General features: G+C 42.5%; 1 protein-coding gene and 1 long non-coding RNA gene across 2 annotated transcripts; one reads left to right on the forward strand and one right to left on the reverse strand.

Annotated features, from left to right (window-relative positions):
• The first annotated feature begins 5,970 nt into the window (after nt 1-5,970).
• Nucleotides 5,971-8,930, forward strand: ACTBL2 (actin beta like 2). The gene has a single exon (XM_006055607.4). The coding sequence runs from the start codon at nt 6,079-6,081 to the stop codon at nt 7,207-7,209; it is 1,131 nt and encodes a 376-aa protein (XP_006055669.3). The 5' UTR covers nt 5,971-6,078; the 3' UTR covers nt 7,210-8,930.
• A 21,397-nt stretch (nt 8,931-30,327) lies between these two features.
• LOC112580670 lies at nt 30,328-43,275 on the reverse strand. Its single transcript, XR_003105007.2, has 3 exons — nt 43,021-43,275; nt 42,184-42,293; nt 30,328-30,510 (listed from the first exon to the last, which is right to left on the reverse strand). It is a non-coding gene; the product is annotated as an uncharacterized LOC112580670 (long non-coding RNA).
• Between the last annotated feature and the right edge of the window lie 28,814 nt (nt 43,276-72,089).

Below are 72,089 nucleotides of genomic sequence, written 5' to 3' on the forward strand. Positions count from 1 at the left end.
ATGATATTCAAAATAAGTCACAAGGACCGGTGCAGCCCAGGCCGTGCCAATCAGGACACAAGCTGGCTGCTCCTGCATCAGTGCAGAGTGACCACAAGTCAGCCTGATAAGAGGGGATTTTCACCCATCAGGCAGTTAACCCCTTAAAAATAAGGGCTGTGTTTTATTCATGCGTACATCACCAGACCCCAGCACATGGGAGATGTTTAATAAGTGTTTGTGGATTAAATCAGCTGAAGGTTACATGGAAAAGGCAAGGTGATGGGAGGCAGGGCAATGCTTCAAGTGACCTCAGTTGACTGTCCTTACATGTCATGCCCCTACCTATCCCTTCCTGGGGTTTTTGTAGCTGTGTGAGAGTCAAACTAGACCAAATGTGAAAGAATATGACATTCTGGGCTTCCAAAAGTTAATCTTAAAGACCCCAGTAGGTTTTAGATTTAGGTAACTAAATGGGTTTCCCAGGTGGTGCTAGTGGTAAGAAATCTGGCTGCCAGTGCAAGAGATTCAAAAGATGCAGGTTTGATCCCTGGGTGGAGAAGGAAATGGCCACCCACTCTGGTACTCTTGCCTGGAAAATCCCATGGACAGAGAAGCCTGGTAGGCTATAGTCCATGGGGTCGCAAAGAGCCGGACATGAAAGAGCAACTTCGCTTTCACTTTGATCCCTGGGGTGGGAAAATCCCCTGGAGGAGGACATGGCAACCACTCCAGTATTCTTGCCTGGAGAATCCCATGGTCAGAGAAGCCTAGCAGGCTAGAGTTCATAGGGTCGCACAGAATCGGACACGACTGAGCAGCTTAGCACACACAACTAAATATCTGCAAATTCCAGTCAGTTATAAAATCTATCACCTTCAGGAACTAGAGACCCCTTGGAAGGACTGGTGCTAAAGCTGAAACTCCTATACTTTGGCCACCTCATGGGAAGAGTTGACTCATTGGAAAAGACTCTGATGCTGGAAGGGATTGGGGGCATGAAGAGAAAGGGACGACAGAGGATGAGATGGATGGATGGCATCACCGACTTGATGGACAAGAGTTTGGGTGAACTGTGGGAGTTGGTGATGGACAGGGAGGACTGGTGTGCTGCAGTTCATGGGGTCGCAAAGAGTCAGACACGACCTGAGCGACTGAACTGAACTGAACTGAGAGCCCAGCTTTTGTAAACCCATCTTCCTATGTTTCACTCATACAAATTCTACTACTTTAAAAAAATGTAACCAGTCCAACAGATGCAATTTTTAAATGACTGTCTAATTATGATATATCCCTCTGGTATTATTGGGGGATTAATTAAAAGAACTTAATCTTATTTTAAGAATATATAATTGATGAAAATTTCTCTTGGGACACCAAGAGGCTAGAAGGTCTTCTAGCAAAAGCACACATTAGCCTCAGTCTCAAGACAATTATGCGGTGCAGACTCATTACCAGCCAGCTCTCAGCTCAAAGGCGATTCTAGGAGACTGCTTTAGTAAATCTAGAATCTAAAGGTTGTTCTTGGTGTCATATGGGCTTCTATACTGACATGACTTTGTTTTATATTCTGGAAGAGATTCATAAATAGGAACCAGTGCTAAATGCAATATTTTATTTTGTTTCAGTATTGTAGGATGTACATGCAGTTTCTTACAGGTCTAAATAAGAAAAAAACATTTCCAGAAGCACCGTCCTATAGCAATAAAATACTGTTTTAATCAAAAGCTTGGTTATGCTACATGAAACAGAAGTACACAGTACCATTCAGTGTGAAGGTTTAAGGGTGAATTCTTTAATTCTGTTGAAGGAGGAATTGGATTTGCAGCTACAAAAAAAACTAAGGGAAAAGATAGTGGGCGGAAAAAGAAGCAAAGCTATGGACTTTATAGTGAAGCACACATTTTTCCATGACTAGTTAGAAGGAAAGTTTCAAAGTCACATTATAGAGGAAAGCACTGGAAAAACCCAGAGAAAAAACAGTTCTATATCAAGTTGTAGACAAAGAAGAGGGTTTGACACTCACAACTTCGTGTTACCATGACCCTTCTAGGAAGTTCATGGGCAAGGACACTGCCTGATTCTGACCTTGAACTAGAGGATACACATCTGTCCAGGACTACTGGGCTACTGCTACCTCTTACAAAGTGACCATTATTGAGATGATTCATTAATTAATTAACCTAAAGGAAGGTTTTAGATAACTTAGATATGGGCATGAAAAATTTACTTTAGAAGAGTTGACAGAGATTATATCCCACTTTTCTGTTGCTGTTGCTGCTGTTCACTCGCTCAGTCATGTCTGACTCATTGTGACCCCATGGACTGCAGCATGCCAGGCTTCCCTGACCTTCACTATCTCCCAGGGTTTGCTCAAATTCATATCCAACAAGATTGATGATGCTATCTAACCATCTCAACCTCTGCTGACCCCTCTCCTTTTGCCTTCAATCCTTCCCAGCATCAGGGACTTTTGCAATGAGTCAGCTCTTCACATCAGGTGAAAGTATTGGAGCTTCAGCTTAAGTCCTTCCAATGAATATTCAGGGTTGATTTCCATTAGGATTGACTGGTTTGATCTCCTTGCTGTCCAAGGGGCTCTCAAGAGTCTTTTCTAGCAGCACAGTTTGAAAGCATCAATTCTTTGGCATTCAGCGTTCTTTATGGTCCAAAACTCACATCCATACACGACTACTGGAAAAATCATAGCTTTGATTAGATGGACTTTTGTCAGCAAAGTGATGTCTTTGCTCTTTAAGGTGCTGTCTATGTTTGTTAAGGTTTTTCTTCCAAGGAGCAAGCATCTTTTAATTACATGGCTGCAGTCAACATCAGCAGTGATTTTGGAGCCCAAGAAAACAAAATCTGCCACTGCTTTAAATTTTTCCCTTTCTATTTGCCATGAAGTGATGGGACCAGATGCCATGAATGTTTTTTGAATGTTGAGTTTCAAGCCAGCTTTTTCACTCTCTTCTTTCACCCTCATCAAGAGGTTCTTTAGTTCCTCTTTACTTTCTGCCATCAGAGTGTCATCATCTGCATATCTGAGGTTGTTGATATTTCTTCTGGCAATCTTGATTCCAGCTTGCAATTCATCCAGCCTGGTATTTCTCATGATGTACTCTGCATATAAGTTAAATAAGCAGGGTGACAATATTCAGCTTTGTCGTACTCCTTTCCCAATTTGGAACCAGTCCATTGTTCCATGTCCAGCTCTAAATCTTGCTTTATGTTGTTCAGTTGCTCAGTTGTGTCTCTTTTCAACCCCATGGACTGAAGCACACCAGGCTTTCCTGTCTCTGCTTTTTAATACACTAAGTTTGTCATGTCTTTTCTTCCAAGGAGCAAGCGTCTTTTAATTTCATGCCTTCTTAACCTACATACAGGTGCTTCTTGACCTGCATATGGTTTTCTCAGAGGCAGGTAAGGTGGTATTCTCATCTCTTTAAGAATTTTCCACAGTTTGTTGTGATACACACAAAGGCTTTCATGTAGTCAATAAAGCAGAAGTAGATGTTTTCCTGGAATTCCCTTGCTTTCTCTATGATCCAACGAATGTTGGCAATTTGATCTCTGGTTCCTCTGCCTTTTCTAAATCCAGCTTGTTCATATGGAAAGTTCTCAGTTCATGTACTACTGAAGCCTAGCTTGAAGGAGTCTGAGTATAAACTTCATAGCATGTGAAATGAGCACAGTTGTGCAGTAGTTTGAATACTCTTTGGCATTGCCCTTATTTGGGATTGGAATGAAAACTGACCTTTTCCAGTCCTGTGGCCATTGCTGAGTTTTCCAAATTTGGTGACATATTGAGTTCAGCACTTTCACAGCATCATCTTTTAGGATTTGAAATAGCTCAGCTGGAGTCCATCACTTCCAATATCTTTGTTTGTAGTAATACTTCCTAAGGCCTACTTGACTTCACCCTCCAGTATGTCTGGCTCTAGGTGAGTGACCACAATATCATGGTTATCTGGGTCATTAAGACCTTTTTTGTATAGTTCTTCTGTGTATTCTTGCCACCTCTTCTTAATCTCTTTTGCTTCTGTTAGGTCCTTACCTTTTCTGTCTTTTATTGTGCCCATCTGTGTGTGAAATGTTCCCTTGATCTCTCAATTCTCTTGAAGATATCTCTAGTCTTTTCCATTCTACTATTTTCCTCTATTTATTGGCACTGTTCATTTAAGAAGGCCTTCTTGTCTCTCCTTGCTATTCTCTGAAATTCTATATTCAGTCGAGTATATCTTTCCCTTTATCCCTTGCTTTTCATGTCTCTTCTTTCCCAGCTATTTGTAAACAAAGCCTCCTCAGACAACCGTTTTGCTTTCTTACTTTTCTTTTTCTTTGGGATAGTTTTGTTCACTGCCTCCTGTACAACGTGCAAACTTCTGTGCATAGCTCTTCAGGCTCTCTGTCTACCAGATCTAATCCATTGAATCTATTTGTCACCTCTACTGTATAATCAAAAGGGAGGTGATTTAGGTCATACCTGAATGGCCTAATGGTTTTCCCTACTTTCTTCAATTTAAGCCTGAATTTTGCAATAAGGAGCTGATGATCTGAGCTCCAGTCAGCTCTAGGTCTTGTTTTTGCTAACTGTATAGAGCTTCTCCATCTTCAGCTTCAAAGAATGTAATCAATCTGATTTTGGTGTTGACCATTTGGTGATGTCCATGTGGAGTTGTCTTCTGCGTTGTTGGAAAAGGGTGTTTCCTATTACCAGAGTGTTCTCTCGACAAAACTGTTAGCCTTTGTCCTCTTCATTTTGTACTCTAAGACCAAACTTGCCTGTTACTCCAGTTATCTCTCGACTTCCTAAATATCCCATTTACCTAATACATAAAGGAACAAAGTAATGAACTCCCATAGTTGCTGTTTCCTTGTAAGATGTTACCAATATCCTATGTTTTATCATGATACACACATTACCAGGTTATCTATATTTCTATCTATTTGATTAAAAATAAAATGCATACAAACTTCCTGTGAAGTGATCAGGGCTTAATACATCCTAAAACTGAAGGAAAGCTAATACTATTTCAATTGGATACATTTTAACAATTACAGAGATGGTTGATATCATAATATGAATCTTGAAGATCAAAATGTTTTAAAGATCAATTCAAATATTACTTAAAATTTTATCTTATTGCTAAAATTTGCTCATTGTTATAAAACAAGAATTATTGCATATAAATATTTTATAATCTGCATTTTATCTAATAAATCATTCAAGATGGTTGGACATTCAGCCCCTATGCAATCAACATGAACCCAACAAACCTAGTTCTATGAACAATGCCTAATAAGCATAGAGCTTAATGAAATTTGGTTATTAGAACTTATATCAGGAAAGAAAATCTGTAGTAGTTTATTGATTTTACTTGATCACTAATGTGCTAGAAGTCTCTTAAATATCTCTAAATTTTTACATGACACAAATGCATAATAGTTCCAGCTGTGAGGCCTCTCTTGGTCATTCATTATTTTTATTCATTAAAACAGTTTCTAGCATGAGGATATCCTTTGGGGTTTGGAATCTAATGGGGAATAAAATCTTGAAAAAGTTAAGTTTTCAGAGTCAAGAACAATGTATTAAGAATGGAAAATTAAATCTAGGGTACAGAAAATGGACCCAGAGGGCAAACTAGGGAGGAAATGCCCCTTTTGGCATTGTTACCCACACCTTGTTCCAGCTTTCTTTCATCTTGCATTTATATGCCCCACTGCATCATCATAGTTATCCAGACACTGCACCAAAGCAAGCTGACAGCCTGTGTGGGTTGCCTAATTATAGTAACCTGAGATTCACCCACTTGGTAGCCAATTTTCCCCTTATGAAGGAAGGTCTACTAATGATTTGTATCATCATAATTATTAACACCTCAAACGCAACCCCACCCAGAAATGCTGAGAACTGGTGGGATAGGACATGGGAGGCGCCAGTGTGCACCTTTAAATACCTATCATCACAGCACAGGCTCCCCTCTCTGCAGGCAGCTCTGAAGAGTTGTCAGCCTGTTCATTCTCTCTCTTGCACACCAGAGTCTGGTCTTTGTATTTAACTTCTGTTCAGCCATCTGGAAGATTCTGGACAGGACCATGAGTGATGACGAGCTGTCTGCCTTGGTGGTGGATAATGGGTCGGGGATGTGCAAGGCAGGCTTTGGCGGTGACGATGCCCCCAGGGCTGTGTTCCCCTCCATGGTGGGGCGACCCTGGCACCAGGGGGTCATGGTAGGCATGGGCCAGAAGGACTGCTACGTGGGGGATGAGGCCCAGAACAAGAGAGGCATCCTGACCCTGAAGTACCCCATTGAGCATGGAGTAGTCACCAACTGGGATGACATGGAGAAGATCTGGCACCACACCTTCTACAATGAGCTCCGCGTGGCTCCAGATGAGCATCCCATCCTCCTCACTGAGGCACCCCTCAACCCCAAGATCAACCGGGAGAAGATGACTCAGATCATGTTCGAGGCTTTCAACACACCTGCCATGTATGTGGCCATCCAGGCCGTGCTGTCCCTCTACGCCTCAGGCCGGACCACCGGCATCGTGATGGATTCTGGGGATGGGGTCACTCACACTGTGCCCATCTATGAAGGCTATGCCCTGCCTCATGCCATTCTACGTCTGGACCTGGCCGGCAGAGACCTGACCGATTACCTCACGAAGATCCTGACAGAACGAGGCTACAGCTTCACCACCACGGCTGAGCGGGAGATTGTTCGTGACGTCAAAGAGAAGCTGTGTTATGTGGCCCTAGACTTTGAGCAAGAGATGGTCAGCACTGCAGCATCCTCCTCCCTGGAGAGAAGGTACGAGCTTCCCGACGGGCAGGTGATCACTATTGGGAATGAGCGCTTTCGATGTCCAGAAGCCATTTTCCAGCCTTCCTTTCTGGGCATTGAGTCCAGTGGAATCCACGAGACAACCTTCAACTCTATTATGAAGTGCGATGTGGATATTCGCAAGGATCTGTACGCCAACACCGTGCTGTCTGGAGGCAGCACTATGTACCCTGGCATTGCTGACCGGATGCAGAAGGAAATTGTAGCCCTGGCACCCAGCACCATGAAAATCAAGATCATCGCTCCCCCAGAACGGAAGTATTCCGTTTGGATTGGGGGCTCCATTCTGGCCAGCCTGTCCACATTCCAACAAATGTGGATCAGTAAGCAGGAGTATGATGAGGCTGGGCCTCCCATCGTCCACAGGAAGTGTTTCTGACGGGGCTTCCATGCTAATGCATTGGCATTGTCCCCAAGTTCTAGATCATGGCGATAGTACTGCTTTTATCCACTTCCAATTGAGTCAAGGTAAATTTCCACTCTTGCTAGTGTGTAAACTAGCAAACTCATCTCCATCCAAGCATTGTGGGCTCCCACCCAGCTAACAATATATGACCTCTATCAACTGGGGAATTCTGATATTCTATTCTATTTTCTTTACCATGAGGGGTCAAAGAAATATAGACTTGCTTAAACGAAAATAAATGACAAGGAGTAAAGTGAGAAATGTCCTTCCAGAACAGATAACTAGAATTTTCAATCTTTAAATACTAGTTCTTGCTTTAAATATTTAACAATATCAGGCTGTACAACCTGTAAAAAAAATGTGTATGTATTTAGCAAACATGACTTATTAGTTAGAATTTTGGTTTTGTTTTACTTCTTTGTATAGAGACAGTGAATTATATGGGTCAGTGATATTCGTATTTATATAAGCACTGAGGAAATAGAATATCTTAAAATATACTGAAAAATCTGGCTATCTGAACAGCTAATGTGAATTTCTTAATTCCCCAACAGTAACCATTTTGGTAACTCCTTATTTTGTTTCCCTTATTAAATAAGCATAATGGAACAGCAGCATTCCATTAATATTTATAAAGTTTATAATCAACTGAACTTTTAGCTTAGAGTAGAGTTCTGCTGATCAAATGTGTATTCTAATATCTGACTTATCAAACTTCATTATACTTGTAAAACAGCAAAACTGTTACAGATAAGGCCTATTAAAATAGAGAGGAAAATTGTAATATCAAATTAATTAACATCATTATGTTACCGTTTGACAAAAATAATTTTATTTCCATTGCTTAGGATAATAGCATGTCTTGAATTATTTCTATAGGTCATGATTTTGAATATTTCTCTTATCAAGGATTTAACTGTGGAAAAACATATCTGCAGCATTTTTATAAACTACAAATTCTAATACCAGGATAATAATTTCAATTTTATTATTGGCAGATTTTAGAATAATTCTATTTTATTATGTCCAGTAACAGGCAATATCTCTTTATGTGAAGTGTCTCTAAGATATCAACATCTTACAAAGCATCTGTGTATCTTCTTATGTTCTGTAAACATTTTTAAGGAATTCAGTGGTGATTTTCAACCAATTTTAATTACTAACACATTTATTTCAATCTATTCTGTGACTTGTCATTAAGTCAATATCAGAAATATTTGTATTTTTCAGGGTTTTGCTCTGAAATTTTAGAATGTTTCGGGAGAGTTGCTTATTAAGCCATTATCGCAGTCTCAGGAAAAGGAATTTTCTTCTCTTTTCCTTTGGTTTGGGAAGCTTATACTTGTGTTTTAACTGTTAAATTGGAGTCTTTAAGCTTTCTTTTCCTTAAAAATTTTCAGAGCATTTGACTGTTGCTTATTTCCTTTAATCTGAAAACAGTTTTTAATTCATTTAACCAAAATTAACCTCCAAAGGCACTTTATTTTAGAAGACTTGAGTTTCCTTTCTTCTTTAATTTTAAATAAATGAAAATTAATTCACACCTACATTTCCTGTTTTTTCTCCTCAATTCTTCCCAAAGGAATGTAGAATGATCCAGAGAGGATCACTTTTTTTCATTTATTTATTTTTTTAATGGAAGGATAATTGCTTTACAGAATTTTGTTGTTTTCTGCCAAATATCAACATGAATCAGCCACAGGTATACGTATATCCCCTTCCTCTGAACCTCCCGCCCATCTCCCTCCCCATCCCACCCCTCTAGATTGTCACAGAGCCCCTGTTTGGGTTCCTTGAATCATACAGAAAATTCCCATCAGCTATCTATTTTACATATGGTAATGTAAGTTTCCATGTTACTCTCTCCATACAGAGAGGATCACTTTTTATATGTGTAACCTATTCATTCATATAATTTTATACCTCATACATTTGACCATGTAGACATTAAAAGGAAATTAAAATTTTAAAAAAGGAAAAGGACTAGTAGATAAGGTTATAAATTCCTTGCAGTCTGCATTAAAAAGTTAAGTTTTAGTGGATGAACTGGTCTTCAGGTAATTAGTAGGCAGAGTTAATAGCAATAATAATAATAGCTTGAATTTATACACTGCAACACTTCCCATTTGCAGAGTGGTTCTCAAAAACGTTGACCTACATTCTCAATTACTGGAAAAAACATATCTCCCCATTCACAGGAAAGTTCTAGGACATGTAAAATGTCAGAGAGAGAACTATTGGGCCCTGGATCATTAGCTGAAAATATGAATTCCATAATGCAAATAAATTTAAGCCTGAGATCTTCGGATATTCTGTTCATCAACACTGACTGACTGACTGATGGCTGAATTCAATGAGGAAACACTCACAATTTTAAATTTTAGAATCAATGTCATCTTTTCAGGTAATGTAATTGGCTCGTTATTCACCAGTGTTTCACCAGATGGCACAGCACTGAGAGAGGCTTCACAGATGAATTTCACACCGTTGTAAGTGGTTCCCACCCTTTCCTGATGAACCATGCTGAGCAGCAATCTAGGACTGGGGTTGCACCTCAGCCTCCTTAAAACTGTTATTTCCTGACCACAGGTAATATTCTTCTGAAAGTGCACATGATGCGAAGCCATTACCTACACTTCATCCCTAACTTTCAGATGTGCTTTTTTTTTAACAGTAAGATAAAGTCATGCTAGATGGTGGATTGAGACTTACATTCACAATTCTGTTAGAGAGAAGAGGCTAGAACTAAGTGTTACATCTTCCAGATAATCAAAAGCGTAATCTTTTGACATGTCAAGAGCCTTACCACATTGATTCTCATTTTGCAGCTGTAAATTCCATGGGGTTGCAAAGAGCCAGACACAACTTAGGGAGTGAACAACAACAAACAACAAATGCTAAAATTTACTAGGAAAGTATTTCAAGGACACTACGGAATTTACGGAGAAGGCAATGGCACCCCACTCCAGTACTCTTGCCTGGAAAATCCCATGGATGGAGGAGCCTGGTAGGCTGCAGTCCATGGGGTCGCTAGAGTCGGACATGACTGAGCAACTTCACTTTCACTTTTCACTTTCATGCATTGGAGAAGGAAATGGCAACCCACTCCAGTGTTCTTGCCTGAAGAATCCCAGGGACAGGGGAGCCTGGTGGGCTGCCGTCTATGGGGTCACACAGAGTCAGACACGACTTAAGTGACTTAGCAGCAGCAGCAGCAGCAGGGAATTTACAATCCAGTAATGAGGGAAATTACATAGAGTGGAAAGCAGTATGATCTAATGATGGTTCATAGACTAGACATGGTCCATAGTCTGTGATAATTCTAATAAGGACAGTTTAAGTCTGGGTGATCAAAGGAGATCACCTCCAAAGAATAGATGGAGTCACTGAGTTAAGTCTTAAGGCACACACAAGTTGTACAGAACATAAAAACTTTCCTTAGATGGTTCAGGCACCATTATGATCACTATTTACTAGGGTTGGTAGGTGGTTAATTCTTATTTTGAATGTCTCCATTGGAACCTGCCAGAAACTGTAAGGAAGTAACATTTAAGGCTCAGCTCAGTCTTTTCTAGCCTTCCTTTCTCATTTTCCAAGGAAAAGTGGTAAATTCCTCCCTTGTGCTCCTGCTGTATCATTTGCACACGTATAGCATCATCGCTATCATTGGAGAAGGAAATGGCAACCCACTCCAGTGTTCTTGCCTGGAGAATCCCAGGGACGAGGGAGCCTGGTGGGCTGCCATCTGTGGGGTTGCACAGAGTCAGACACGATTGAAGGGACGTAGCAGCAGCAACAGCAGCAGCAGCATCGCACATATAACATGGGTCCACACTGTCCCACCCTCACCCAACATTGAGCACCTGGAGGACAGAGATGGGGACAGTATTTGTCCACCTTTGAACCATCCAGGATTTTCCTAATGTTAGGCACAGATGATTAACCCAATAAATGTGGTTTGAATGAATAAACGAGTGAATTCATGGAATCTGATACACATCATGAACATCACAGTTCTGCATTATCTGTTTTTTACCACTCTGTTCTTAGCTCCCGGAGAAGGCGATGGCACCCCAGTACTGGAGATACCTCCAGTACTCTTGCCTGGAAAATCCCATGGATGGAGGAGCCTGGTAGGCTGAAGTCCATGGGGTCGCTCAGAGTTGGACAGGACTGAGCGACTTCACTTTCATTTTTCACTTTCATGCATTGAAAAGGAAATGGCAACCCACTCCAGTATTCTTGCCTGGAGAATCCCAGGGACAGGGGAGCCTGGTGGGCTGCTGTCTATGGGATCGCACAGAGTCGGACACGACTGAAGCGACTTAGCAGCAGCAGCAGCAGTTTTTAGCTCCTGTCTTCTAGTGTCTGCCACTTTTGTTGTGTTGTCTTTCCTCTGAGGCATATTTTTTATTTATCCCTTCTTTATCTCTTCTCTTTCCTATTCAGTTCTCCTATGCATTTCAACCTACAGAGCTGGATCTTAAAAGTTTTGGCTCACCCATAACATTTTCCCATTCTTCTAATTAATCAAAGGATTAATCAACCTCATCTTTTGGAGTGTGAGCTAGCTAAGTAGCTGCTGAAATTTTAGCCTAAAAAAGAGAAGAAGAAAAAGGAAGGAAGAATGGATGAATGAATGAATGAAAGAGAAGTTTTTCAGCGAGTACAATAGTATATTCAACTCTTCTAATCTAGTCACATCCTTGCTGATATTTTTCTCTTTTTTTCTAAACTCCAGATTGCACTAGAGTTGCATTTCAGACATCTGACTCCCTAATAACTCAGACATTAGAATATATTGAAAAGTCTACTTTTTTGGTAACTATTCACAGCTTCCTTCCAAAATTTATAAAAGATTCTTTTCAAAATATGGTTTTTGATGTTAAGAACTAAGCACGCGGTTTGGCCAACACTGCTTCCAGATGTTGATAAGTATACTTGGAATGTCTGTAGGGATATACATGTACATATCAGTAGAGAACCTGCCCATTAAAATTAATTGATACCTGAAGACTCCCTCTTTAAATATGAAGGGTCTGTCTGAACTCTGTCATTTTTTTAAAGCTGATACCATAATTAATAAAAAACAATAGATACTCCTCAAGCTGCCTGCCTTTTTTTTCACGTCATTCCACATCTGCTGTTCTAATCATATTACAGTTTTAGATTCAGTTAAATCTAGTCAACAGATGTGCCAATGTGATAGGATGACAGATATTTTACCTAGACAACATCCTAACACCACTTGAAAAATGGAAAATCTTATTTAATTGGCTACTTGACAACATGTAAGCCAAAAGCCAAGTTGTTCTTTCTGGGATTGGGAATGAGGCCTTTGTAACTATATACATACCATACGAAACAGAGTCTGGTAAAGAAGGGAGAGGACGTGATACACAGACACAGCAGAAGGATTTAAGTTTCCGTTCATGTCCCTTTCATGGAGGTGTTGCAGTAAGAGGGGTTTTTCTTAACTATTTTATAGGTTAGGGGTGAACAGGGAAAGCCAGATGCCATCAAGATATTTTAACTTTATGGCTCCTGCATATTCTTTATGACTCACTCAGAACATCCCCAAATATCATTCCCTGTTCTTTTAATTGATAAATAGTAACTACTCAACACTGTCTATTTTTTCCATAGCTGGATCATGAGTGAAAAGCTGGCCTCAACAATGACGACAAAATTATGTTTACCAGTGACAATACTGGGATCTTCTAGGGCAATTCACAGTGTTCATAGTTCAAAAATGGAAGGTTTCCACAGAAATACAAGCTTTTTCTAAATCTTCAATTACCCAAGTAATAAGAACTTATAATATGTGAAATCTACAATTTCTAGATAATAAGTTAGTAAAATGACAGAAGAAATCATAAATATGCCCCTACTTATTGTAAAAAATGGTATTCATTTAATCATTAGAATCAAAACATTACATCCTTGGCTAAATAGTCAATTTTATCAAAATGGAAGAAATTATCTGCAGCAGAGTAAATACAAAATGTACAATTTTCAAATTTTGATGGACTCAGAGAAACAACAGTTGAAACAAAGAAAGAGAAACTATATTAATTTTAAAAAGAGACAGTAAAGATAACAAGAACATTCTTCCCCTTTACCTGTCCTCTATTATTAATATTTGATACTAGGAATGGCTTAGCATCACTTACTGATTTGACTAATCAGCCAAAATTACAAATAATAAAAAATAAAATTATCAAATCTCTATGGTAGAATGGAATACAAATCAACAAAGCTTTGTGACCAGTGGGATATTAGGAAAAAGGAAGAAAGGGAGAGGAGGAGTTTAGACCATAAATGATGTACATAACAATGCTCAAACCATAACCAATTTGAGTAATCATTACTTTCATATTTGAGTCACTGTGGCCAAGAATTATAGCAAGTATGCTTGACTGCTCTTCCAACATTGGCCCCACAAAGGAACTCTGACAATCCAGAGTCAAGAAGGCAGCATGCATATATTAAACAGTGATTGCTTCCTTTTTTTTTTTTATTCAGTTTTTGTCTTGATTTTTAGCTAACCAACAACTGAGTGGGTGCGTGCATGCTCAGTCATGTCTGATTGTTTGCAACCCCATGGACTGTAGCACACAAGTCTCCTCTGTCCATGGAATTTTCCAGGCAAGAATATTGGAGTGGATTGCCATTTCCTTCTCCAGGAAATCTTCTCAACCCAGGGATCAAACCCGCATCTCTTACATCTCCTGTATTGGCAGGCAAGTTCTTTCCCAGCTGAACCAATTCAGCAAGAATTCTCTTTTGTGGTAATGTTAGTGGGAGGCAAGGTCCAGGCTCATACTCATTTACTAACAGCTAGAGCTTAGACTAAGTCTACCAAATGCTCCAATCAGAGATTTTTAACACCGGCAATCTGAGAAAATGCCCTGAATATGCGAGAAATGTTGAAAAATTATTCACGGTCTCAGTGACACCAGGAGGCTATCAATGACTATGGCAAGATCCCATGGTAGAATCCTAACCAGACTATTGCTTTGACATGATTTTAGTTAATTTTCTTATTTTCTAGACTCTTCACTTAGTGTCTGTTCACTTTTTAGTGGAATCTGAATTACTCATCATCCCTCCAAAAATTTCTTTTCTGGCTTAAACCACCTAAAGGCAATTTCTGTTGATTAAAATCAAGTATGCTGATTGAAACATAGTTTGATACCAGAGAATGAAATTGCAGGTAATGGACCCTTAAAGAAATGGTCAGATCTAGGATTGGTTATCTGGCTGAAAACATAAGAATCCCTTTAGTATTCAGGAAAGAGAATATTCTAACTCATGGCAGACAGGAGAAACAGCTCATTAAAGTATCTCCTGGGATCACTTAAAATGAAGTCCTTTTGTACTTCAAGGCTGTGGGGGACCAATTTTTCAGTGTCATGAAACAACATAAAGGATGCGAGGAATTCCATGTAGAGCGGTGGATGGCTTCTTTTACTGGCTCTGGACAGTTCAAAAAAGAGAGTAACACAGTCAAATCATGGCCTACATCTCAAAGCACAGACTGAGCTAAAAGAATCTTTTTATCTCTTAGAGATATAAGGCTGCTGCTGCTGCTAAGTCACTTCAGTCGTGTCCAACTCCGTGCGACCCCATAGACGGCAGCCCACCAGGCTCCCCGGTCCCTGGGATTCTCCAGGCAAGAACACTGGAGTGGGCTGCCATTTCCTTCTCCAATGCATGAAAGTGAAAAGTGAAAGTAAAGTCACTCAGTCGTGTCCGACTCTTAGCGACCCCATGGACTGCAGCCCACCAGACTCCTCCGTCCATGGGATTTTCCAGGCAAGAGTCCTGGAGTGGGGTGCCATTGCCCTCTCCAAATAAGTACCTTAAAAACAAACTCCACTGATTGAATTCACAGACTTACTAGAATGTTCATGTTAAATATAGAGCAATGATGGGAAAAAATGGGGTCCAAAAATCAAAGTGGAGCTATTTAGGAGGTTTTGAGAACTAGGAGACTCCAAACATCCAACCACACCCCCTTGTAGCCATAGCAACCTCTTTTCCTCATCTGATGAGGCCTTTACCATTTGGTTGCATAAATACAGATGAAACAGCCTTAGATGTTGGAGGTATCTTGAAAAGAAAAGCTAATTTTATCATTTAAGGTCCTTGTAGGTAAGATACAGAATACCCAAGGGGTTTTAACTGAAAAGGATTTATTTTATAACTGTTTACAAAGGTCTAGGTTCCAAGATAGCATTAGTGGTAAAGAACCCACCTGTTGATGAAGGAGACATAAACAGAGGTAGGTTCGATCCCTGGGTCAGGAAGATCCCCTGGAGGAGGGTATGGCAACCCACTCCAATATTCTTGCCTGCAGAATCCCATGGAGAGAGGAGCCTGGTGGGCTACAGACCATGGGGTCACAAAGAATTGGACACGACTAAAGCAAACTGAGCGAGCAAGTGAGCGAGGCAGCTTTAAGGAACCAATAAGGAATGATGAGGCACCCCGTGCTAACAGCAAGAAACCATTATCATGACTAAGCCCAAAGAAGCAAGAAAAGAAAGACATGTGGCCTGAAACCAGTGAAAGCTGTCCAGGAAGCGGGCCACCCACTGGGAAGTATGGGTATAGAGGAATACAGTCCCAACCAGGACCCTGGCAAAAGAAGAAAGAAGAAGGCAAAGGAAAAGTTCTGAACTCTCTCCTCTTTCACTACCCAAGATCCTGTTTCCCATTCACCTAAACCAATGAGAAGTCAGAGGTCAAAGGAGCTCAGTCCAAGAGATCAGTTTGCCAAAGCACCAAGCAAGACAGAGAAGACAAAGAACCAATGGGAAGGAGCAAACACGTAACAACCTGCACACCCATTCTTCTCATGCCCGGCTCCACAGTCACCTCCATTATCTCTAGACCTAGAGTCAGATCCCAACATGACCTAGGGTACTCACTTCTGAAGTCAAAAATCTGGAGGAAAGGGCTTAGCTGCAAAAGAGGAACTGTGAAATTTTACTAATCTCTTTAGACAAAAATCTTCGAAATCTGTGTACAAAGAGTGCTTTGCTCCTTGTAAAGGGAAAAATCTGATAAAAAGAGTTCTCTACCTAAGAGGGAAAAGCATAGTTTTATATCAGGCTGAAGTCATACTTAGGAGTTTTCTCAGTGGGTATGTTGCATTAATGCGATAGCTTCAATAATTGATATCAGTTCCAATTGTGTGCTGCAATAATTGCTGGAAATTTGGACTAAGTGCTGAGCCCTATTAGATGAAGTTGAGATGCTGGAAATTCCCTACTGCAATACTGAGGAAGGAATCAAAAGATTCTGCAAGATAGGAATAACCGATTAGGTTGATCAAATGCTCCCTCTCCCACGCTGCCTAATTATGTTCTCCTAGCAAACCTGGAGTAATACCTTTCACCAAGACCTTGGGAAACAGATTGGAACGGAACCTACAATATTACTAAATTCTTTGTATTTGGTGTGCTGTTTGGTGGGGCGCGTTTCCCAGGTTTTCAGATGAGGCCTCACACCAAAGAAAGAATGACTATAACTTGAGGGTGATGCGCTTCACATGGATTCATTAAGCAGATGGAATAGAATTTCAGTTGAAAGTGAACATTTGCTTAGAACTTTTAAAGCATCAACCACTCACATCAGTGAAGTCTGTTCTCTTTGAAAATACAATGTGAGAAATTTTTGACATTTGAAATTTTTATTTCCAGCCCCAGCGATATTAAGGCTTACCGCTTTAGGAAGGAAACACATGCTTTCAAATGTGATGAAATATCAGGCTATTCCAGGGAATATGCTTAAGTAACTTAATATGATTCTAACAAATCTTAAGGGAATAGGTAACCCAAACAATTCACTCTCCTTCCCTCAAAAAAGCTTCAGCATTTCCACTAATTCTTTAATTCTTTTAATATTGACCCATTATATATTGCCAAAACTAATATAACGAGAGATAACATATTTAGCTATACTTGATTTATTTCAAGAAATAAAGAAAAAATGGTAAAAAGAAGCAGCTTTCATGAAGGATAATTCTAGAAAGACAAATAAGACTCCCATAAAAAAAGCAAAATCCAACAAAATTAAGAAATAATTCAGCTGTCATCAGTAGGCTTTAAGTGACAAAACCAACTGAGCACTTGAAGTTGAAAGGAAAAATTAAATCTAAAGAAATTATATAAAGAAAGTTGACACTATATAAAGCTCTTGAGTTTTCCATAAAAGTGCTCAAACCAGGTCAGGATTATCATTTTAATTCTCTAAGTGCAGACAATTTCAAAAATGATTGCTCCTGGATTAGTGAAACTTTCCACTTCTTATATTTGCTAAGTGATTTGAATAAATCTCATCGCTATACTTTCTCAGAAATCTCAAGACAGGGACACATTTTGTCTCTCAGTTCTAAGTCAATATATACAGCTGTTCAATCTATCAAGACATTCCATGTCCCTGGCTGGAATAATAAAATGAGAAGTACAAGAAAGAATAATGAAACTGAGTTCTGATGTCTTCTCTACTCTCTTACATGGGGTACATACAAAAATGCTCTAACTTCTTAATTTGGCTAGCATGAATCATTAAGAGCTTCTTAGAATTTCAATAAGTCCACAATAATACCAAACACATTTCAGAGAAGTAAAAAGACCTGTTTGTGAAGCCTTTCTGTTTCCTCCAAATCACAATGCAAGTTGTCAACACCTGAGCAGCTCCCTCAGTTATGTGTGCCATGTGTATTTCTAGAATTTAATAACTTCTTTTTCACAAGAGCTCCTATCCCTTTTAGAATGACTGCATGTTACTAAGGTTTAGCTCTTAGATTCGAAACAAAAGGCTGTGGGTGGAGGTAAACAGGAGGGTGGATGGGAGAAGGTGGATGTGGCTGTTGCTCCCTTCCTCTGGCCACACTGTTCCCAGGACAGCAGCACTCCTGGAACGCGGGTCTGATGGAAAGCACTGACCTCAGGGTGCACTATCCATTTCCCACTTTCTCTTCCCAACTCCGTTCTGTCATGTCAGACACTCCCTCCCACTTCAAATACCAGCTTCAGTCTGTCATCATGTTCTCACAACTGCCACCAATACCAAAGCAGCCACTCTCTCCCATAACCTCCAACATCATTTACTATCTTTTCCAGTCTCTCCTTTTGAATATGTGGCATTATTTGTTAGACAGTTGGTGAATCACAAAGTCCTACTTTCTGGACTACCCTCAGAAACCTATTTGGCTTGAACATAAACGTTTTAATTCCAGTATCACTTAAATAACTAAAATCCTTCCTGGGCTTAAGCCAGGTTTCTGATTGTGCTGAAAAGCTGGTTCCTGTGCTTACAGATAGAACTGCTGAGATCTGGGTGTGTGGCATGTACGACAATTGTCACATTACGCAGGGGGTCATGTTATTTCAGAAGAATTTTACACTCATTACAAGAAATGCAATTTTTAAAACTGCTTCTGTTTTATGGCAGACCAAAAGGGTTATGCATTTTCTCTGGCACAAAGGTGTTAAACAGTTGTTGAACAACTGAACAACTGTCCCACTAATGATTGTAGTGGGACATAGCAAAAGAAACACATGCTGTTTGCTGTTTAAGTGTTACAGTACCCGTGGTAAAGGTAACTGAGCCCTTGGCTGCGTATAATAGAAGCAATGACTCACCTGCCAAGAAGCTAACTCCACAGAGGCTGCCTCTGTCTATTTCTAGGGTTGACAGTCCCCATTGCCACCAAGCTCCTAAGTTCCACTTTGTTATTGCGTGTCCCCAGATCCTGGGGTTGAAAAGTGGTGGTTGGCACAGAGAGGCACACTCACATTGCAAAGGAATTTCATCCTAACCCTTATTGAGACAGGCTGGGACCTGGGACCCACTGGTATTAATGCTTACACCTGGATCCTCCTCTCCTGAAACAACAAAATACAAAGAAAGTTGGGGCAAATTCTGGACAAAAGCTACCAAAAGACCAAGAAAGCCCAACTGCTGCTTCTAAAGAGCAAAATCAGGAAGTCAGGAGCAAAAGCAGGGTACTGAGCACCCCTTGCACACAACATCACCCTAGGAGTGGTGGGCAAAACACCTAAGCCACCCCTCCTGCCCACCCCCTAGGCACAAGCCCTAGCCTCACTCCATATGAGGAACAAGCTCACGCCCCTTCAGGGGGTGAGTGAGCAAGGGACCCTGCTGTTTGTTCTCCTTCCCTGCTGCTGCAGCAGGGCCCCCGTAAAGCCTGGCCTGAATTTCTTGTCTGGCCTCTAGTCAATTTCCAATTGATTAAGGAAGACCAAGAACCCTGATCATTATGGCCACGACATGCCTTTCTCAGAAAAAGCATTTTGGATTCTTCCCTGCAGGTGAGCATCCCCCGGGAAAATTAATTATCGCTGTTGTCTCCCCTACTTTGGCTTCAAAGGGGCTTTTTCCCCGTTATCGCCTTGGCCGAAATAGTCATTAAGCTCCCCTTGCAAGTCTGCAGCACAGTTATGGCACACATGAACTGCTTTGGAGAGGCTTTAGTCAAGACTTGGGTTGGGGGGTGGGGGAGGGCAAGAAGCAAGTCAACATACAGAGCTGCACACAGTTAACTGATTGTGCTCAGTCGCTAAGTTGTGTCTAACTCTGTAACCCCAAAGAAGCTATTAGGGCTTCCCTGATAGCTCAGTTGGTAAAGAATCGCCCTGCAATGCAGGAGACCCCAGTTCAATTCCTGGGTTGGGAAGATCTGCTGGAGAAGGGATAGGCTACCCACCCCAGCGTTCTTGGGCTTCCCTTGTGGCTCAGCTGGTAAAGAATTTGCCTGCAATGCGGGAGACCTGGGTTCAATCTCTGGGTTGGGAAGATTCCCTGGAGAAGGAAAAGGCTACCCACTCCAGTATTCTGGCCTGGAAAATTCCATGGACTGTACAGTCCATGGGGTCGCAAAGAGTCAGACACGACTGAGCAACTTTCACTTTCACTGCACCCCCATGGACTGTGTAGCCCACCAGGCTAGTCTGTCTACGGGATTCTTCAGGCAAGAGTACTGGAGTGGGTTGCCATTTCCTCCTTCAGGGGATCCTCCCTACCCAGGGATGGAATCCATGTCTCCTGCATTGGCAGGTAATTCTTTACCACTGCACCACCTAATCAAGTTTCCCAATTAAGGCAAGTTCCTCAGAAGCACACAGCTGGTCCATCACCTCAAGTCCCCTTCACACCTGCCTATCTGCCTAGCTCACTGGTATGGCTGATACATAGGGGCTCTGTTTCTCCCTAAAACACAGCAGAGCACATTAGGATTTCTCAAAATCCCAGTCCAAGAATGTGAAGCCATGGTGTGTGTTAGTGGGAAATGGAAAATGGTTTGAGTTCATCAGGAAAAAAAAGCAAAGCATCCCTAAGTCAGTGGGTTAAGTCTGTGATTTGAGGAAGCACCAGGTGATTAGGATGGGTTGGAAGGGGGGTGTATTCATTTCCCATTGCTGATGCCACAAATTACCACAGTTTAGTGATTTAAACTAACACAAGTTTATTATCATATAGTTCTGGAGGTCAGGAATCTACATGGTTGGCAGGGCTTCTAGAGGCTTCTAGAAGCTCTAGTGGGCTAAGTCACTTCAGTCACATCCGGCTCTTAGTGACCCACACTGTAACCCATCAGATTCCTCTGCCCATGGAATTCTCCAGGAAAGAGTATAGGGAGAATCCATTTCTTGCTTGTTCCAGCTTCTAGAAGCCACCTGCTCTCCTGTGCTCAAGGCCCTCTTCTCCCTCCAGAGTCAGCAATCGCATCAGTCTGGCTTATGTTGCTGTCCTCACATCTCCCTCCTCTTCTGTCTCTCCTGCTACCCTCTTTTTTATAACTGGATGATCCATATAATAACTATAAATTTCATATAACCTTTAAAAGCGGTGAATCGCTTTACTGTATACCTGTAACTTAAGTGGGGCTTCCCAGGAGGCTCAGTGATAAAGAATCTGCCTGTCAATGCAGGAGCCACAGGAGACATGGGTTCAATCCCTGGGTTAGGAAGATTCCCCTGGAGGAAGAAATGGCAATCCACTGAAGTATTCTTGCCTGGAGAATTCCATAGATAGAGGAGCCCGGTGGGCTATAGCCCATGGGGTCGCAAAGAGTCAGACACACTAGCTAGCTAGTTAACTTAAGTAATACTGAAGAGCAACTATATTTCAAGTAAAAAAGTAACTAGATGATCCACAATAACTTCCATCAAACACCCTGAACTTAATCACATGTGAAAAGTTCATTTGCCAGGTAAGGTAACATATTCATGTGTTTGGGGGATTCAGTACAGTGCAGTCGCTGAGTTGTGTCCAACTCTTTGTGACCCCATGGACTGCAGCATGCCAGGCTTCCCTGTCCATCACCAACTCCTGGAGCTTACTCAAACTCACATCCATCGAGTTGGTGATCCCATCCAAACACTTCATCCTCTGTTGTCCCCTTCTCCTCCCACCTTCTATCTTTCCCAGCATCAGGGTCAGTCTTTTCAAATGAGTTAGCTCTTCACATCGGGTGGCCAAAGTATTGAAGTTTCAGCTTCAGTATCAGTCCTTCCAATGAATATTCAGGACTGATTTCCTTTAGGATGGACTGGTTGGATCTCCTTGCAGTCCAGGGGACTCTCAAGAGTCTTCTCCAACACCACAGTTCAAAAGCATCAATTCTTCGGCGCTCAGCTTTCTTTATAGTCCAATTCTCACATCCATACATGACCACTGGAAAAACCATAGCCTTGACTAGATGGACCTTTGTTGGCAAAGTAATGTCTTTGCTTTTTAATATGCTGTCTAGGTTGGTTAACTTCTCTTCCAAGGAGCAAGTGTCTTTTAATTTCATGGCTGTAGTCACCATCTGCAGTGATTTTGTAGCCTAAAATAATAAAGCATGCCACTGTTTCGATCTGGGGTATTAGGACATGGATATTTTGCAGGGGATGGAGAATTATTCTGTCTACCACATGGTGTTGTTCTTTTATTTTAAATCTCACACATAAGCCTCAGACACAGCGAGAACCAGGTACAGACAGAAGCACAGACCTGACAGGGAGGACACTTTATGAGTCCTACCTTCAAGTCCTACCTGAGTAAGGGAGAGTAGTGAGTGGACTCTTGGGTCAGGGCTTGTGCTTTAGAAGAACTCTCAAAACACAAAAATTTTCTTTCTCTTTTTAGTCCCACAAGAAAGATTTTTGAAAGTTTGATAACTGACTTGACTGAGGACAATTAAAGGAGAAGGAAGAATGGGCCGCAGAAGCCCCCAGGCCAGGTGGCAATGGGGACCAAGAGCCCTGGGGTATGATTGTGTCAGATGGTGGGAGAGGAGAAAAGAGGGTCACAGACTCTGCCTTTGCTTTTGTTTAAAGTGAAACAATAAATTATCTATTTGACACATCTGATTTGCCCCCAAATAACGGCACAGCCTTGTCCTTCTTTTCTGTTCCCATGGTATCAATTTTAGAGGTGCTCAGAATGATTTGAAAAGCTCATGAAAAAAATGAGGTGAAGTGGAGGGAAACATGCCCTTTCCAGCTGTCCAGGAGCCTGACTGATCCAGAGTTCCATCCTGAGACCTGCCAGGAGTGCTGGGCACGGACCCAGCTCCTACGGGTCCCAGCAGAACCATACCACTGCTGGTTCCTGGGAATCAGGGCTGGATCCCACTGGAGCATCCTCCAGTAGCTTCTAGAGCACTTGCTTTCAGTCCCAGGGAACAGGTTGCAGGGCTACGAAGTGGGAAGCTGCCCAGGACTGGGGCACAGTCTGGTTTCTAGTTTTTAAATATTTAGACATGTGGTGCATGCACACCTGCAGGTGAACTCTTGCCCTGAGCGCTTTAAATGTTAGGGACAGACCAAAGGCACTTTTTCCTCCTGTCATCACTAAATCAATCACTAGAAGGATGTTGATGAACCTAAAAAGTGGAACATAGCCAAATCCTCCAAGCTATAGACACAGACCTAGCCAGGGAGGCATAAAAAACAGGAGAACTGAGCAGAGAGGACACTGCTGGAAAATAAACATCTTTCAAATAAATCAAGGTGCCTTCAGTCCTAGAAATGTAAAACAGTTTCTCTGTGCATCAATTTAATGAATTCTATTCTATCTGAGGAGTTCCAACCACATCATTTACGGTAAAGAAAATTGGGCTTACATTAACAGAATGTCCATAAAACTCTTTAAATCCAAACCTCTTTTATGTCACATGGTCTTCATCTCGTGAAGAATGTGGTAGTCTGGTTGTTTCAGAAGCTATTTCAGGAGAACCGTGTCTGGTAAAGTCCTAGGAGGCCAGCAGCTGGGCTGCCTTGGGAACTTTCATCTGCTGCTATTTCCAGTCCCTGCAATTTCTGTGCCTTGAGATTCATCTTTCGATAGGGAGGCTAACCACCCACAATCCACTGTTACAAGCCATCCTTTCTGACATTTCCAGTATAGATTCTCAGTTAGGAAAAAGTGCTGCACTGATATAATAAAAATGTCATTCTAGGGAAATACTCCAAGAAGGGACAATAAGAATATCAAAGCTGATCAGCAAGATCATCTTAACAGGAAATCTTCAACCCTTCAGCCAAGAAAATAAATGAGCATAAATGCTGGAGAGGAAAGGGGAAGGAACCAAACAGGACAATCACCTTTTGCAGATTGGGTGTAGATTCAGACAGCAGCTGGCAGCCAGGGGACCAGGCAGGTCTCACCTCCTCTCCTCCCCCACACCAGGGGCCCAGGACACACCTCTTTCCCATCCTCATCTTCTGTGGCCCTGATGCTCAACTCTTATCTCCTTTCTCCATCTCCAGCTTTATTCCCTACCTACAATGCAAATACGTGGACACCTCTGCCAAATGTCTAAATGATGCTCAAGACACATCACAGGAACAAGGAAATAAAGAGAAAGCTGAAGTCTATCGCTTTTTCTTTAAAAAAAAAAAAAAAATCACTCTCTGCATACAGGAAACGGTTTTTAAAACAATCAGCTCACAACGTTCCACACTACCCTTAGAGAGCCCCCAGGCTCTTCTGAAATGTCAGGAGAACACAATCAAGGTAGTATAAAGTCCTTTCCTTTCCTAAACAATGTGATCTTTGTAAACCTAATATTAGGTTTCTGAAGTGCTCTGTAAAAGCCTGTGTCTCCTAACTCTCAACTTCAGGAGTGTAATAAAGCTGCTGGCCCCGGGCTCCTTTTTTTATTCAAGGGAACATTTTCAGAATGAACAGAGTGGTCTCTTGCATTACCCAGGCTCTACCTTATTCATCACCAACTCCACTTTGGAGGTATGCTTGTCTTCCTCCTCTAGGAGGCCTCTTGGAGGCTGTCCTCCCTACCCACCCCAAATCTACCACCTTGGATTATAAATTATTCCATCACTGTCTCAGAGCAATTCCCATTTTCCTAGCTAGACTGAAGGCTTGTCCAGAGTACAAAGCATTCCCCTCTGTCCCATGCAGCCTCCACCCTCATGGATCCGCTACAGCAGAACCTTTCCGGGGTCCAGTAGATTCTGAATTGGCGTTTACTGCCTGACAACGTGGCTGAGATCTAACTCCCTCCTGGGAAGTGGAGGATTTGCAGGTACTGCACTAAGCAGAGATGCGTGCTACAAGGCATCTCTGTCTACTGAACAGCTGCAGGTTTCTGAGTCTGCCAGTCCTAAATACAAACCCTGACTCTGCCCCTCTTTGTAAGTTAGGAAGTTACTTTACTTTTTCTGTACTTGTTCTTTGTCTGAAAAATTGGAATAATATGTGAATAATAATATGTTGTAGCACAGATACAACATGAATGAATTCGATGATACATTTAGCTGGATGGGCTTCCTAGGTGGTTCAGTGATAAAGAATCCTCCTGCCAAGCAGGAGACATGGGTTTGATCCCAGGGTTGGGAAGATTCCCTGGAGAAGGAAATGGCAACCCACTCCAGTGTTCTTGCCTGGAGAATCCCAGGGACGGGGGATCCTGGTGGGCTGCCGTCTATGGGGTCGCACAGAGGCAGACACGACTGACGCAACTTAGCAGCAGCAGAGTGAGATCCCAGAGGGCACAATCAAGTCATAAAAAGGATTTGCTAAACTGGCTTCAAAAGAGGGTGAATATTGGAAAGAAAAGACTGTTGAAATAGACAAGACTGAGTTGAACTACTTTGCACAAAGAAAGAAGAGGAGTTTACTTCGTGGGGGCTGAGAGGAGAACTGACAGAGAGAGAAACCTGCTTGGATGGATGCAATTGGGAGAAAGAGAACTCAAAGGACCTCCTTGTGGTGAAGTGTTTGAGAAATTTCATTCGTAAGAGCATTAATAAGCTGTTACTGCCAGTGTGCGGTATACAGCTCTCTTCCTACTTCCCCTATAAAATCCTCAGTAACATCTACACCATTGACTCACATGGATTCCAGGGGGATTTGAAGAAGGCTTTGGGTCTACCTCTAGCTGGGCTCCAGAGAAGCAGAAGATGGGGTCTCTGAGCTTCACATTACATCCCAGAATTCCTTTACCAAGATCAAAATGGATCTTACAGTTGAATTACTGATGGAATATAGTTGTTTTTAATTTTCCCAAAAAATATTGTTCTAAAATCAATGTCATTTTATAATCAAGAAAATCCAAATAATTAAGAAGTTTCTGGCTCATAGCAGGTACCTAATAAGTGATATTTTTCTCTCCTTTCCTCCTCATTTCCCCCATGGATATAGCAGGAGAGTGAGTGATATTATTCCACTAGGCTGAGAAGATTTATGAGAGGCATGCAATGGAAGACCAAAAAAATAGCTTCAGGTGTTCAAAGTCATGGCTTGAACCCACACATGCCCCTTCTCGGGCAAGAGCTACTGGCTCGATGCCTGCTATTCCCAGTGCTGCCACATCCTTATTATTCAAATCACTGCTGCTTCCATTTGGTTCCACAAACATATTTTAGCTAACCTCTTCCCTGGGTGGAATGGGAGCCCCCCAGATGAATAAAGCACTCCATTGCCTTGAAAGAGATTACTAGATGGACATGGCATGTACAAAAATAACTGGAAAGTCCAGCTGAATGTGTGAAGCCCCTGAAGAAAAGGCAAAAGCAGCACTGGGTGTCCCGAGAAATGAGACAAGATAACCAGTTTGGTGAAATCAATAAAGGCTTCATGGAGGAGGTGGCGTTCAAAGCTGAGTGCAGTTTTGACACGCAGATTTGGGAGAGGATCGTGTAACACATCATGATGCAATTTTAACACTGGCCCTTACAACCATCACTGTCGCCTCTGCCAGCTAGGGTCGGGCAGGCCTCTCCCATTTTATTGGATTTGAGTGCACCTGCCACCTCAGAGCCTTCAGCTCTGCTTCTCTTTTCTTATCACCTACAGATCAGAAGCAGGATACAAACCACATATCTCATGACTATCACTAAAAAAGTTTCTTTCTCTCTCTTTAGTCACTCAGTCATGTCCAACTCTTGCGACCCCATGGACTGTAGCCTGCCAGGCTCCTCTCTCCATGGGATTCTCCAGGCAAGAATACTAGAGTGGGTTGCCATTTCCTTCTCCAGGGGATCTTCCCAACCCAGGGATCGAACCTGGATCTCCTGCATTGCAGAGAGATTCTTTACCAACTGAGTCCAGTTCAGTTCAGTTCAGTCGCTCAGTCATGTCCGACTCTTTGCGACCCCATGAATCGCAGCACACCAGGCCTCCCTGTCCATCACCAACTCCCGGAGTTCACTCAGACTCACGTCCATCGAGTCAGTGATGCCATCCAGCCATCTCATCCTCTGTCGTCCCCTTCTCCCCCTGCCCCCAATCCCTCCCAGCATCAGAGTCTTTTCCAATAAGTCAACTCTTCACATCAGGTGGCCAAAGTACTGGAGTTTCAGCTTTAGCATCATTCCTTCCAAAGAAATCCCAGGGCTGATCTCCTTCAGAATGGACTGGTTGGATCTCCTTGCAGTCCAAGGGACTCTCAAGAGTCTTCTCCAACACCACAGTTCAAAAGCATCAATTCTTCGGTGCTCAGCCTTCTTCACAGTCCAACTCTCACATCCATACATGACCACAGGAAAAACCATAGCCTTGACTAGACGGACCTTTGTTGGCAAAGTAATGTCTCTGCTTTTGAATATGCCAACTGAGTTATGAGGGAACAAATAGTAAAAGCTAGAGATGGTATGGAGAAAAGAAGATCTCCTACACTGTTAGTAGGAATGTAAATTGGGGCAGCCACTATGGAAAACAAGTAAAAACTAAAACTAGAGTTTCCATATGATCCTGCAATTCCACTCTTGGGCATATATCCAGAGAAAACTCTAATTTGAAAAGCTACATGCATCCCAAATGTTCACAGCAGCACATTTACAATAGCTAAGACACAGAAGAAAACTAATTGTCTACCAACAGATGAATCGATAAAGAAGATGTGGAATATATATATACAATGGAATACTACTCAGCCATAAAAAGAACAAAATAATTCCATTTGCAGCAACATGAAAGGATCTAGAGAATATTACACTCAGGGAAGTAAGTCAGACAAAGAGATAAATATTATATGATATCACATATATGTGAAATCTAAAAATAATATAAAAAATTATGTATACAAAATAGAAACAGACTCACAGGCATAGAAAACAAATTTACAGTTACCAAAGGGAAAATGTGAGGGGGAGGGGTAAATTAGGGGCATGGGATTAACAGATATAAACAACGATATATAAAATAGATAAGCAATAAAGATATGCTATATAGCACAAGGAACTAAATATCATCTAGTAACCTATAACAGAAAAAAATATATATGTGTGTATATATATATATGAATCATTTTGCTGTACACCTGAAACTAACACACTATTGTAAATCAACAACACCTCAATTTAAAAAACACACATCTCAAAGCACGCATGGCAACCCCAGACTACAGTACTTCTCTGGGATCACTCAGAAGTCCTAATTGTCTCCTTCCTTCTTTCCCTCCAACACGTCCCATTCTTGTCTCTAAACTTATCTTCTCAGTGCTTCTCTTGTATCTAGGATGCTTGTCCATCTGCTCCTCATCCACCAGTTAACTTTTTTCAAACCTTCCCACTAGCAACATTGGTGGGATCACAGTGAGCATAGCTGCCTTCCATACTTTCCTATGACGGCCAAGAAAATGTACCACCTACCAGAAAAGGAGTGGCTTTTTCCACTGGGACGTATTCTAACCAAAGCATTCCCTTTCTCTTTCAGGATTTTGCAAGATAATTTTAGTCCAAAAACATTTTGTTTCTAACCAGTTTGTTTATGCTCTGTATCTGTTGTATTGGTACAGTTACAGATATGTTTCTCTTTCCTGTTTATTCCTTAAAACAAATCTAACTTAAGCAGCTCTCACATGTGCCTGGAGGGCTGAGACCAGGCCTGGCTCACTCAGTTTGCATAGTGCCTGGGACGGAGCAATAAAGAGAAAAGCACCCCATTAATACTGTCTAATGTTTGTGGACTTACAGTAAATGTTAATTTAATATTTTCTAAAGCTTTTATTTGCAACAAACTCTAGCCCTCGGCAGATCTTCCTGAGGGGGGTCAGAATTATTGTCCTAATATTTAACCAAGGAAACCAAGCAGGAAGAGGTGGGAAGACTTATGCAAAGCTACACAGTCCGGTAAAAGACACTGGTAACTGGAGTTTCTGCCTTCTAGCCCAAAATTCACAGTGACGGGGCAGTTCAGTGACATGGAGCAAAGCCAAACCTGGAATCTAATCTAGGCTCTGCTGCTTGAATCTTTTATGAATGTGAACCTCTCCAAGCCTCAGTTCTATCACTTTTAAAATCATATAATGATACTTGAGAGGGATTGCTCAGGATTAAAGGAGGTAACAGAAGCATCTGGAAGGATTCTTGCTAAATAGTAGGCTCTCACCAAATACAAGTTCTCTTTTCCTTCTGGGCCTTGTGAGATATTCCAGAGACCAATTCCATTTTTGATCCAATTCCACGTAGGAGAAAAGAGATCAAAAATGGAAGATGGTGCCATGTGAGAGCCGCTGGGAGCCCCTGGGAGCCTGTGAGCAGAGCAGAAGCCACGGCATGAACACTTCCAGGACACCCGGACCTGGTGCTAGAACCATAATCATGGCTCCTGGTCTTGGGCCTTGACCACTGCTCATGATACTCCGCTGGAGTCATTTTCTTTTCTCTCCACTGGATCCTTGATCAATGACAGATGTGGAGAAAGACAGTGGATACCAGCAGTAACCCAGAAGAACCATGCTTTCTAAATAGGAAAAAGTCCACTGAAGATTGGTCTTCTCTGTGTGCATCTCATGCCCCTCAGCTGCCCCATGCTCCTCGCGCTATATAGACAGTGTTCCAAGCACAGCACATCAATTCACATGGTGGGCACATCTAAGGCTCCACAAATTAATTTGACAGCAAGCCGCCAAAGGCACACTTATTGCATCATCCTATGCCTGACATCAGAAGCCAGCAACTCACCACATCCTGCTTTCTTCAATGGAAACATACTATTTCCTGCCTCTCTCTCCTGGTGGCTAATAACAAAAGACAAGGAGGCTTCAGAGGTAACCCATTACATCAAAGGCATCTAAGCCTAAATTAGATGCTTGCAAGCCCTGTGTTCTCAGCTTATGCCCTGCTGCTGTTTTCTCTGGCAGAGCTAGGGAAGTCATAAACACAGAGGGATTTCCCAGGCACAAATGTTGCCTTTTGCACTGTGTTCAAGTTCCTGTGAATTAAGCTCACCTTCTCTGAAAATACAGCAAAAAGAGTATTCAGCCAGTCACAGAAAAGACAATGGAATTCAAGCCACAGAACGAAAAGTCCTTTAGGAATGTATCTTGGAGAACTCCCAAGTCTAATTCAGAGTTTTGCTTATTTTGACCAGAGATGGGGACTAGCAATTATCACTTCATCCATTGTACCCTGCATAGGTTCCAAAGAAAATAAAGCAAAAATTCAGTACAATGATTTTTTTTTTTCCTTCTAGTCTTCTGTGAAAAATAAATAGCATGGTATCACAATAGGAATGAGTGTTTCTGGAGATTTTGATTATTTTGGATCTATGGTCTGAAATCTTTACATTCCACAGGAAGGCTCTCTTAGACTGTGAAATCTTTTAATTTGGTGTGACAGAATCATGTACAGGGAAACCTATCAAGGAACATTATCTAGCTTCTTGACTTACTTCAAATACGCAGATAATTCATTCCTTCTCCCCAGTTTTCCTCATTCCTTGGGTAGATCTCTTTTAACTGCCTAAAAATCCATCCAGCAGCTTACCAAATTCTCTCCGAAAAAACTAGACAAAAAAACAAAACATGATTATCTTAGCTGAACAACCTCAAATATCTAATGGTGCTGGGTGCCCTGACAACCCCCTCCAGTGATGCTCACAAAGTAAGACTCAGATTCCTTCCCCTTAGCCGCAAGCCTAGCCCTAGGGGAAAATGATACCTTTACATGGTCCCCTCCTAAACCAACCCACCGTCATCACTGAAGTTCAAGCCCTCTTCATCTCTCACCTAACCTCTTGCTCTACACTCTCATTTGGAAGATTCACATCTCATTTCTCCCTACTCTAATCTAACCTCCACCACTTTTTGATTACCTTTTTAAACTCAGCTTTGATTGTGTCATTGGATTGCACAGAACCCTCCCTGGACCCACTCCCTACCGAACTATAGATTCCTCAATAGCCATTTGAGGTCCCACGTGATCTAACCCTAAAACATCTCCCTCTGCCTCCTAAGAGGTACCTCCAGCCAATGTAGACTTCCTACAGTTTCCTGACACAGTGTCAGTAAGTATGCTTTTGTGACTACTTATATGTTCAGAGTTCCAACTCAGATCATGCCAAATCAATAAAAGCTAGACATGACCTAAGAAATACTATTGGGTTGGCCAGAAAATTTGTTCAGGTTTTTCTGTACAATGCTATGAAAAACCTGAATGAACTTTTTGGCCAATCCAATATATTCCCTCGGGTTCTTCACTCTAACCCACTCTTTCCTTTAAAATCATCCTGACAGACCATTCCGCCTTTATGGTTGCTTGTTAATTCCTCTGCATTTGACAATTCTGCTTCCCAGTCTAACCTTTGAACTGCCATCTTGGATCGAATAGGTTGTGAGTTAAATTTTGTCTCCCCCAAAAAAGATACATTGACATCCTAACTCCCAGCACCTTAGAATGCAATCTTATTTGGAAATAGGATCTTTACAGAGGCAATGAAGTTAAAGTGAGGTCATTGCGGGGGCAGGGGATCGTAATCCAGTGTGGTTGATGTTCTTCTAGAAAGGTGAAATTTGGACAGAGACAGGATAGCTAGAGGGAGGATGATGTGAAGAAATGCAGCAAGAGACAGCCATGTGAATGGAGTAATGCATCTATAAGCCAAGGAACACCACGCATTCCCAGAAAACACCAGAAGCTAGAAAAGGCCAGGAAGCCATCAGAGAGAACAAATCCATCTGCCTTGGAGCCATCAGAGAGAACAAGTCCCTGCCACAACTTGAGTTCAGACTTCCAGCCTCCAGAACTGTGAGACAATAAGTTTTCATTGTTTTAAGCGACCCAATTTTTGGTACTTTGTCAAAACGTCTATAGGAGACCAATGCAGAGGTTCCCTCTGCTCTCTCCTTAGGGCTCCTGACTACTCACCGCCTCTTCTCCTTTGTTTCTCTTATTGTCGCTCTTTCCACACCAGAAACTGGCTACCTCCAGGCTTTATATTCCTCATGATCATTTTACTGTAACTTTACAATGTATATTTTAAAAACTACTCCAAAAGTTTTCCCCCATGTGGTTTAAAGAAACATTTAAGTTATGCTCAACATCCTAACTCAAACAGTACTGGCCCTCCCCTGGTGCGAGCATCTCCCCTACATCCCGAGTTGCCTTTTGAGAGAGAGAGAGAGGGCAGCTTGTCTGCACCTGCATCTGGAGGGTGACTAATCCAGAGGATTCTTTGGAAAATTCCAAGTAATTCCAAGATCTCAGGCAGAACAAACTCACAGTGAGTCCTGGTTTTGCCTAAACTATCCACACTTAGTATCCTCTGCCTTTTCCAGGGTTGCCTCTTGTAACTAGTAATATCCCAGGATTACTCCCTGCTGGCTCAGAATAGAAAGAATCTGCCTGCCATGCAGGACACTCAGGTTCAATCCCTGAGTTGGGAAGATCCCCTGGGGAAGGGAATGGCAACCCACCCCAGTATTCTTGCCTAGAGAATTCCATGGACAGAGGAGCCTGGAGGGTTACAGTCCATGGTGTCGCCGAGTTGGATACAACTGAGCAACTAACACACACAAGGATTATTCAAACATAAACCTAGTGGTCTATCTATGTAGCAGACATGCACTGAGTGCCCACTCTGAACAAAGCACTATGCTAGACAAGAGGGAAAAGATAAGAGGTTGATTAACAAGATACAAGCAGTCTGTAAAGTTGCTTTGGTGAAAGAAAGACACACACAAAATACCATAACGGTTGCAGAGGAAGTGTTAGGGCGGAAGCAGTCCCTCTTCAGATCCAAAACAGGACCCCAGAGTAGAGTTGCTTTCAAGTCCCACACTGGAGGTATGTGTGGTAAACAGAATAATGTCCCCCTAAAAGAGGTCTACATCCTAATCCCCAAAACCTGTGAGTGTGTTACCTTACAAGGCAAAGGGGACTTGGAGGTTGTGATTAAGTTAAGGATATAGAGCTGGGAAGCATAGAAGACAATGGCACTCCACTCCAGTACTTTTGCCTGGAAAATCCCATGGATGGAGGAGCCCGGTAGGCTGCAGTCCATGGGGTTGCTAAGAGTCCGACACAACTGAAGTGACTTAGCAGCAGCAGAAGCAGCATAGAGCTGGGAAGATTATCCTGAATGATTATCCATCCTTTTATCTACATGGGCCCAAAGAAATCACAGGGGTATTTATAAGGCAGAAGGAGGCAGAAGAGCTCAAGTCAGAAGAAGAAGCTGTGATGATGGAAGAAAAGTCAGAAGAAAAGAGGTCAGAAGATGCCACACTGGTGGCTTTGAAACTGGAGGAAGAGGCCACAAGCCATGGGTTGCAGATGGCCTCTAGAAGTTGGAAAAAAGCAAGGAAACAGATTCTTCCTTTAAAGCCTCCAAAGAAATGTAGTCCTGCTGACCCATTTTGGATTTCTGACTCCAGAACTATAAAGTGGTAAATCTGTGCTGCTTTAAGCCCTAAGTGCACGGCAGTTTGTTACAGCAGCAATAGAAAACTGATACACATGGTTTCCAGGGGACAGGATGGTGGGTTTGAATGGCAGGTACATTTTTCAACCTGTCCAACTACAGATATGCTCTTCCCTTGGACCTAAACACCAGAGCATCTCTAAGAGCTCTCCAACAGCCTCAGGTTGTGGACTCAGGAGTGGGACAGGGTGGCCCTGTGAACAGCTCATGACAGCATTTGTTCCAATCCCTGCAGTGCCAGTATTGGAACACAGGTCCTGGACTCAAGGATGCTGATAACAGAAGTGAAGTGAAAGTCGCTCCCTCGTGTCTGACTCTTTGTGACCCCACGGACTATCCATGGAATTCTCCAGGCCAGAATACTGGAGTGGGTAGCCTTTCCCTTCTCCAGGGGATCTTCTCAACCCAGGGATCGAACCCAGGTATCCTGCGTTGCCAGCAGATTCTTTACCAGCTGAGCTATCAGGGAAACCTGATAACAGAAAGCTAATAATAGATAATAGAAAGATAATAGATAATATAAAGAGCTATAATATATTGACTATACATCACATGGTGGGTATTCTGCTATGCCAACCATATATATTATCTCTAATTTTCCCAATTACTCTACAGAGTGAGTAGTCATATTTCCACTTAAAAAAAAAAACTGGGTATTAAAGAGACAATATGAGTTGCCCTAAGTTGTACAGATTTGAGCCCTAGTTTATCTGACTCTAAAGTTGGTTCCTTTCTGCCTCTAACCTAATGTCTCAGAGGGGCCTAAATCCCCTATGTTTGTGTCCTTCCAGTTCCTCGGGCTTCACTAGCTTGTGGTAACTCAGTTTCACCAGCTTCTGTTCCCACCTGAATGGCACAAGCCCTCCAGACTCCTGTCAGTCTCCGTATCAGACCAGTTACATCTGATAGAACCCAGGGCAAGTCTCCTGAGTGCTCACTAATAGCTCTCACATCTTTCTCCCAAAGCCCGAGCATATTCACTTCTGGAAGGCCCTGGGAAGACAGCGACTCTAGTCTGATGCATTCGCTAGTGCCAATAACCTCCGACAAAGCTATGACAAACCTAGACAGTGTATGAAAAAGGAGAAACATCATTTTGCTGACAAAGATCCATATAGTCAAAGCCCTTACTTTTCCAGTAGTCATGTATGGATGTAAGAGTTGGTCCATAAAGAAAGCTGAGCACCGAGGAACTGATGCTTTGAAACTGTGGTGTTGGGGAAGTCTCTTAAGAATCCCTTGGACTGCAAGGAGATCAAACCAGCCAATCCTAAAAGAAATCTACCCTGAATATTTATTGGTAGGACTGATGCAAAGGACTGGCCACCGGATATGAAGAGCTGACTCACTAGAAAAGACCCTGATGCTGGAAAAGATTGAGGGCTGGAGGAGAAGGGGCAACAGAGGATGAAATGGTTAGATAGTATCACCAACTCAACAGACATGAGTTTGAGCAAACTCCAAGAGATAGTGAAGGACAGGGAAGCCAAGCAAGCTACAGTCCATTAGGTCACAAAGAGTCGGACATAACTTAGTGACTGAACAACAACAATGCCCTCTGACAGCATGATGCCCGAGGCGGGGCTGCCCTGTCTTCCTGGCAGCCCTCGCCACGCTGTAGCCACACTGAGTTCTGTGCAGAGGCTCAGAGAAGAGCTTTCTCTCTGCTCTGTGCTTCAAACCCCAAGCCAACACCGAATGAGACTCTGAGTCTCTCCCAAAACAAGCCCATCATCTGCCTGTAGCCCTCCCTCTATAAAATTTGCTTTCGTTTGCTCATCACACTCCTTACAGAACCCCCCCTTTCCATATCCATCAACTGACCTAAATCCCTGCCAGTGGGTTGTCAGAGCCACAATGGCATAAGGAACACTGAGACATGTAGATCATCTAAACCCTGAATCAGAGCAAACTGGAATAAACTCAAACTGCTTATACAGTGTGTGCAATTTATATGCCTTTCACATCTATTGTCACACTTGGCCTTCACAGTAGTTCTCAGAGGAAGTAATATCCTTTTGTTATAGAAGAAAAATGTAAGACTTGAAAACTGAAGGGGCTTGTCCAGTGATGCTAATACATGGAGAAGCCAGGACTGAATCCGGGACTGTTATTCCTTAGTGCTGGTCCCGCTCCATCACCCACAGAAAAGGCAGGGGCCCTGGGACAGCAAGTGTTGTGTAAAGCCTTGAGATCCGACACTGCCCTTGGGCTTGAGCAGACTGCTGGGGGCTTCAGAGCAGTAATGACTCCTCAAGAGAAAGGCTGTAACTCAACCCTTTCCCCCTCCAAGAACAATAAGAGTGCCTGTCTCCCCAGGACAAGCAGGCATTCAAGGAGAGAGACAGACGCTCAGCCAAGCAAAACCTGCTGTGTGTGTGGAAGGAATATGAGGAGTGGAGCTTTTCCCACTTTACAGGAGACCAGCCTCAGGGGTCGTCTATCTCCTCCAAAGTGTAAACTAGACAAGGCAGAAAGGGCCCAGAACCCAACTGAGCAAAGAAACTTAAGAAAAAAGGAAAAAACAATCAAGATTGTGGGCTGGGTCTTTTATATGTTAAAAAAAATTTTTTTTTGGCTCTCCATTCAGGCTAAAGTCTTGTTTTCTATGTTCACTAAAATAGACCTTGGAAAGATAATAAATATATAAAGAATAAAATGCTTTATCTGGAGTCTGCAAGCTTCCTCTAAATTAAACTCAGTGTGGTGAGGTATAAAGAGCCCTTTGTACAAACTATTGCAGTTTAAGTTTCTCCGAGAAAATCATTTCCCAAGTCTGCCTGATACTCTGCTCTTGTAGTCACAGAGACAAGATGAGGTCCCAGCAGCGCCAGATGGAAGAGGGGAAGGACGAGGATTTCTCGGCCTCAGGTGGAAGCAAGAGGTGAGGGCAACCCAGTCTCTTGTCCACTCCCCTCTGGAAAAACCAAGGGGCATGTAAACACCACCTTCTCAACCAGGGGCTGTGTGACTGAATTTGAACTTCAGCCCAAAATGCGCAGTTTCAGAGAAGACCTGGCGTTTTTTTCAGCGTGGCCTCTACCACATCTATGGGATTATCACAGGCCACCCTTGCACCCCCAGAACTCCACCACTGTAATCCTCCCCTTGGGCCCGTGGGCTGAGGAAGTGGGTTCTAGATTGGACATTCCATGAGTGCTTTATTGACTGCTATGTGCCCGAGATTTAGAGGAGCCCATGGCAAGACTGTAGGTTCTCAATAAATAAACACTGAAAGTATGGATGACTACGGATCTCAGCAAATGCACCTCAAGCCTCTGTGCTCCCTTCGCTCTGCTTCCCAATAATCCAAGTGGCAGTCAGAGCTAACTGAGGATCCCATACAGATAACAGTTAAGAGGATCTTTTCTTAAATTGAAATATATGCATGCTCGGTCACTTCAGTCATGTCTGACTCTGTGACCCCAGGGACTGTACCCCACCAGGCTCCTCTGTCCAAGGGATTCTCCGGGTAAGAATACTGGAGTGGGTTGCCATTTCCTCCTCCAGGGGATCTTCCCGACCCAGGGACGCAACCCACAGCTCTTACGTCTACCTACATTGGCAGGTGGGTTCTTTACCACTACTGCCACCTGGGAAGCCCTAAATTGAAAGAGAGTTGATTAAAATATATTGTGTTAGTTTCCTATCTGGAGAAGGAAATGGCAACCCACTCCAGTGTTCTTGCCTGGAGAATCCCAGGGACAGAGGAGCCTGGTGGGTTGCCGTCTATGAGGTCGCACAGAGTCAGACACGACTGAAGCGACTTAGCAGCAGCAGCAGCAGTTTCCTAACATTTATAGGAAATACTGACATACTTCACTTAGTATGATAACCTCTAGGTCCATCCATGTTGCTACAAATGGCAATATTTCATTGCTCTTAATGGCTGAGTAATATTCTGTTGTGTATGTACCACATCTCCTTTAGCCATTCATCTGTCGATGGACATTTAGACTGCTTCCATGTCTTGGCTATCATAAATAATGCTGCTTTGAACATTGGGGTGCATATATCTTTTGAATTAGAGTTTTCTCTGGATATATGCCCAGGAGTGGGATTGCTAGATCATATGGTAGCTCTATTTTTAGTTTCTTATGGAATTTCCATACTGTTGTCCCTAGTAGCTATACCAATTTACACTCCCACCAACAATGTATGAGGATTCCCTTTTCTCTCACACCCTCTCCAGCATTTGTTATTTGTATATTTTTTGATGACGGCCATTCTAACTTGTATGAGGTGATATTTCATTGTAGTTCTGATTTACATTTCTCCAACAATTAGCAATGTTGAGCGTCTTTTCGTGTGCCTGCCAGCCAGCTGTATGTCTTGTTCAGTGGCTCAGTCGTGTCCAACTCTTTGTAACCCCATGGACTGCAGCACACCAGGCTTCCTTGTCCTTCACCATCTCCCGGAGCTTGCTCAAACTCATGTGCATCGAGTCTGTGATGCCATCCAACCATCTCATCCTCTGTCGTCCCCTTCTCCTCCTGCCTTTGATCTTTCCCAGCATCATGGTTTTTTCCAATGAGTCAGTTCTTCACATCAGGTGGCCAAGGTATTGGAGTTTCAGCTTCAACATCAGTCCTTCCAATGAATATTCAGGACTATTTCCTTTAGGATTGACTGGTTGGATCTCCTTGCAGTCCAAGGGACTCACAAGAGTCTTATCCAACACCACAGTTCAAAAGCATCAATTTTTCAGTGCTGAGCCTTCTTTATGATCCAACTCTCACATACACACATGACTATTGGAAAAATCATAGCTTTGACTAGACAGATCTTTGTTGGCAAAGTAATATGTCTGCTTTTTAATATTCTGTCTAGGTTAGTCATAGCTTTTCTTCCAAGAAGCAGTTCAGTTCAGTCACTCAGTCATGTCCCACTCTTCGTGACCCTATGGACTGCAGCACACCAGGCTTCCCTGTCCATCACCAACTCCTGGAGCTTACTCAAACTCATGTCCATCGAATTAGTGATGCCATCCAACCATCTCATCCTCTGTCATCCCCTTCTCCTCCCACCTTCAATCTTTCCCAGCATCAGGGTCTTTTCCAATGAGTCAGCTCTTCACATCAGGTGGCCAAAGTATTCGAGTTTCAGCTTCAGCATCAGTCCTTCCAATGAATATTCAGGACTGATTTCCTTGAGGATGGACTGGTTGGATCTCCTTGCAGTCCAAGGGACTCTCAAGAATCTTCTCCAACACCGCAGTTCAAAAGCATCAGTTCTTCAGTGCTCAGATTTCTTTATAGTCCAACTCTCACATCAGTATATGACTACTAGAAAAACCATAGCTTTGACTAGATGGACCTTTTTTGGCAAAGTAATGTCTCTGCTTTTTAATATGCTGTCTAGCTTGGTCATAGCTTTTCTTCCAAGGAGCAAGCATCTTTTAATTTCATGGCTGCAGTCACCATCCAGAGAAGGCAATGGCAACCCACTTCCAGTACTCTTGCCTGGAAAATCCCATGGACAGAGGAGCCTGGTGGGCTGCCGTCTATGGGGTCGCACAGAGTCAGACACGACTTAAGCAACTTAGAAGCAGCAGCAGCAGCAGCAGTCACCATCTGCAGTAATTTTGGAGCCCCCCAAAATAAGGTCTGTCACTGTTTCCATTGTTTCCCCATCTGTTTGCCATGAAGTGATGGGACTGTATGCCATGATCTTAGTTTTCTGAATGTTGAGCTTTAAGCCAACTTTTCACTCTCCTCTTTCACTTTCACCAAGAGACTCTTCAGTTCTTCTTCACTTTCTGCCATAAGGGTGGTGTCATCCATATCTGAGGTTGTTGATATTTCTCCCAGCAATCTTGATTCCCACTTGTGCTTCATCCAGCCTGGCATTTCACATGATGTACTCTGCATATAAGTTAAATAAGCAGGGTGACAATATACAGCCTTGACGTCCTCCTTTCCCCATTTGGAAGTCTGTAGTCCCACGTGCAGTTCTAACTATACATTTACAAGTGCATTTGCGGCATAAGATGGCAGAGTAGAAGGGTGTGCACTCATCTTCTCCTGCGAGAACTCCAAAATTACAACTCACTGCTGAACACCCGTCGACTGGAGAATGTTGGATCCCACCAAAAAAAGATACTCCATTTTCAAGGGCAAAGGAGAAGACACAGCAAGACAGTAGGAGGGGCAAAATCATGTTTAGAATCAAACCCCTTACCCACCAGAGATGCACAGAGGTCTCCAACCAAACTTGTGCACACTAGGACCCAGAGACCCCACCGAGACTGAGCCAGAACTGTGTTTGAGTGTCTCCTGCGAAAGTATGGGCCAGCAGTAGTCTGCTGCAGGGTCAGGGGCTCTGGGTGAAGCAGACCTGGGTATGGCATAAGCCCTCTTAGAGGAGGTCACAATTAACCCCACCATAGAGCCACCAGAACTTACACAGGACTGGGGAAACAGACTCTTGTAGGGCACAAACAGAACCTTGTGCACACCAGGACCCAGGAGAAAGGAGCAGAGACCCCACAAGAGACTGACCCAGACTGCCGTGAGTGTCCAGGAGTCTCCGGCGGAGGTGTGGGTCGACGGTGGCCTGCTGCAGGGTTGGGAGCACTGAGTGTGGCAGTGTGTGCATGGGACTTTGATTTGGGCTTTCACAGTTCATGAAACATTGATTCAAATGTCAGGTTATGAGTTTAGTTTGTTTCAATACTTGGTTGTTTTTTTGTTTGGTTTTGTTTGTTTTTGGTGCTTAAAATCTTGATGCCACATTAATGCCACTGTTTGGTCTTAGACCAAATGTGATTAAACCAAGCTGGCTGGCTTTCCTTTGTATTGCCTCTCATTCATTCTGACATTTGTGATACTTTTCCAACTGATCTGGCTGTTCTCCAGACACCCCTTCCACCTACCTAACCTATCCCTGCTGAATTTATGTTCAAAGGAAGAAAATCTGAGCTCTACTATCTCTCAAACTTATCTACTGACTATTCACATGCAGAGACCTTGCTGTAGTCATCACAGACATTTCGGTTGTTCCCAAACATGCCGGGTAAATTTCCATTCATGTCAGGTACATTTCAGCCTATGCTACCCACCCTGCCATGTCTGCCCCCTCACTTTCTCTTTACTTGTTGAGATCATATATGTGGTGAAACTGGAAAAAGGTTAGGACTTGAAGTCATATACCAGCTGTGTGGTCTTAGGAAGTTTAATCAATTGTGCCAAGCATCGGTTTCCTTGGCTGTAAAATTAGAATAGTCAAAATCATGATAATATTTTGCAGGATTGTTGCAGGGGTTAAACAAAGCCCTGCTAAAAATTCTGAGTACAGTGTCTGTCACTCAGTAGGATATACAAGTTCATCTTATTCTGCTCCTCTGATCCTTTGCTTCTTTATCCATAAAATGAGAATACTAATAACATCCTCCTTGTAGGATTTTGTAGTGATCAGATAGGACGTTGTTACCACCTTTTCTCCCCAACCTGACTCACAGCCAGATACCTTCCTGCAGTGCCTCTGTGGCCTCTCCTGCTGCCTGGGCCACTCCACAGGGATTCATTCAGCACAGACTGTCTTGAGACTTGGGGTTGTAGTCGTGTCAGGCTTTGTTTTAGCTTTCTCGTGTATTCTTACCTTTCTCATCTGACTGCAAGCCCCTGAGCCAGGAATGATGTCCTCTAGCAGCTCAGGTTCCCTGGAGCTTCATACACTGTAGAGTCAATCATTATTGCCCACAGTTGCTGCTGCTGAGCTGGGCATGGTGGGGGTGGAAACACCAAGGGACATAGCTCTGGCTAAGTGTCCATCTAGCTCATAGGCCCAACGATCTGCTGGAGACTGCCTTTCCTTCTCACACATGAAGTGGGAGCCATTTTGCCAGATACTGCTGAGAAATGAGATCAGCAGAAAAAGCAAGGGAAGAATCTGTTCATTGCTCTGCTCTCCCTTCAGTACCTTTCAAACATGTGTGGTAAACCATTTCTTATTCCCTGGAGAAGGAAAGTGCAGGAGGAGATATGGGTCCTGACTCCGTAGAGCTGCTTCGTGTTTGAAGGCAGTGCATGTCCTTAAGGGCTGCTGCTGCTTTAAAACTAAATGAGGGCTTTAATGACCCCTCAGAGTGATAACTGCACAGTTCCCACAGAGCTCTCATTTCAGTGGTCACACAGAATTGAGCTCTCCCCCTTACACTGTTTTTACATCTGCCTGGTACAACTTTTTGCTCACTCCCTACTCGGCAGGGCAGGCAGGATTTTCTTGTCTTTAAGCTGCAGCCTCTCTTTCAAACACCCTGGATTTAAATTTAACAACTTTCTCCCCACATCCAATTTCTTCAGAACTGGCTCTTTGACATTGAGGAGAACCAGTTGAGAGTCAGTTTGCTAAACTCTAATGTCTATGTCCATCTTTCCGCACCACTCACCTTCACCTCCACCTCCTCCCTCAGAGTGGAATGAACAAGAAACTGATGATAGCTTTCAGACAATGAAAGATCCAAGAGCAAAAACATCCATGTGTATACACTGAAAGTCAATTAAGTTGTCCTCAGTGTTTCCTTTCTAGGATAAGTAGGATTAGAGAAGTCCTACAAACTTGTGTGAACAGATTTTATCTACTAATGAGCTGGGACTAAGAAGCATATAGGGAAGTTTGCAGAAGACAAGAAACCTGAGGCCTGCTCTCATAAATAAAATTGGATCAGCAAACTTGGGCAAGTCTCAGTTGCTTCTTGCTCCTCATCTTCATCAGTTTACCTCATGCACCAAGGGCAAAGAGAAACATCTTCCTTACCTGGGAAAAGGAGGCTGACCAGTTGCTCTAGGACAGAGGTGCCATGGATGCCAACTCATGCCCATAGGTGAACTCTGGTTGTAGAAAACTGGCAATGGATGTAGCAACTTCTACAGCACAGAACAGAAATGAATTTTCCTCACTGTGATGCTCCAGAATGCCAGGTTCCTCCAGCATCTCCCCGGTCCACTAGATCCCTACAAGCATCATCTCAAAGCACCAGCCCCTGAGCTGAACACATGGGAAAACGTATCAAACTGCAACCAGGAGGATGCGACAGGACCCAAGCAAACAGCCATCATTTTTAGAGTAACTGCTATGCTAGAATAGCTCTCTTCTCATTCAAGGATGAGCAGGCAGAAAACAAAACCAAAAAACATGGGGACCATGAAAGAAAGAGGCAGAAGAAAGCAATGTGGGACAATGATTTACTATTTAGAAAAAGAATTTAGATAGCAATTGCTTTCTTTGTTAATAAAATCCTGATTATAGGAAATAAAAAGATAAAAGGATTAGACATAAAAATAAGTTAAAAAGAAACCTGCAGAGTTAAGGAAAGGATGCAATAAAAATGCTGCAGTAGAATTTAAGTCTTTAAAACAGCAGCATTAAGAATGCTGAAAATTAAATCATATGTAGAAGATAAACACAAGAGCTTCACCTAGAAGCAGAGCATAATGATAAAGAGAAGAAAAATATTGAGAAGGGAAAGAATCTGTATGGATAACAAAATACATGAGGGATTAGTGCTCTTTCAGATGGGACCAGAACAAGTAAATTAGAATATTATTTAAAGAGTGTCAAAGAAGAAAGTTTCCAGAATTGAATAAGGATTACCTTGACCAAAAGAGTATGGGGCTGGCACAAGAGGCCAGGTCATAAAAATGCCACGTGTTTCTGCCTTGTTGATTGGGAAGCTCACTCTTGAAACCCAGCCACCACTCTGCGAGAAAGGCGAGCTGCCACGTGGGGAAGCCTCGTGTACGTGTTTTGGCTGATCGCTCCAACTTAACACCCCAGCCTCAGGCAATGTCAAATGCCAGCCACATGAGTGAGCCTTCAGAGTGTTCCAGCCCCCAGCCAGCAGGTCACCCCCAGCTCTAAATGCCCCAGAGTGACACTGTGCGTGGGAAGACAAGCTGTCCCTGCCAAGCTGCAAGTTCATGAGCAAACTCGATGATTGTTCTTGTGAACTACTCTGTTTAAGGGGATTATTACAAAACAATAGATAACGTACACCAACCAATAGCTTTCTAACTGAGAGGAGTTCAAACAGATATTAAGCATAGTGGCTCCCACACAGTGATATGTTCTGGCTGCCTCAGAACTGAGATGTGGACAGTGTGGGGAGCAGGGGTTTCATCTGGGCCTTCAGGTTCATGTCCTGCCCCCTCCCCGCACCATATCATGGAAGAGGCTGCACTGCGCTGCTCTGGGCCCTCCGGGCCCTGGGGACACTCTTATCTCCAGAGCATCTCTGGTTATCTGAGAGACTTCCCAGCAACATCCTGGGGGTTGGAGAGATCTTTTAGACGAGTTTTCTATGCACATACACATACAACACTGCAAAGTTATTTATGTGAGTGACAAAGACAACCTTCACTATTTATGGCTCAACTTGGAGAGTTCTTTTCCAAGATCCAGAGGCCACTTAGATGGGATAAACAAAGCAAGGTGGGGGGTGCAGGAGGGGATTGTCCTGTGATATGTTTAAACTGACTTGAACTGTGGCAAATGGCAACTGTCCCAAGATGCTGGGCAAAGACAAGGGCAATGCAGAGCACCCAGGGATCTGAATTTTCTTGGCAACTTGCCCCATTCCTTGTGGTTCCCCAAGTCCTCCCTTGCTGCTTCCTGCAGGGAGTGACTCCACACCTGTTGTGGGCCATTTCCACCAACATGACCTGGGGCAACTCCACCTCCTGTCCCACATGGGCTGACTCACCTCTAATGTGCTCCCCGCCAAGACAGCCAGAGCGCTTGTGTAAGGCACACGACACTGCCATGTGACTTAGAGCGTGGGGGTGGAGAAAAGGAAAGCGCTGAACCTTGTGAAAACAAAAACAAGGCGTTCACTGTGCAGAGGCCAAGTGTGCAAAGTTTACTCCTGCCCACTGAGCGGCCACACGTTGTCCTGAAAACAGAGGTGCCCCCTTTATGGCAGACAATTAACTCCAGTGGAACTTAAAACCGAGGTGGAAGAGAAACAAAAGTTGCCCAGTGTGGCTCGACAAACAGAGCGGGGACGGGTGGAAGAGACTTTCACCAGCCTCTCTGCCCTCAAGCTCCAGGATCATGTTGGTTCTGTGTCCCTTCGGGCCAACCCTGGGGTCAGGCCTGCTCCCCGACCCTGTCCTTCTCCATGCGCTCCTCAGCCTGCTGACCAGGACAGTCTTTGCACCTTTCCCCCAGCTGACCTTAATAAGGACAAGTGCATGCTTGCTTGGTCACTCAGTTGTGTCCAACTCTTTGTAACCCCATGGACTATAGCCCACCAAGCTCTTCTGTCCATAGGATTCTCCAGGCAAGAGACTGGAGTGGGTTGCCATTCCCTTCTCCATGGGCTCTTCCTAACCCAAGGATTAAACCTGGGTCTCCCTAATTCCTTATAGATTCTTTACCAGCTGAGCCACCAAGGAAGCCCCAGGGACAAGTGCAGAGGCCTGTTTTAATGCAAGGGTTTTATGGCAAATTCTAGGAGGAAACTGACAAATGCCCTCAATAAGAATCAACAAAGGGGAGTAGTAGATGTCTAGAAATCTTATGGAGCTTTAACATCTAGGAGGGAGGTGGACCTCGGGCAGGGCTGCATGGAAAGAGTTGGCCGAGTCCACTTCAGAGACTCACAGAGGAACAAGCACTGACCAGTAGATCATCCTCTAACCTCCTTCTCTGCTCTGGTCTGTCACTTTCTCTGAGCTTCATTATGGTCTTCATTGTCAGATGACAAATTATATATGTGTATGTGTGTGTATATACATATATATAAATATAACAATATATATTATTACATTTTTAGATAATATTTCCACAAGAAACTATTGTTCCCTTCATCCTTCCCCCTTTCCATGTCAGGTTGGCATACTTTGAAAGCCCAAGGACTTTACATCTGAATGATCTATAATTCATGAGGCTGGAGGATTTTCCTGCTCTTTCTTGACTTTATTTCCTTTCCTCCTAATCCATTCCCTCTTTTCCCCCTTATCTGCCTCTGGTCTAGAGCATTATCTCTTTCTTCCCCAAAATATCAGCAGAGTTTTTTGAGCCTCCATTCCTTGCTTAGCATCTAGTCTCCCATGCCCTGGTGTTCTCCACCAGAATCCTACCAGTCCCTCTTCCCATGTCCTTCAGAGCAAACTTCATGTCCCACCAGCAGGGATTCCTGGGCCCTCCAGGTCTTCAGTGGTGCCATTACATGGAGTCTCCATTTGGACCCACGTGCTCTCAGGAAGGTCTCAGGATTAGATAAGAATGAATTACCTAACAACACCCACAGCTTATAACACCAATAGAAATGTGGTAAAACATTCAAATATAAGCTATGGTCCTAACAAAGGCTTTGCATTCAGTGAGTGAATCTGTCTGCCTACTATAGAAAAAAAAAAAAAAAAAAAAGAATGATTTTAGCTAGCACTTAATAGTTCTTTCTATATGCCAGGCACTTTAAATTCTAAGTTCTAAGCACTTTACATACATTAACTCATTTCATCCTGATACCTACTCTGTGAGGTTATTGTTATCCCCATGTCACAGAGAAAGAAATCGGGGCCCAGAGAGATCAAGCAACTTGTGTGAACATCTCCTAGCTATAAATGGCAGAAGCAGGATTCAAATTTGGGCAATCTGGCTCCTGAGTTTGGACTTGTAGCCATTATGCCATACTGCTGATAAGATCTGGAAGAGAAGAATTGGGGGAAAACTCAAGATCACCCTTCCAGTAAAAAGCACAATAAACAGTCAAAATAAGCAGTGGCACAGAATAGCCATAATATGGGACTCCTCCGCTTAAGTGTCTTTATCTGCAAAATAGGAAAAACTATAATAACTTTCAGGATAAATTTGAGAATTAAATAAGAGCATATGAGTATAAAGGAAAGATGTTTTAGGAACTTCACTCATTGCTCAATAAGAAAGGCCAAAAATAACAGCTGCTTTAACAAGATAAAAATTTATTCATCTCACACATTAAAAAAAAAAGAAGAAGAGGTAGCCAGTCCTAGAATAGTACTAGACTCACACTCAGTAGGAATCCAGACACCTATCTTTCTCTATAATGCTTTGTACCACCCTCAAGGTTAGATCATGATCCAAGATGGCTGCTGCAAATCCAGTCATTATGTCTACTTTCCAGAGGAAGTGGGGAGTTAAATGATTTTTATAAGCCTGCATTAGTTGATTTTTTCCCTTTTAAGGTACCTTCCCAGAATTCCCTCCCAACAACTTCTTACATTTCATTAGTTGGAACTTAGTTACATGACCATATCAAGCAGCAAACAAAGCTGGGAAATATCATCTCACTACAGAGCCCTGTGCTATCTGAATTAAATCAGGGTTCTGCTTCTGAACAACAAGGGGATATGAAAATTGGTTGGGCAATAAGCAGCCTCTGACCAGAGAAGGGCTGTAAATTTTATTGAGAATCAACTCCCTGCCAGACACTTCACATAAATTTTCTCATTTAATCCTCATAACAACCCAGAAAGATTTGAAAATTAACATTACATTTACATATGGGATCAGAGAGAATAAGCAACCCAGCTCCTCACAGGGGAAACATTTAAAAGATCTAACTTCAAAACTTGAACTCTATCGACAACCATTCAGGCTTCAAAGTTTCCTCCAAGGAAAAACATTTTGCCAAATTCAAACACCATGTACATCTTCAAGATTTCTCTTATATTAATACTTAAAATCATTTATCAATTTCTTCCCTGGAGAATGTGAAGGAATAACTTCAATTACTTTGTAAGAACTGCAGAAACAGAGCTACAAATCATTTCATTGGTAACACTCATGAACACCCACACACATGTGTCACACACTGATGTATCTACACTTGAAGAGAATTTCCTAGCCTCTCTCTCCCCACAGGCAGAAAAGGTCATTTGTGCCGAAAGTAAACTATTGATGTGATTAATACCCAGGCCTCAAACTCCAGACCCCGTTCCTGCAGCCACAGATTGTTTATACCAGAAGGAAGTGATGGACTTTATGTTTTCTATGCTTTTGATCCATTCTGACAGGAGGTGTGGCAGAGAACACAGAAACACCGCATCAGAGCCCTATGCCTGCTGGGTCCACTCCAGCAGTCAGGGCGTTGGAAGACTGAGGAGGTGCAATGCAAGGGAGGAAGCAGCCGGAAAACAGGCTCCTCAACACTTTGTGCTCAGTCTCAGTAGAAGCCTCTATATGCCTGTCGCTTTCCTGTCTAAATGGAAAACAATCTCGACTTGTACCAACTGGGCATAAACTGTTGCTATTATGGTCTCTTCCTAAGAATGTCCCTCAGGACAAGTAGACTCAGTCCTGAAGGTGGGGCCCTCTGTGCTGTGCAGGCATCCAGCACATCAAGACAAAAGCCTTTTCAAAAGCCCTAGAATACTACTCCCCCGCCCCCACAGCCATAGGTCCTTTGGAAGGATTTGGGTCTTTTCTTCCACTTCAGAGACACCACCTGTGATCTTTCCGGATTCTTTCCCAAGAGCTGCTTTTGAGAAGAAAGAACGAGCACAACACAAAGGTGGACAAAGACAGCCTGGTGCTTAAAGGTGAACTTCACCTTTCCAGTCTTTTCTTTGGGATTAATCTGAAAATTGTTCATACGCTTAACACAGCTTTTCTGAAGGAAAGAGAGTTTTGATGACTGAGGAAAGAGGTAAAAGACAAGGCTTGGAAGGGGGTGGTACTTTCAAAGCACAGAAACCGTGAGGAAGGGGACAGGTGAAGGAGACAAAAGAGACATGGGATATTTGGCAAAACTAATACAATTATGTAAAGTTTAAAAATAAAATAAAATTTAAAAAAAAAAGAGACATGGGAGAAAAGGCATCTGATAGTCAGGGTATGAGGGCAGGGGCGGGGGGAAGACATCTGGGAAACGAGAGAGAGAACAGAACAGAAACCTTGGACATGCTATCTTTCCACTGCACAGCATTCCCTAGAACAGACACTGAGCCATAGCAGAGAAGAGATTCTCAAGGGCTGAAACTGTACCAGGGCTTACATAGACTCCTAGCAGTAATGCTGGAGAGCAAAACTTAACACAAGGAAATACAGGATAAGGGTATTTCAGGCCAATAAGACAGAGAAAGAAGACTGGCTGGAATTTTTCCTACATTGAAGGCTTGTCCAAGGGGTTTGGGTGCTCTCTATACCAGGCGGGAGCCATCCCTAACAGATGACATGAAGTCAGAGTGAAAGAACTTCCAAATGGTGTTTTGGATGCATTTCAGCACTTCTAGACCCTGGGTTCGATCCCTGGGTTGGGAAGATCCCCTGGAGAAGGGAAAACCTGCCCACTCCAGTATTCTGCCCTGGAGAATTCCATGGACTGCATAGTCCATGGGGTTGCAAAGAGTTGGACACGACTGAGCGACTTTCACAGACCCAAGTACATGGAGCCCTGCCCTGGACACCCACTGAGGCTATAACCAGTTTCCATGGGATAAGGAGTCTGCATGGCCAAGGGGAGCTCGCATCCCTCTTCTAGACCACTCTCTGGGAGCTGAGGATCCTGGAATTTCTTGCCCAAACATCCCTAAGCCTGCTTACTGGGCCTGTGAGGGCCTCTTCCCAGATCTGTCCTACTGAGAATGGGCTGCAGAGCTGGTGAATGCCACATAAGCCACAGGGGCCGCTAACTGAAGGGGACAGTGGACAGAACTGGGTTTTGGTACACCAGGCTCCTCCTAGTACTGGGTGGAGTTGATGCTGGGAAGGGTAAGAGATGGGTGATATCTGGGAACCAGATTTTGAAAGGTCAGAATGTAAAGCTGGCCTTCCAGTTCATTATTAAGATATATTTGTCAAGTTAGAAAGATAAATAAAATAACATATCTTATTTAACATCTTGTAGCTTGACTTCTAGCTTCCAAAATATAGGCACAGGATACATAGATTTCTATCTGTACTCTTGTCCTGGGCCCTGAAAGTTTGAGGGTGGACCCACCGGATTTCACTTAAATCTATTTGCTCAAGTAGGAGGAAAACAATAAAATAAGGTCAGGACATGATGTGGGGAAGGCAGGCCAAGGTGGGGGTAGGGGTGTCTGTCCAGGCTGTCACCAACCACAACCTTTGCGCCCTATAGCCAGAAACATCCACTCTGGTATTCAGAGTCTTCTTAAGGCTATTGGGCTAGAAGTTCCATTAAATTTGAACACTCAGCAATCAAAGAAATCTAGGGTCTGATTCACCTACAGGGAGATACAATAGGCAAGAGTTTTTCTATCTTAAGCTACCATGAGAATTAAGGCAGAAAGAGTTCCAATACCCTGCTTCTGAATTGTTCATTTTCCATTGAGAGAACTATTTTTAACAGAACCCTGAATTATAAGAAGAAAACTCTCCACAGACCTATAGCTATGGAAATTCTTACACTCAAGGACCCACATGGTCACATTTTTCTGTGATTAGTACAAGGTTTTTCAGATAAGTGTTTGCTTGCATTGTAGAAACAGTTCCAAAATCAATAAGAAATGTTATACCTTATCGCTCCCCAGAAGGGAAAAACAATAAAGAATTTTGCAAACCATGTCTGGGAGGCTGAGCAAGACATACATTCAAGTCTAATGCAGAACAACCACAGCCCAGAGACAGCACATCAACCCTCACTGTGGGAGCCAGTTCTTCCAATCAGGGAATCAGTCCAGAGAAACCACAACACAGGAAGAGAAAACTAACTGATGATTCTGTTTTCCTTACCACCTGCATTCAACCCAAATAGGGGAAGGCATCAGGAAGCAAAAACCCCGTTAAAAGTTATGAGAGTCTATGGCTTCCTTGAGAACAAACTGGATTCTGCTTGAGTTATAACTCTTTCATCTTTTAAAACTGGATGAAGAAGTACATAGAACAGTAAATGGTGGAGAAGAGGCATCTCAGAGCATAGAGCATCTGTTCTGTTCAGTTGTTTAATTGTGACCAACTCTTTGCGACCCCATGGATCACAGAACACCAGGCTTCCCTGTCCATCACCAACTCCTGAAGCTTGCTCAAACCCATGTCCATCGAATCTGTGATGCCATCCAACCATCTCATCCTCTGTCATCCCCTTCTCCTCCTGCCTTCAATCTTGCCCAGCATCAGGGTCTTTTCCAATGAGTCTGTTCTTCACATCAGGTGGCCAAAGTATTGGAGCTTCAGCTTCAGCATCAGTCCTTCCAATAAATATTCAGGACTGATTTCCTTTAGGATTGACTGGTTTGATCTCCTTGGAGTCCAAGGGACTCTTGAAGACTCTTCTCCAACACCTCAGTTCAAAAGCATCAATTCTTCGGCACTCAGCTTTCTTTATGGTTCAACTCTCACATCTATACACGACTACTGGAAAAACCAAAGCTATGACTAGATGGATCTTGGTCAGCAAAGTAATGTCTCTACTTTTTAATATGCTGTCTAGGTTGGTCATAGCTTTTCTTCCAAGGAGCAAGTGTCTTAATTGCATGGCTACAGTAACCATCAGCAGTGATTATGGAGCCCAAGAAAATAAAGAATGTCAGTGTTTCCATTGTTTTCCCATATACTTGCCATGAAGTGATGGGACCAGATGCCATGATCCTCATTTTTTGAATGCTGAGTTTTAAGCCAGCTTTTTCACTCTCCTCTTTCACTTTCATCAAGAGGCTCTTTAGTTCCTGTTAGCTTTCTCCCTAAGGGTATGTCATCTGCATATCTGAGGTTATTGATATTTCTCCTGGCAATCTTGATTCCAGTTTGTGCTTCATCCAGCCCGGCATTTCACATGATGTTCTCTGCATATAAGTTAAATAAGCAAAGTGACAATATACACCCTTGATGTACTCCTTTCCCAATTTGGAACCAGTCTGTTGTTCCATGTCCAGTTCAAATTGCTGCTTCTTGACCTTCATACAGATTTCTCAGGAGGCAGGTAAGGTGGACTGCTACTCTCATCTCTTTAAGAACTTTCCACAGTTTGTTGTGATCCACACAGTCAAAGGCTTTGGCATAGTCAATAAAGCAGAAGTAGATGTTTTTCTGGAACTCTCGTGCTTTTTCTATGATCCAACAGATGTTGGCAATTTGATCTATGGTTCCTCTGCCTTTTCTAAAACCAGCTTGAACATCTGGAAGTTCTCAGTTAACGTTATGTTGAAGCCTTGCTTGGAGAATTTTGAGCATTACTTTACTAGCGTGTGAAATGAGTGCAATTGTGCGGTAGTTTGAGCATTCTTTGGCATTGCCTTTCTTTGGGATTGGAATGAAAACTGACCTTTTCCAGTCCTGTGGCCACAGCTGAGTTTTCCAAATTTGCTGCCATATTGAGTGCAGCACTTTCACAGCATCATCTTTTAGGATTTGAAACAGCTCCACTGGAATTCTATCACCTCCACTAGCTTGTTCGTAGTGATGCTTTCTAAGGCTCACTTGACTTCACATTCCAGGATGTCTGGCTCTAGGTCAGTGATCACACTATCATGGTTATCTGGGTCATGATGATCTTTTTTATATGGTTCTTCTGTGTATTCTTGCCACCTCCTCTTAATAGCTTCTGCTTTTGTTAGGTCCATACCATTTCTGTCCTTTATTGTGCCCATCTTTGCATGAAAAGTTCCCTTAGTATCTCTAATTTTCTTGAAGAGATCTCTAGTCTTACCCATTCTATTGCTTTTCTCTATTTCTTTGCATTAACCATTGAGGAAGGCTTTCTTGTCTCTCCTTGTTATTCTTTGGAACTCTGCTTTCAGAAGGGTATATATATTTCCTTTTCTCCTTTGCCTTTAGCTTCTCTTCTTTTATCAGCTATTTGTAAGGCCTCCTCAGACAACCATTTTGCCTTTTTGCATTTCTTTTTTTTGGGGATGGTTTTGATTTCATCCTCCTGTACAATGTTACAAGCTTCCATCCATAGTTCTTTAGGCACTCTGTCTTTCAGATCTAATCCCATGAATCTATTTGTCACTTTCACTGAATAATTGTAAGGGATTTGATTTAGGTCATACCTGAATGGTCTAGTGGCTTTCCCTATTTTCTTCAATTTAAGTCTGAATTTGGCAATAAGGAGCTCATGATCTGAGCCAGAGTCAGCTCCTGGTCTTGCTTTTGCTGACTGTATAGAGCTTCTCCATCTTTGGCTGCAAAGAATATAATCAATCTTATTTCATACCAGAGAGAGTTGACTCTCTGGTAATGTACATGTATAGAGTCGTCTCTTGTGTTGTTGGAAGAGGGTGTTTGCTATGACCAGTACATTCTCTTGGCAAAACTGTTAGCTTTTGCCCTGCTTCATTTTGTACTCCAAAGCCAAACTTGCCTGTTACTGCAGGTATCTTTCTCTCAACTCCCTACTTTTGCATGGGCAAAAGTAATTCAGATGACCATTATATCTACTACTGTGGGCAAGGATCCCTTAGAATAAATGGAGTAGCCCTCATAGTCAACAAGAGAGTCCAAAATGCAGTACTTGGGTGCAATCTCAAAAATGACAGAATGATCTCTGTTTGTTTCCAAGGCAAACCATTCTATATCACAGTAATCAAAGTCTATGCCCCAACCACTAATGCTAAAGAAGCTGAAGTTGAACAGTTCTATGATGACGTACAAGACCTTCTAGAAATAGCACCAAAAAAAAAAATGTCCTTTTCATCATAGGGGACTGGAATGCAAGAGTAGGAAGTCAAGAGATAAAGCAAAACAAATGAAAATAAAAGTACTTACTAGTCAGGGGTAACAACACCATAGGGTGGTACAGCAGTTTGTAAAAACAAAAGAAAGATAGGTCACTTGTTGCCATAGAGGCAGTCTGAACCAAGAAAGACAATGGCATTGGGAACAGAAAAGTGGGATGTGAGTTTGAAAGACAAAAGTTTGAGCAAACTCCAGGAGATGGTGAAGGACAAGGAAGCACGGCATGCTGCAGTCCATGGGGTCACAAAGAGTCAGACATGGTTTAGTGACTAAACAACAACAACAAGGAAGAAAATTTTTACATTGTTTTGGGGGAAGAAAAAGAAGCTGTCCAAAATAATAGAAAACATTGATCTTGGTGAACTGAGAAACGACACCACCAATAGAAGTGAAGATATCTGGGAGGGATCAAGAAGAGTCAATGTTTAGATATAAGTTTAAGGTGGTGGCTGGATGCATAGGTAAAGCTGTACCATAGGCACCTGGACATTAGAGGCAGAATCCAAGGATAAGAACATAGTTTGAGCTTTGGATCTGGGAGTCTTTCAAAATTAGGGTCAGATATATATACATGTGTAAAATAGCTAGCTAGCGGGAAACTGCTATATAACAGGGAGCCCAGCCAGGTGCTCTGTGATGACCTAGAGGGGTGGGATGGGGGTAGCGGTGAGAAGGAGGCTCAAGAGGGAGGGGATATGTATATATTATATATATGTAGTTATGACTGATTCACATTGTTGTATGGCAGAAACAAACACAACAATGTAGAACAATTATCCTCCAATTAAAAAATACATTAAAAAAAATTGGAGTCAGAGATGAAACCACAAAAGCAACTGTATGCTCGGAGGCAAAAGTGAATAAAGCTTAGTGGACTACGGGTTAAATCCATTGCTATAGAATGGAGGAAGAAAATTATGCTGGAAGGGGGAGAAAAGAAAGAAAGAAGAGAGAAACTAAGGAAGGGAGGGAGGGACAAGGGAAGGAAGGAAAGAAGAGAGGAGGGGAGGAAAGAAAATGGTGTCTGGAGAGCTAGAAAGACAACCAGAGCAGGAGACTGGAGAGAGAAAGAGAGTTTCAGAAAGAGGAAGACAGCCAAGTTTAGGTGAAGGAGAAAGAAACCTGAGAAAATATATAAAGCTCTTCATATTAGAGTTGACCTTTGGAAGAAGCACAAGCTGGAATCAAGATTGCTGGGAGAAATATTAATAACCTTAGATATGCAGATGACACCACCCTTATGGCAGAAAGTGAAGAGGAACTAAAGAGCCTCTTGATGAAGGTGAAAGTGGAGAGTAAAAAAGTTGGCTTAAAGCTCAACATTCAGAAAATGAAGATCATGACTTCTGGTCCCATCACTTCATGGAAAATAGATGGGGAAACAGTGGAAACAGTGTCAGACTTTATTTTGGGGGGCTCCAAAATCACTGCAGATGGTGATTGCAGCCATGAAATTAAAAGACGCTTACTCCTTGGAAGGAAAGTTATGACCAACCTAGATAGCATATTCAAAAGCAGAGACATTACTTTGCCAACAAAGGTCCATCTAGTCAAGGCTATGGTTTTTCCAGTTGTCATGTATGGATATGAGAGGTGAACTGTGAAGAAAGCTGAGCACTGAATAATTGATGCTTTTGAACTGTGGTGTTGGAGAAGACTCTTGAGAGTCCCTTGGACTGCAAGGAGATCCAACCAGTCCATTCTGAAGGAGATCAGCCCTGGGATTTCTTTGGAAGGAATGATGCTAAAGCTGAAACTCCAGTACTTTGACCGCCTCATGAGAAGAGTTGACTCATTGGAAAAGACTCTGATGGGAGGGATTAGGGGCAGGAGGAGAAAGGGACGACAGAGGATGAGATGGCTGGATGGCGTCACTGACTCGATGGACGTGAGTCTGAGTGAACTCCGGGAGTTGGTGATGGACAGGGAGGCCTGGCGTGCTGCGATTCATGGGATCACAAAGAGTCGGACACGACTGAGCGACTGAACTGAACTGAACTTGGAGAGAAAATAGGGCTTCTCTGGTAACTCAGCTGGTAAAGAATCCACCTGCAATTCAGGAGACCCTGATTCAATCCCTGGGTCAGGAAGATCCCCTGGAGAAGGAATAGACTACCCACTCCAGTGTTCAGGGACTTCCCTGGTGACTCAGACAATAAAGAATCCACCTGCAATGCCGGAGACCTGGGTTCAATCCCTGGGTTGGAAAGATCCCCTGGAGAAGGGAAATCTTACTGCAATGTGGGAGACCTGGGTTTGATCCCTGAGTTGGGAAGATCCCCTGGAGAAGGGAACAGCTACCCACTCCAGTATTCTTGCCTGGAGAATTCCATGGACAGAGGAGCCTGGCAGGCCCCAGTCCATGGGGTCACAAAGAGTCAGACATGACTGAGCAATTTTCACTTTCACTTTTGGAGAGAAAAGTCAGAGGGAAAGTCAAAGCTAACACCAGGTAGACAAGTTGAAGTTAAGAACTGAGGAATTAGAATGTGCAGGTGAGTGCTACTCTTTTGAGAAGTTAGGCACAAAAGGGATGATAGCCAAGAGATCAGCAACAGAGATGTGTGAGTATGAGTCTAAGGAGAAGGGAAAACCAGTTAAGTACACAGCACACCGGAGGTGGCAGGGGCCCATTCTTGTTTCAGGAAGACCAGAAATGAGCAGCCTACCCCACAGCCTCTGGGCACGCACCAAACAACCCCCATGGTTGTCCAGTCCTGCTCCCTGCTATCGGAGTAGATTAGACTTGAGTGTCTGGAATGTGCCTGGATTTTCTCAGAGAAATGAGCAATAGAAACACAAGACATCGTGATAAGCAACACATGCATATGAAACAAAAGTTGGCCAGAGCAGTTCCAAAGGTAAAGGTTGATCTTTATGGGAAGTGACTCAAACGTCCCCCTGGATCCATTGAAATGGGGCTTTAACAGACTTGAGTACAATAGGCTATCAACATGAACTTGAGGCACAGGAAACCTAATTACAACCACAACACGGCCGTTCGAGTTAGGTGACCCAACAATCTCTGAGCCTTCATTTTCTTATCTGAGAAAAAGAATAGTATCTCCCTGACCTAATGAAACACTTTATAAACTATAGAGGTCTCTACAAATGTATATTTTGTAATTCTTTTACTGCATCATTGAGAACAATAAAATTATGTTCTTAATGGTCACAAATATTTGAAGCATAAGTTTTAAGCTTTGTGTATAATGATAAAGTTGCATCAGAGTGGCACTGAAGTTTACTGAAATATCCAGGGGAAATTATTTACATAGAGGTAACGTAGTGGTCTACTTTTCTCTCTTTGGCCTGATGACAGTTTTAGATGAAACATTTTTATAAAGCACTTCTCTCAAAGTCTTACTTTCAGTGATATCAGTAGAGGAGAAAATAAAGAAACAAATCTGATTCTTCCTGCTGATTAGGGGACTTTAAAATTTTTGAACTTTTGCTTCAAACTGTTTGGCAAAAGAATTTTTTCATTTCATATTTTATGTGGGTAGAGAACCGACTAGCAAGAGACTGATTCAATCAAGCTGTTGTATTTTATGAGTTCATTTGAATTTTCTGACTGAATTATAACTCCTTAAGTCAATTTTTTTCCACTTGAATTTTGGTGTTATAAAATACATTTACATATAAAATATCTGGTCTCTTTAAGGAGGCATTTGGTGGCCAAAAATAGAAAAATTAATTTTTTAAGTTCAAAGAATCAGCCATTTTTCTTTCTACAAAAAAAAAAGAAAAGAGGAAGAGAGAGGGAGAAATTAGGCAAGGTTTAGGTATGACTAAATACCTAGATACGAAGACTGAAATAATTGATTCAAAAAATTTAAACAGGAGAATTGTTGTTCAGTCACTGTTGTGTCTGACTCTTTGCCACCCCATAGACTGCAGCACACCAGGCTTCCCTGTCCTTCACCAGCTCCCAGAGTTTGCTCAAACTCATGTTCATCGAGTCACTGATGCCATCCAACCATCTCATCCTCTGTCATCCCCTTCTCCTCCTGCCCTCAATCTTTCCCAGCATCAGGGTCTTTCCCAATGAATCAGCTCTTCACATCAGGTGGCCAAAGTATTGGAGCTTCAGCTATAATAGGAAAAGAGTTAAAAATTAAAAAGAAATCATTTTCTTCAAATATAAGAAGTCTCTTATTTAAAATGGAACACCAGTGATATTTTGGATGCATTAAGGATCAAATATTAATATATATTCCAGCTCTTTGCCAGTATCAAGAGCATAGTAGGTTTTCAATGAATACATGTCAAATGATAACATTTTTAAGTGAACCTAAATTCCACCATAAGGAACTGAAGTTTTATATATACAGAAGAATTATTCCAAGTGGAATGACAAAACTACCACATGGAATGAATTATTGAGATATATTAGGGTGTCCAAGCACTTCACTGGGAAGTCAGATAAAAGGCTGGATCCTTAACTCTTTCTTGTGGCTTGCTTACAATTCTGTCTAAAGACAAAACATTTCTAGACAACTTACCAAATCCTTTCCTTACTAGGATTCCATAAAATATCCAAAATTGAAGGTGAAATAGATTAAGGAAAGTAATTAGGCCAGAAAGATTTTTTTCCCATAAATAATGCTTTCGTTTCACTGAGTTAGAATGCTTTGGACACATAGTAGATACAATGCTTTCAAAACGTAAAACTTAAGAACATGACTATGCTTAGTATAAAGCCCGATGTGCTTCACTGGGAAGACAAAGGACTGTAAGTCATCTATATTTGGTCTTCTTTAAGATATCTCTTAGCTAGATCTCAGAAACATTTATTGAGGGTCTACTGTGTGCTCTTTTCTGCAAAATAACCTGGCAGAATTCAGAAATACAGGTAATTTACTCCAAAACATCTAGATATTAATTGGCAGAATCTCAATTGTAACCAAATATGCCTGATTCAAGGTTTATTTTAAGCACCTCTTTGTTACTGTAGCTATTTCTGTGTGACAAGAAAATCAGAGGCTAGTTCCCTCTCATCACCTCCAGCTCCTTCCACCTGAAGGGAGAAAACTGCTTCATGTGACGCTTGGGTCCATGGTTCATGGAATCAGCCTGGTGTGGGCTGCACTGTGATCTGAGTGACCAATATAGCAAATAAGTCTGTACACTACGGGCACAGGGAACTGTGGAGACCTCCTCCCTCCAACAAGATGTGGTTCCCTACAACAATACAGGCCAAAGAAGAGGGCTTGCCTCATGACCTGGTCATTTTTCTCCCCAGAGAGTTCGTCTACTTCTGGCCGAAACGGGAGCTTGTGTCTCCATTGAGTCCATCCATAGAATGACCTTGCATCTGTGTTTGCTGAGTCGGCTTGTATTTACTAGCTAATACTCCAACTTTGTCCATATGCCCAGGGGCCTTGGCAATAGGAGGTTTTTACAAGTCTAATAAATAATTATATGCAATATTAACTGCAGGCCATTCCTATTACATCGGGTCCCATTAAAATAAAAAGTGCTGATTCTTTTCCCAGAGCGCTGCATCTTGTGCTATAAAGTATTTCCTTATTAGGCAAAATAGGCAAATGGGTTTGGGTTTTTTTCAAGACCTTCTTCCCTAATTCAAATAAAGCCTTTCTGTTGTAAAAACTCTTTGAAGATTTCATTACTACTTGTTGGTTATGAGTGCCTCTTCTGTTATAGATTTGAGCCAAGGCTAATGATGCTGAAATACCAAAGGAAAACCTTTTAAGTGGAGTATATCATCTTTCCAATTGCAATTAAAAACTCACATGTGAATATTTGCCTTTGAGAGTTTTCTGTCTGATTTCCCATGATGAAACTCCACATCTTCCCCAAGATCACTTTTGTCTCTGAAGTAATTTTTTTTTTAATTTAAATGTGTTTACCATACTCCTCCTTTTGTCCATTTTCATAATGAATTTTTATTTTTTAAATGTAAAATACCAAATTATTGTTTTGCATGGTGCTTTCTGGTTGACAGGGCATTTTGTCAAACATTTTGTTGTTGTTCAGTCACTAAGTCATCTCCAACTCTTTGTGACCTCATGGACTGCAGCATGCCCGACTCCTCTGTCCTCCACTACCTCCTAGAGTTTGCTTAAATTCATGTCCATTGAGTAAGCAATGCTATCTAACCATCTTATCCTCTGCCACCCTCTTCTCCTTTTGCCTTCAATCTTTCCCAGCGTAGGAGTCTATTCCAGTGAGTCAGCTCTCCACATCAGGTGGCCAAAATATTGGAGCTTTAGCTCCAGCATCACTCCCTCCAATGAATATTCAGGGTTGATTTCCTTTAGGATTGACTGACTGATCTCCCAGCAGTCTGAGGGACTCCAAAGAGTCTTCTCCCACACAAAAGTATCGATTCTTCGGTGCTCAGCCTTCTTTATGGTCCAACTCCCACATCCATACATGACTACTGGAAAAATGATAGCTTTGACTATACAGACCATTGACATCAAAATGATGTCTCTGCTTTTTAATATGCTGTATAAGTTTATCATAGCTTTCCTTCCAAGGAGCAAGTGTCTTTTAATTTCATGGCTGCAGTCACTGCCCAAATTGATTTTGTAGTCCAAGAAAATAAAACCTGTTACTGCTTCCACTTTTTCTCCCTCTATTTGCCGTGAAGTGATGGGACCAGATGCCATGATCTTGGTTTATTGAATGTTGAGTTTCAAGCCAGCTCTTTTACTCTCCTCTTTTACTTTCATCAAGATGTTTTTTAGCTCCTCTTCACTTTCTGCCATAAGGGTGGTGTCATCTGCATATCTGAGTTTGTTGATATTTCTCCCAACAATCCTGATTTCAGCTTGTGATTCATTCAGCCCAGCATTTCACAAGATGTACTCTGCATATAAGTTAAATAAGCAGAGTGACAATATACAGCCTTGACATATTCCTTTCCCAATTTTGAACCAGTCCATTGTTCATCTCTGATTCTAACTGTTGCTTCTTGACCTGTTTACAGGTTTCTCAGGAGACAGTAAGATGGACTGCTACTCTCATCTCTTCAAGAATTTTCCACAGTTGGTTGTGATCCACAGTCAAAGGCTTTAGCATAGTCAATGAAGCAGAAGTACATGTTTTTCTGGAACTCCCTTACGTTCTCCATGATCCAATGAAGGTTGGCAATTTGCTCTCTGGTTCTTCTGCCTTTTCTAAATCCAGCTTGTACATCTGGAATTCCTAATTCACATACTACTGAAGCCTAGCTTGAAGGATTTGGAGTATAACCTTGCTATAATAGTATATGAAATGAGAGCAATTGTATGATAGTTTGAACATTCTTTGGCATTGCCCTTCTTTGGGATTGGAATGAAAACTGACCTTTTCCAGTCCTGTGGCCATTGCTGAGTTTCCCAAGTTTGCTGACATATTGAGTGCAGCACTTTAATAGCATTCATCTTTTAAGATTGGAAATAGCTCAGCTGGAATTGTATCACTTCCACTATCTTTGTTCGTAGTTATGCTTCCTAAGGCCCACTTGACTTCACACTTCAGGATGCCTGGCTCTCAGTGAGTGATTGTCCAGGTCATTAAGATCTTTTTTGTATAGTTCTTCTAGACAAGAACTTGTTGTATATTTTTGCCACCTCTTCTTAATCTCTTCTGTTTCTGTTAGATCCTTACATTTCTGTCCTTTATTGTGCCCATCCTTGCATGAAATATTCCCTTGATATCTCCAATTTTCTTGAATGATCTCTAGTCTTATTTTTCCTATTATTATCCTCTATTTCTTTGCACTGTTCGTTTAAGAAGCCTTTCTTGTCTCTCCTTGCTGTTTTCTGGAACTCTGCATTCAGTTGGGTATATCTTTCCCTTTCTCCCTTGCTTTTTGTGTCTCTTCTTTCCTCGGCTATTTATAAAGCCTCCTCAGACAACCACTTTGCCTTCTTGTATTTCTTTTTCTTTGAGATTGCTTTGGTTACTGCCTCCCATACAATGGTATGGACTTGCATTCATAGTTCTTCAGGCACTCTGTCTACTAGATCTAATCCCTTGAATCTATTTATCACTTCTACTGTATAATCATAAAGGATTTGATTTAGGTCATATTTGAATGGCCTAGTGGTTTTCCCTAGGCCTAGTAGGTTTTTCCTACTTTCTTCAATGTTAGCCTGAATTTTGCAATAAGGAGCTGATGATCTGAACCACAGTCAGCTCCAGGTCTTGTATTTGCTGACTGTATAGAACTTCTCCATCTTTGGCTGCAAAGAACATAATAAATCTGATTTTGGTATTGACCATCTGGTGATGTCTATGTGTAGAGCAGTTTCTTGGATTGTTGTAAAAGTATATGTGTTATGACCAGCATGTTCTCTTGACAAAACTCTATTAGCCTTTGCCCTGCTTCATTCTGCACTTCAATAATGACAAACATTACATCATTTAATTTTGCTTTATCCTTGCAAAACCTCAATGAAGTAAATATTACTCCTGTGATTTTTCCACATAAGAAAACTGAGGTTCAAAAAATTGTAGTTCTATGCCTAAGATCACAAACTACTGTAAAGAGTCCAGTCCAGTCATTGATAGAAACTACCAATTGTACCTTAATATCATCTCTCTCTCTTTATTCATTGAGTAATAGAACCCTCTAATTCCAGCTGGCCATTATATTCCACTATCATATTCTACCCTGAAATACAGATTTCCTTGTAGTTGCAAGTATTAGTCGCTCAGTCACATCTGACTCTCTGCAACCCCACAAGCTGTAGCCTTCCAGGCTCCTCTGTCCTTGGAATTCTCCAGACAAGCATACTGGAGTGGGTAGCCATTCCTTTCTCTAAGGGATCTTCTCAACCCAGGGATTGAACCCCGGCCTCCTGTATTACAGGCATATTCCTGTAGCTAGGTATGACCAAACCATGATTTTTTTCCAATGGTATTTAAGGCATATGCAGCTCCCAGGAAGGACCTGTGAGAGGTACCATGTAGTATTTTATACTTTTCTCTGCCCTACTAGCTACATTATAGAGATAACGGCAGGAACAGGAGCAGCCATCTTGGACCATGAGGTAACCCTGGGTGTGGAGATCCTGCATAGCAGAGTCACAGACAGAAGAAACCTGGGGCCTACAGACTGTGTGGCATGCAGCAGCCGTGCTGTCCAGGACAGCCTACAACCTGACATTAACATGGGAAAGAAATAACAGAGTTCAATGAAAGAGCAAACTTCTGCCTTGTTTAAGCTAGTGTTGTTTTGATTTTACTACTGCTTTAACTGAACCTAAATTTAACTGAGAACTAAGTCCTAACTGATAAGTAGTTTGACTCCTTCTCTACGATATGATGGACCCAAATGACTAGAGAGAGAAATGACCTGATGAGAGCAGGTGGCTTCCTTACAAATGGCCAACTGAGGTAGAAAAGCCAGGTGATTTCTGTGGGGCTTTTGACCAGCTAATTTGCATTAAAACTCATTTTGCTCTCTTGGTCCTCTGGGGTAGAGAGGCAACTATATTAACATCCTCCCTCTAATCTAAATCATCCAGCCTCTTGTCAGCCTTCTCTAAGGAGAAATCCAGTGGAAAGGGAGATCACAGAGCTGAAAGTTACATCCTCTGATGTGATGTTTTAAAAGCTGCACTTACCTCTCAAATATCAGCAGCCTAGATCTGATACCAAATGATGCCTTAAAGACCACATCTGAGACCGAAGACCCAGACAGCATGGTCCTTCAACACGCTGGGGCAGCCCTGAGAGGGGCTCCCATTGTCTTCTATCCTGAGTGTGGGCTGGGGGTTTGCCAGCCACATCCCAGCAGGCACTGATGGAAACCACATGAGCAAGAACACATCACAAGCCTGCGTTGGACAATGCATCCGAAAACTCTAAAGCACAAACTCTAAAGCCAAACTCTAAAGCACAGTCCATCTGGGACTTTTCTCTGCCCTACAAGAGGCTGGGCAGCCTCTGTACCCAGGAGCTGGGAGAAATTTGGCAAAGAGCTGAGAACTCCAGATGGGAAGCAAGGGAGGGAGTAGGCACTCTCCACACAAACCCTCTAAATCATCGGTGGAGCAGCCATACAACCAGCCACAGACTCTGCCCACAAAACCAAAGCTTCTGAAGGTGACTGCTTGGATAGAGCCATAGCCCTTATCACTACATAGGGTCCCTCTTAGCCCAGAAGGGGAGCTGGGGGCTTGGAAGGGGATGAAGGACTTGTGGGCAGTCACATAGGTTGTTACGTGCCAATGCTTTTGAAGACTGGCCTAAGCTCACTCCTCAGTCTCTGCATCCCACACAACTCAAATTTGAGGAAAAGGTGAGTGGGGTATACTTTCCTCCACATGGAACAAATGATCCCCTTCACCTAGCAGGTCTCGCTTCATCCAGTCCCTCTTGTCTGGGAGTTTAGTCATCACCTCTCTCAGGAAGCCTTTCTGATTCCTCAGGATGCACCAAATGCTTTCAAAATACTTTGTGCCTACCACTGTCCTAAATTTTATCATGTTCCGTTAAAGTAATATGATTGCTGCTCCAGTATTTTCCCTATTAAAATTTAAACTCTATGAGGGCGGACGCACATATTCATCTCTGATGCCAACAGTCTTATGTTTACATGTTTTGTTTTTATTGTCTAATTTAATCTTCACAGGCACTTTACTATGCCAATTCTGTAAATAAGGAAATGAAGCATAGAGAGGTTACAGAACTTGACAGGTAAGCTATACAAGGGCCAAAGATGGGATTTAAACCCAGGAAGTATTAAACTCCCAACAGCATTTAATCACTCTGCCTTCACCTGGCAGGTCTGCTGTTTTCATCAACATCAGATTAAGAGTTGCATCCTCATTTTTCAAAGGAGAGAAAGGAGAGTTGCTTTGTGATGTCATTTACAGACCCAGAAAGCAAGGCTGCTGGTAGAGACGCTATATACGTCTCACTGAACCCCATACACCTCACTGACCCCCCCACCTCCCACCATGGATGTTTGCACTCAAGTCACATTCAGATGCTAGTATCTGTATCCCTTGACTCAGGGGATCTTTTTTCCCAGAAATCCTCACTGCCCACATGCAGCAGACCAGAGGGCCACAGAATTAAGACCTTCGACCAACGACTGTACGGAACTGCTATATAAAGCTCCCAGTTCTCTGCCCCCCAAGATGGGATCATTCCAAGGTTGTGTTTGCACCATTTCCCAGGGTTCACAGGATGAAGTTTCAGTTGTCCGCTGTGGTAGCAGGCAGAGTAGTACACCCTATGTTATCACCCACTTTTCTCTGTATCATTCCCTGCTTCCGTACTGGTATCCTCTGTACTTCCCAAATACACAATTTACATTTTCACCTCCAAGCCCACCTCTGGGAGAGCCCAGCTACCGTCAGGCACAGCCCCAGAGGGCCCAATTCCCCTTGCGGCTTGTCTGTGTGAACAGCGCCCCCTGGAATTCCGCCCTGTGTATCTCCCAGCAACTGTGGGCGGTGACCAATCAGGGGAGGATTCTCTCAGCTGACCACCCTATCTTAATTAGCTATCCTCCACGAGGATTAACAGACATCTGTCATGTGCACAAAATATCAGTGTGAGGCCAGTGCCTGATGTGAACTTAGCAACAAGGGCAAGTGCACATGACAAGTCTCCCTGCCAACAACGTCTGAGTCCTCGGATCAGAAGGTGACGGTCACGTAACGTCGGTGGCCAGTATGGGCGTCACTCAACAAACGCTCTGTGAGCAAAGGAGAGGGAGAAAGCAAAACCCTGAAGCCGCGAAGAAAGGCCACAGACGGCGTCATGGGGGAAAGTGCAGGATGCCTGCGGTGGGACTGTCCCGCCTAAAACAGAAATTTAACAGAGAGCAAATCATACATCAGAAGCAGCCTGTACATTGAACTTAACTTTCTCCAAAAATTCTCTCTATTCTCCATGTTTCTGAACAGCAACTATCTCAATGAAAAATCTCGAAGTGTTTTCTAAAACTAAGAGAGAGGAGTTCACTTCAAGACAGTAGAAACTATATGCATAAAACCCTAGTCCCTCTATAGTTTGTACCTTTGTTTTTAAAAATTTCACCATTATCACAGGTGGCTCAGCCAGTAAAGAGTCTGCCTGCAATGCAGGAGACTCATGTTCAATCCCTGGGTTGGGAAGATCCCTTGGAGAAGGGAATGGCAACCCACTCCAGTATTCTTGCCTGGAAAATTCCATGGACAGAGGAACCTGGTGGGCTATATAGTTCATGGAGTCACAAAGAGTCAGACTCGACTGAGCGACTCACACTTTCAGTTTTCATTATCAAAATATTTATTCAAAGAGGAAATAATTTTCTTGGTAGGTTTCCCTTTATATTCTTGTTAGCTTATCTAAAATCAGGAAAGTGGGGACCCGCATCACAGGATTTTATGAGGAGTAACTAATGAGAATGTAGCCTAGCTACACAGACCTGATGGGGAGTGTGAAGGATGGTGTGACCATTGGAACTGCAAGTTTCAGTACTTTGGTCTCAGAAATGCACTTTTCCCTGTTTGTATCACATGACCCACGTGAGTTCAGGAATATTGACTGGTCCCAGAGACACGTGGGCCAGGAGAGCACCACGGAGCATGCTAAGCAGTGTTGTAGCTTCATTTGAAAGAAGGCCTTTCTAGACCACAGACCATGGGCCATTCCCCAGTTGCCAGAAACCAGCTCAACCTAGGAAGGGAGACAGCTGTTCTATCTGTGCCTGTGTTGCATTTTATTTATATTAGTTTGACTTAAGTACACTATGCAACATTAATGTATATATTTTCATTATATTTTCAGGTTAGACATCATAGAGCAAATTTCATCTGTTCAAGATGTCAAATTTGGTATCTGATACATTGATATAAAGCACATAGAAATTAGGATATCCCTTCTGTAAATTACAAACCCCTAAGGTCCATATCATTCAATCTTATCATAGGCTTGCATTCAGATAAAACCACTCCTATCAATATTCACTTATTATATACCTGTTGGGTGCCTACTACATGCTAAGCCCCATTCTAAGTGACAGGAGTACAGCAGGAAATAAATAAAATTTCTTTCCCCTACAGAGTTTACATTCTTGTGGGAGGGGACTGGATAAATAAACACTATCTATTGCATATCAGAGGGCTGTAAGTGCTATCGTAAAACTGGAAAGGGAATAGAAGTGCTGGGTTACAGGTGAGTTTCAATTTAAATAGGTCAGGAAAATTCTCACTGATAACATGACAATCAAAAATAATTGAAAATATAATTTATATCTTAGCCTCTGAAAGAATATCAAAGAAGGACCCAAATGAAAAAGCACAACTGATTTCACTCATGTTCTGTTTCTTCATTTCTCTCTTCCTGCATGTGGGGGCAGGTACACACACACACGCATACACACTTTAGTATCTTCCAAGAATCCCTTTGAACTTCCATAATCTTTCTTTACCAACCCAGCCTGAGTGGGCTTACTTAAATTTAATTAATTTATCTTAATTAAATTCAATAATTATTTATTGAGCATCTGCCATGTGCTAGGAACTATGTTCAGTTCTGGGAAGACATGAACAACTGCTCAGACGTGCAGGAGAGATGAACATAAAGTGAGAATTATAAGGGTGGAGTATACAAAAGGGGTTCCTAACCCAGATTGGGGGGCATGTCAGATAAGGCTTCCTGGAAGACGTAACATCCAAGCTGAAGTGTTGAGTCAACTAGGTTAGTCCAGTAACAAAGGGGAGATCAAAGTCCCAGAGAGAAGGCAAAGATGAGAAGGGTAATTCTTACAATGATAACGCCCAAATCAACATTTATTTAACAAGCTGTGCTAGGCCAGTCAACTCCACCACCCCCACCCCCATCCCCCGCCAATGACTCTTTTTTTTTTTTTTAATATTTATTTATTTGGTTGCACTGGGTCTTAGTTGCTGCATACAGAATCTAGTTCCCTGGCCAGGGACTGAACCCAGGCCTCCTGCATTGGGAATGAGGTGTTTTAGCCACTGAACCACCAGAAAAGTCCCCAGTGACTCATTTTAACAGGAGTCCACTCCAGTATTTTTAATATTTTTAATACTCCTCCAGTAGAAGAGTCCACTCCAGCCCTCATTTTAACAGGAGTCCACTCCTGTTAAAATGTTTTCCTTTGGATCCTTGTTTAGTACTTGTGGCGGCTGCTGCTGCTGCTAAGTCGCTTCAGTTGACCCCATAGACAGCAGCCCACCAGCCTCCCCCGTCCCTGGGATACAGGGTTAATAGAACCATTCTTCTTTCCAAGTAAGAATATGACTTTCAGTTAACTTTCCATGACCTTCAACAACTTTCTCTATCACCTGGCTGACCTGCTTACAACAGGGCCAAATCTGTTGCCAGGACACACTGAAGATGATAGAATGACTTCTGGTTGGTAAGTCGCATCTGGACTGGGTACACCTAGGAACGAACAGGTAATGGGAATTGTTATAAGAGGCACTGGCTTGGAAGGGAGGTTCAAGAAGGAGAGGATATATGTATACATGTAGCTGATTCACTTCATTGTACAACAGGAGCTAACATAACATTGAAAAGCAATTATACTCCAATTGAAAAAAAAAAAAAAAAAAAGAGGTACTGGCTCCTGCAGGACAGTTCAGTTCAGTTCAGTTGCTCAGTCATGTCCGACTCTTTGCAACCCCACGAATCACAGTGCGCTAGGCCTCCCTGTCCATCACCAACTTCCGGAGTTCACTCAAACTCATGTGCATCGAGGTGGTGATGCCATCCAGCCATCTCATCCTCTGTTGTCCCCTTCTCCTCCTGCCCCCAGTCCCTCCCAGCATCAGGGTCTTTTCCAATGAGTCAACTCTTCCCATGAGGTAGCCAAAGTATTGGAGTTTCAGCCTCAGCATCAGTCCTTCCAATGAACACCCAGGACTGATCTCCTTTAGGATGGACTGGTTGGATCTTCTCACAGTCCAAGGGACTTGCAAGAGTGTTCTCCAACACCACAGTTCAAAAGCATCAATTCTTCGGCGCTCAGCTTTCTTCACAGTCCAACTCTCACATCCATACATGACCACTGGAAAAACCATAGCCTGGACTAGACAGACCTTTGTTGGCAAAGTAATGTCTCTGCTTTTTAATATGCTATTTATGTTGGTCATAACTTGCCTTCCAAGGAGTAAGCGTCTTTTAATTTCATGGCTGCAATCACCATCTGCAGTGATTTTGGAGCCCCAAAAAATAAAGTCTGACACTGTGGGACAAAAGGCTTCTAAATCAGGGTTGTTTACCAAGAGACTGGTTCCTGAACAGTTCTGTGGACACCAGTAAAGACTATTGCAAGAACCCCCCTTCACCGGCCAAGGAGCACCTGGCACTCTGAATAGATGAAAGTGGGGGTTGCCAAAGGTGGCCTGTGATCATCAAGTGAGTCTAAATATTTAGCTGACCCCAAGAAGATGGTACGGAGAAGGCGATGGCACCCCATTCCAGTACTCTTGCCTGGAAAATCCCACGGACGGAGGAGCCTGGTAGGCTGCAGTCCATGGGATCGCTAAGAGTCAGACACGACTGAGCGACTTCACTTTCACTTTCATGCATTGGAGAAGGAAATGGCAACCCACTCCAGTGTTCTTGCCTGGAGAATCCCAGGGACAGCGGAGCCTGGTGGGCTGCCGTCTCTGGGGTCGCACAGAGTCAGACATGACTGAAGCGACTTAGCAGCAGCAGCAGCAGCAAGAAGATGGTAGCCATGCACAAAGTCTTCATCTAACTCTCAAAACACTATTTCTTATAATGGCTAGCATTTAGGAAGGATGAGAAAATAACCATATAGTTTTTTTCCTGTAATTATCCTTTCATCACAGCACCTACGCTAAGAATCCCACTGCTACTGCTAAGTCGCTTCAGTCGTGTCCGACTCCGTGCGACCCCATAGACGGCAGCCCACCAGGCTCCCCCGTCCCTGGGATTCTCCAGGCAAGAACACTAGAATGGGTTGCCATTTCCTTCTCCAATGCATGAAAGTGAAAAGTGAAAGTGAAGTCGCTCAGTCATGTCTGACCCTCAGCGACCCCATGGACTGCAGCCTACCAGGCTCCTCTGCCCATGGGATTTTCCAGGCAAGAATACTGGAGTGGGTGCCATCGCCTTCTCTGAAGAATCCCACTAGTCATTATTAATTAAGAATCATCTTTTACCTTGTACTAAGGCCCTTCCTCTCTCTGAAATCTACCCTCTCTCTGTTAGTCCCCACCCCCACACAAGATATCATTCAGTCATGCTACTTTTCACACCATGTTTCCCTCTGGTGGTGGTTTAGTCTCTAAGTCATGTCTGACTCTTGCGACCCCATGGACTGCAGCCTGCCAGGCTCCTCTGTCCATGGGATTCTCCAGGCAAGAATACTCGAGTGGATTGCCATTTCCTTCTCCAAAGGATCTTCCAGACCCAGGGATCAAAACCAGGTCTCCTGCAATGCAGACAGTTTCAGACCAACTTAGCTATGAGGGAAGCCCATGTTTCCCTCTGGTCTATTTTAAATTCAACCAAAGTGGGCTTTCTCCTAGCTCGTTTTCCTACAATCATTTTCTCACCCTTTATTTATATATTATCCCTCTGCTCTCTCATCAAAATCTTGGCTCTCTACTGCGTTCCTATCTATTCAGATCGCCTGTCACTCATTTTTATTCTAATATATCTCAACACTTTCCCATGTCCTGGGAGCATGCATCTCTGGATTGCCAAGCATTTGTTGTGCTCTGGGAATCCTTCCAGGACCAAAATTCACTTCTTTAATGAAGGTTTTCTCATTGCTCAAAACTTTCTTGCCGTTCAGTCACTCAGTCATGTTTGACTCTGTGATCCCATAGACTGCAGCACGCCAGGTTTCCCTGTCCTTAACCATCTCCTGGAGTTTGCTCAAACTCATGTCCATTGAGTTGGTGATGCCATCCAACCATCTCATCCTCTGTTGCCTCTTTCTCCTCCTGTCCTCAATCTTTCCCCTCATCAGGGTCTTTTCCAATGAGTTGGCTGTTTGCATCAGATGGCCAAAGTATTGGAGCTTCAGCATCAGTCCTTCTAATGAATATTCAGGATTGATTTCCTTTGGGATTGACTCGTTGGATCTCCTTGCTGTCCAAGGGACTTAACTTTCTGGTTGCGTCTATCTGACCCCTCCTCCAAAATAGTGTAAATGTTAGGAAAAGAAGCCTATTAATACACAAGTTACAAAGCTGTCAAATGTCTTGAAATATCTAGAGTGAGAGCTATACACATACTGGAAAATTCACTGAGAAATCTGGGCTTGAATTTTGATTCCTTAAGAAGAATGGGACTGGGCAACTGGGAACCAGTAGTTTTCTTGCTAGGAAAAAAAAAAGTTCTGGTTTTTAATACTTTTATTATTCTATTTTTAAATTATGAAAGTATGATAACACATTTATAGGAGACTTGGAAAACACAGAACAAAGTTACATGTAGTTCCACTATAGATTACAATTGTTTTTTAAGTAGATAAATTAAGATTTTTAGTTGGAGTTTCAATATCAAACTCTCAAAAATTAATAGAATGAATAGACAGGAAAGTAGGATATCATAGACCTGAAAAGCACTGTGAACCAATTCAACATAATTAAGACTTATACAGTTTTCACACAACCTCAGGATACAACTTCTATAGTCTATACCATAGACTATAAATCAGGAAACACTGGAATACATCCAGGGATGTAAAACAGGGGCAAAAGTTTTATGGTCTAAAGGTATTGAAATCATACAGAGTCTGTTCTCTTACCACTATGGAATTATGTCAGAAATCAATATCAAAAGATATTTGAAAATAACCCACATATTTTCAAGTTCAGTGTGACATTTACCAAGAGAGATCTTTGACTTAGCCATTGAAAAACCTCAATAAAGTCAGAAGACTGAAAAAAACACAGAGGGTGATTGCAGGGAAGAAAGTATTTAAATGATAAATTAATATTAAAATGAAAAATTAATGTCAAGGTTACTTTTAAAACCCCATGTATTTTGAAATTAAATGTTCATTTTAAGTTATGGGTGTATCTAAGAAGACATACAAGCCATAATAACAAGGAAAATGAGAAAATAAAAAATTGTTCTGCTTTTTAAATAAGATCAAAAAAATCCATAGGTAAAACTCTTTAGGTATGATGAGTAGATTAAAATTAAAAGTGTATATGAGATATTCTATAGAGTATTAATATTTTTATAAATATGGTGGTGGTTGGTGGTTTGGTCACTAAGTCATGTCTGACTCTTGTGACCCCAGGGACTGTAGCCTGCCAGACTCCTCTGTCTATGGGATTCTCCAGGCAAGAATGCTGGGATGAGTTGCCATTTCCTTCTCCAGTGGATCATCCAGACCCAGGGATCGAACCCAGGTCTCCTGCATTGCAGGCAGGTTCTTTACCGACTGAGCTACAAGGGAAGCCCAGAATAGAAATATATTTTATGTTTATTGATTTTCTACATCATTTTATTCTTAAGGTTTAGGAGTTTTAGCTAATAAGTTTTTAAATTCTACATAAAATAGAAGACTAGACTTTATCCAATTCCTCCTCTCCCTGCTCTATAGATTCAGATTTGATAGTTTCATTGTGGGGTCAGGAAATCTTATTTTCTAATTAAGCTCTATGGATAATTCCAGAGCAGGCAGACTTGAAGCCCCTCTTGGGGAAACACTTCTTAGATGGATATCAGCAGCAAAATATTCTGAATTTAAAGGTGCTAGTTATTATAAGACTTCCACAGAAAGTCTAATATGTTTGCCCACCCTTCTAAAAGCCCAAAGATAGAGTCCTGATCCCCTAGAAGGGATAAGCACAAACAATATAAATTTTTGTCAAGAGACAAATGGAGCTTATTATCTCTTACTGGTAATTTTCCTTTTTCACATATAGAATAAACTGATTTCTGTTGCTGTTAAAAAAATGTATATATATATGTATCAATAAAAAGTCTAGAATCCCTTTTTATGTAGTATCCTAGTTTCGCACACCTTGAGAGTTGGGTCTTGGAAATTGTGACTCCTCACCACCCTTGCTGACACTAGAGATAATTATAACTGCAGGAATTGAAAGGAAAAGTTTAAC

This window comes from Bubalus bubalis, chromosome 19 (assembly GCF_019923935.1).
Source record: "Bubalus bubalis isolate 160015118507 breed Murrah chromosome 19, NDDB_SH_1, whole genome shotgun sequence".
Lineage (NCBI taxonomy): Eukaryota > Metazoa > Chordata > Mammalia > Artiodactyla > Bovidae > Bubalus > Bubalus bubalis.

Bases quoted from the DNA above. Each gene is read 5' to 3' on its own strand.
- ACTBL2 (XM_006055607.4), top strand. From the start codon at position 6,079: ATGAGTGATGACGAGCTGTCTGCCTTGGTGGTGGATAATGGGTCGGGG.